Here is a 58,084-nt window from a genome sequence, read left to right on the forward strand (position 1 = left end):
AGCTGGGTTTAGAAAAGGCAGAGGAACTGGGGGCCAAATTGCCAATATCCACTGGATAATGGAAAAAGCCAGGGAGTTTCAGAAAAACATCTATTTCTGTTTTATCGACTATTCTAAAGCCTTTGACTGTTTGGACCATAACAAATTGTGGTAAGTTCTTAGTGGTATGGGGATACCAAGTCATCTTGTCTGCTTCCTGAAGAATCTGTATAATGACCAAGTAGCAACAGTAAGAACAGACCACGGAACATCAGACTGGTTTAAGATTGGGAAAGGAGTACGGCATGGCTGTATACTCTCACCCTACCTATTCAACTTGTACGCAGAACACATAATGTGACATGCTGGGCTTGAGGAATCCAAGGCTGGAGTTAAAATCGCTGGAAGAAACATTAACAATCTCAGATATGCAGATGATACCACTTTGATGACTGAAAGTGAAGAGGAACTGAGGAGCCTTATGATGAAGGTGAAAGAAGAAAGTGCAAAAGCTGGCTTGCAGCTAAACCTAAAAAAAAACAAGATTATGGCAACCAGCTTGATCGATAACTGGCAAATAGAGGGAGAAAATGTAGAAGCAGTGAAGGACTTTGTATTTCTAGGTGCGAAGATTACCGCAGATGCTGACTGCAGTCAGGAAATCAGAAGACGCTTAATCCTTGGGAGAAGAGCAATGACAAATCTCGATAAAATAGTTAAGAGCAGAGACATCACACTGACAACAAAGGCCTGCATAGTTAAAGCAATGGTGTTCCCCGTAGTAACATATGGCTGCGAGAGCTGGACCATAAGGAAGGCTGAGTGAAGGAAGATCAATGCTTTTGAACTGTGGTGTTGGAGGAAAATTCTGAGAGTGGCTTGGACTGCAAGAAGATCAAACCGGTCCATCCTCCAGGAAATAAAGCCAGACTGCTCACTTGAGGGAATGATATTAAAGGCAAAACTGAAATACTTTGGCCACATAATGAGAAGACAGGACACCCTGGAGAAGATGCTGATGCTAGGGAGAGTGGAGGGCAAAAGGAAGAGGGGCCGACCAAGGGCAAGATGGATGGATGGATGATATTCTAGAGGTGACGGACTCGTCCCTGGGGGAGCTGGGGGTGTTGACGACCGACAGGAAGCTCTGGCGTGGGCTGGTCCATGAAGTCACGAAGAGTTGGAAGCGACTAAACGAATAAACAACAACAACAAAAATTTATTTGTGATACAAACTATTTTTTCCTTTGTGTAGTAATTCTTACATTACCCACCAGATGGTGTTCTAATATTAAAAATAGAATTGATTCCATATAGATAGTGTCAACTGGCTTCTCTTGAGGCTCTTAACCAACAGAAGGGGCTTCCATATTGCAGTTTTTTACTTCCCAAATCAGATCTGTTTGAAGATGAAAGTGATTTTCCTCATTCTGGAAATCACTGCACACAGTTCCTTCAGCAGTAAGAATTCCCTCATCTCCCCTGTAAGGAAAAAGAAAAGGAAAACCTTTCAGCTGACTAGCAATTTGGAGTCCCCTTGTCCTCTGTTTGAGAGAATCCATAATTGACAAACTCTTGTTGATTTTCCTAAGAGCAACTACACACCACCAAGCTGGCATTTCTCTTTACAGCATCCATATTTATGAACCAGGAAGATCTGCCACCAAAATGAAACAGATGCAGAATGTCTTGAACAAGCACCCCCACAACGAATTGTGAAGCAATTTCAGCCACATGACACCTGCGTGGAAATAAATCAGGTCAACTTTCTACTACAGCTGAAATTGTGGAAAAACAGAGTTGTAAAGCTGCTTTCAGACTGATGTAGAATCCTCATGTGGAAGGGCCTGAAGGATATCTCCCTTAAGTTATTTGTCATTAGAGTGGTGGTTTTCACTTTTATTTATGTCTTTGTCACTGTGTTCTTTTTTATTATTATTAAATCCATTAATAATGAGCATTGCATTTTCTTGGAATTTAATAGTGATGCACTGATTAGAAAACCCTAAATACAGTGTTTATAGATCTCCAGACTTTAAAATGCATTCTTTAATAAATGCTTACTATATATACAATTGTTGAAAATGTATGAGGATGAAAATCTCTGCTAAGATTGGCATCAGATTGCAGTAGGAAGCCTAAATCCTTGTTCGTATTGGCCACCGTAATTCTTTTCACTCCAACTCATACATTACCATTCTAATATTGCAAAGTCCAAGGTCATGATACCTGTTGGTATCAATAATACCATTATTATATATCATTAAATATTCCAGATCAATCACTGGATATATTTATACAGTTGCAGGCAAACATTTTGACATCTCTTTTCAAACTGTGAGTTTCAAGTAATCCTTAAGTGAGCAGAAGCTGACAGACCCTCTCCATGGTATGAAGTCAAATATAACATGTTTCTCCAAATTTGAATGCACACAGTAGTTTACAGATTCAAACGAAGAAAACATTGAATATGTTTTGCTTCAGGGAGAACCTAAGGATGTCCAGCTGTTTTCAGGTTGATAAAAAACATGTGTTGGTCACAAATAGTAAAGCCAAAATACTTCCAAATCTCAAGAATGGAGTTTCTTAGAAAGAATTGATTGATCAGAAAGGAAGGTGACATGCACCTTACTGACTGCTTTGTCACCATATCTGTTGGGCCATTGAAGGTATCCTTACAGATACTGATTCTATTCTTGCTGCCTATGCAAAATGAATGATTTCAGTTTCAACCATAACATTGCATTTTCCAGTCTTGCCAATGCAACTGGGTGAGGTATTCTTGAATGAACGAGTTGTTAATATCCCTAAATATTGAAAATGGAAGCAGAAGCAAACAAGTCAAATGTCAGTGTTACATTTTCAGCATGATTTTAGAAGAGTTTACCTACATAAGCTTGTAATAGTTATGGACAATTTGTCAAGCTATCTCTATAGAACTGGTAAAGCAGATCAAACCATCCAGGAACTAGTGTTCAAGACTAAAATATAAAATTTTCATAGAGCCAGTTTGGTGTAGTGGTTAAAGTGCTGGCCTAGAAACCAGGAGACTGTGAGTTCTAGGCTTGCCTTAGGCAAGAAATCCTGCTGGATGGCTTCGGGCCAGCCACTGTTTGTCAGCCCAACCCAACTCACAGGATTATTGTTGTGGGAAAAATAGGAGGCAGGAGTCTTAGGAATGTTCTCCACCTTCAATTATGTATAAAAAAGATGGGATAAAAATCTAATAATAACAACAACAACAACAACAAAATGCATCAGTTGGCATATGATGTCACTGCAGATTTTGAATTTGAGCCTCTTTTAAAAATACAGCCTATTAGCGGTCCCAATCATGTTTCAGAGCTTGTGTTATAATCAAAATCATTTGCTTCATTCTGTTATTTTCCAGTTAATTCTTAGTCACTGACCATATACTGCTGCTATTTACAATATTGGGGACATGTATAGCAAAACCTTGGTGTTGTGTTTTTCTTCTTCTTTGGCCAGTTCTTTTGAGATCCAAGTAGATTACAGGTGAGATTTGAACCAGAAAATGCCAGAGAAATAGGAAACATTTCAGAGAAAAAAGTGTCATTATTCTCAGAAAATCTAAATTTGCTCATAACAGCCATCATCACCATATGAAACACAATTCTCTAATCTATTTCTTATTAATTTTATACTGTTAATTTCCATTCTTCCATGGTGGTTCACAATAAAAGTATAGCAAGAAAGCTGATTAAAATATAAAAATTAATAACCAAGTGAAAACCACTGACAGTGTTGCTATTATTTCTCTCATTCTGCCTTTTCAGTGGCAGCTGCTATGGCTTGAATAGCCTCTCTCCCTCTTTCCTCTCTCCTGCTTCACCACCACCACCATAACAGATTGAGCAGCATACAAATTTAATATGTAAATATAGTAACAATAGCAGACCATACTATCTGGATCGATAGATACCACAGTTTTGTTTTCTCCCATGTTCCAGTTTTAATCATTATTTCTGCCTTATTTGTAAAAAAAAAACATTGGGAAAACAAGAAATAAACATTCTCACTAATCTTTACTGAAAGTTGCCATCTAAAGCTCCAATTCATGAAATTCTCCCATTTGATCATTTATAAAGAGTGACAGGAAAGCAGAGCTTGCAAAGCTCAGGATTTCAAGCAGCCTCAACCGTAACTTTTATTATTGGTTTAACTGTAAACCACCATGAGTCTTTGTAGAGAATGATGATATAAAAATGTAGTAAATAACGACAGACAGAGAAAAAGAGAAAATCCTGTGATACCAAGGTTTTTGGGTTCATGGATGCCAATGTGTGTATATTTTTAGGCACAAAGGCATTCTCACTAGTGACATTTGTGCTGTACTTAGAGAGTGACGTCATAGATACAGGAAAGCAGGGCTACCTAATATGGCCTAGGCCTGCTTTCTAGGCTTCTAATCCTGTGTGATTGGAGTTGAAGTCTCAACAAACTAAGAAAAGCAGAAAGCTCACTCTAGTCAGAACCAATGCCAAGTGGCAGAAAAACCCAATTTAAATTGCAAAAAGAATAAATCCATTCAGAATTGGAAGAATGTGGCATTTAGCCAACAAGGTCTGGAAAAACTAGACAAGAAGGCAAACTATTAAACAAATACAAAACAAGACTGTTTTGAACAAAGTATTCTTAAGTGTTGAGTTATTCAGTTAGGAAATGTATGGAAATATTTGGCAGCCCCACAACAGTCAGACAAAAAATTGTAAACTGCTTTCAGTACTCACAGAATAACACTGAGTTAAGGTCATCTGAATGATAGAATGTGAGAGGGGTTGAGGTCAAGTGACAACATTAATCTATAAATGAAATTAAATTCACATCCAGTGAACTGGAATGTTTACATAATGAAAATAAAAGCTTATCCAGTTCAATTTCCAAAACACTAAGGTGATATTGTTTTTATTCTCTTTTCTGAAAATTATGCATAATGTGAAAAAAGATGCATTCTTTTCCTTGTTCCTTTCTCATAGTAATAAAATTCAGAGTGACAAGATTGATGGGCAGTATTGATCGACACTGATATCTGCTACTGGCAAATTAAAATGTGATAATTTAATATTTGAAGGGTAAGTAAAATTTATCATGAGTTGTTAACTTATCAAAATTGTAAATGTCTCATCTGGATTATTGCAACATGCTTTTAATGGGGCTATCCATGAATACCACTCAGAAGCTCCAACTATTCTAGGATGCGGCAGTACAAGTAGTTATAGGCCCAACGCGGCATTTATTTATTTATATTTAATTTAGTCACCATCCATCTCACTCAGAAAGCAACTCTGGGTGCTCTGCCTATGTAGCACAACTACTGTGTGAGCTGCACTGGTTACAATTCTGGTTGGAATTCAAAGTGCTAGTGGTTTCCTATATATGGCAGAGACCCTCTACATGGCACAGACCAAGGCTATTTACAGGACCTTCTGTCTCCAGTTTTCTCTGCTTGTTCTATTAGACCTATAAAACCTATTAGTTGGATGCTTTGGATTCCATCAATTAAATAGTGTCACATTATTTGGTCCAGGAGAAGTGCCTTCTCTGTCACAGGGTCTGCCCTATAGAACAGCTTCCCTCCCAAAAAATTTGGTTGGCCCTGACCGTGCCAACCTTTAAAAGGCCTCCGGAGACCTGTTTCTCCCCCCAGGGCCAGGGTGCTACATGAATTGGTTGTAACTATATGTGTGTCTGGTATGCTTTATTTTATGTTTCATTATTTCATTACTTGCATTTGTAGCTGATAATTCTAAATACTGCCCAGAGTTACTTGGCAAGTGGGCAGCATTATCAGTTGAATATAAAATTAAATAAATCTATTTGGGACCAGCCTTTCCATGAAGAAAAATAAAGCAGATATTTGACTTGGTGACTCGGGATGAATAGTGAATCGCAGCCAAACCCCACTCATTGTGCTTCTGATCTCTTGCCTGGAACAGCTGCTTCATTGTGCCAAAGGCAAGCTGTCAGAATGACAACTCTACCCAAGCCGCCTCTGAGTCGTTTTACAAATCCTTCAGAGTGATGCCTACAGAGCCAAAAGTAAATGGCTGTGATGATGCCACTGAAGAATGGATATCAAGGGCATGAGAAGAATAGCCTGCAGATGAATCTTAGTCCACAGAGTTCCTTGAAAATTAATCCAGAATAATAGGAAACTAATTTTGACAAAGCGCACTTTCCCATTGCTTTCCTTACCAGTGATAGTGGCAGCAGCAGCTGCTCTACAAGAGCCACGTGAACACAAGTGAGAAGAAGAGGAGAAGATAATGTATGTAGATATTTCAGGATCTAGCTTCAGTTTATGATACTGTACAGCAAAACTAATCATTTCTGTGTGTGGTAAAAGTGAATGAAATAAACTCTTGGTCTTTTCTGGTTATTGAACGTGCTTATTGCTTAGAGTTGTGCACTAGTGATTCCAGTGGAAAACAAATACTATTATGTAAAGGTCAAAGTATTTTCTGAAAGTGGTTGTTGAGAACTTAGTTTTAACTTCTTAAAAGTTTGAGGAAGATGAGTCAGAGATGTTATTTCTATTTGGTAAGTCCAGACTTGTTTCTACTCAAGTAGCTCTGAATTGCTGAAGTTAAGAGTTTTGCAAGGTTTTATAGCTAGCGTGCCTAAACATCTTTGGGTATAGTATGGTAGACCATGTTTCTTAACCAGTGGAACATATTCCACTATATGGCACGTAGAAGTGCTCCGACAACTCCACACCCAAATTATAAAAGAACTTATGAGAAAGAATAGAAGAACAGAGATGGAGGACAGAGGAGTAAGTCTCCAGTAGAATATGCAGGGGCAAAAGGGAACTGAACCTTTCAGGAAAATTTTCCTTGGAGTCAGGGACTGAAGCAGCTTCTGAAAGGTTTGGGCTTATCAGCTAAAATAAAATAACATTATGTGCTAGAAATCTCTCTCTCTCCCCCCACTCTCTGCTTAAGGGAAGACTGTTCCCATAGTAGCAAACATTGCTTCAGCCCCAGTTTGTGTGTGTGTGTGCGTGTGTGTGTGCGTGTTCAATCCTGTCCAGTTCGTGGAGACTGCCTGGATAAGTCCCCACAGTTTTCTTGGTAAGGTTTTTCAGAAGCGGTTTGCCATGGCCTCCTTCCTAGGGCTGAGAGAGAGGGAATGGCCCAAGGTCACCCAGCTGCCTTTGTGTCTAAGGCAGGACTAGAACTCATGGTCTCCTGGTTTCTAGCCTGATGCCTTAACTGCTACACCAAACTGGGTCTCCAGATCCAGTTAGGTGTTACTTATTATTTTACGGTTGTAGCAGTAAAAATTATTATCAACAATATTGTTGCAATATTCATGTCCTTAAAATCTTACCATAACTGATAATTTAATAAAATTGTTAATGTATATACTGTATATGCCCTTCTTGAAAAACTAGGATTTTTGTTTTTATCTTGAGGTTTTTTGAGGGAGGGAGGGAGGGAGGGAACAACTGATAACATAAATGTATGGAGCTAGGTAAGATAATACCAGGATGATGAAGAAGATATTGTGACATCACAATGCACACTCTACTGTTTCATACGTCCATCATGATGTTGCATACAAATACAAAGTATGAAATTTGCAAAGCCACATTGTGACTCACGTTTTGTTATCCCCTCCCTCGTATCCACACACCCTTTTGTGGATATCCATGGTTGAGAGTCAGTGTTAGGACATGCCCAACATGTCTGCACTATGAAAATTTTGAAAGAAAGGGAGGGAAATTATTTGGCAATACCATGTTTACAACAAAAAATATTCAAAAGAATGCTATATTTTCTTGCAAATGTGCCTATAGGTATATTTGCATACTCCAGAATTCCAGGCATATAAAAGTACAGGAGGTCATCTTTGACCTTTGAAACAGAAGAATTCCTGGCAGAGACACTATTTAATTAATTGAACTATACAGAAGTATTGCTTACACCATCTTATTTGGTAACCCAATTATGCCTCTGACAGTTCCATTTATTTACTGATTGCTTTATAAGTGAATTGTGAAAAGAACAAATGCAAAAGTATGGAGGAAGAATATTCAATAACTTAGACAAAGGTTACTAAAGTTCAGTCAAGCTGAGGTATTAAGGCAGTAGGGTGTAAAAAGATGCCCTTAGAATGTGGAAAAGATTGGAGGTATGTATAAGGCAGGAGAGAACAATCTGTGAGAAGTTAGAGGCCACAGCTCTACCTCCCAACTTTTTGGAGTGCTAAAGGAGGGCTGTAATTATATTAATAGGGAGTGGGATGAACATTTTTTGGACCATTTTTGAAACTTTTTTTCACATATGGAGAGTGAAGAGAGAATGGAAGCAGAAGGCCTCTGGGAGGCAAATCTCTTCTATATCCATCTATAAGTATCCTTCTCTCAGTACCAAAAATGCCTAAAATTATAATGCTGGTTTTTGCTGCCATAATGGCAGGATTTGGGTGCTTCTTTTTTCAGTGTTTCTGGTGGGGGAAATTAGGCTACAAAGCAAAGTATTTTGTCTTCTGTATGTCTTTTGCCTCTGTTGCTATGTTTGGCAGAAAAAAAGTGCTCCTGAAAAATAGGCCTTTTACCACCAAACTTTAGTGGCTCAATATCAGGATGCTGGATGGGGATCTTTGGAGCCCCAAATGAGGCTTCTGGAGGGATGCACATGGCTCTCAAGCCATTGGTAGCCCATTTCTGGTGTAATGGCTTGCTCCTCATTATGCAACTGTCCTTTGACTTACAGAAACTGCATAATAAATCAGGTATTCATTTAAGCTGCTTCAGACCACTGGATCTCTGGAACAAGTCCTGCATGGGTAATATAGACCAGAAAGGATAATCCACATATTAGACTTTATTAGAAAGGCATGCCACTTTTACAGTTTCTACAAGCAATCTTAGGGTACCCGAATACAGATGAAAAACAGACAGGGAAAGGCCACATTCCATAGAAGACACAATGAAGGTAATAGAGTCCAAGAAATCTGCCTCAGACTTTGCTACTGGACTGACACAACAACATTGTTAGCTGAAGCTCACCTTGATGCATTTTTATAACAGGAACCTGAAAGAAGGGGCGAGAAGATTCCTCAGTTGTTAGCATATGTACAGTACGTGTGTATCTACATCAATATAATCTATTTCTTTCTCTATATAAAATACTTGAGGTATTTTCTCCTTCACTTTTCAAGCCTGCCTTCTGTTTTGATAATACGGAATCACAATTTCCAATTCAAATGTCAAATTCTTTATTTAGAGTCAGAGCTAAGAATAGATACAACCAGATAAAATCAAACAGGTAAAAGAAAAGGAAAGAGAAAGAATTGTCACATTATGTTTGGGGTTAGTTGTTGCCTTGTTTAAAATGCTGCAACAATAAATTTGGCTAGGGTTAGGTGGTTCCACAGTTTGAGTCTGAGAGTAAAAGGTGGGTTAAAAAATCACCTGTTCTCCCAGGTGCACTTAATAAAAAAGGGGTTATGATGTCATTTCATAGATCCTTATAAATGTTACAATTAAAAAAGATGTGTTGAATTGTCTCTGTTTCCCCAGGGTCACAAGAGAAAGTGCCCTGGGATAGGGGAATATTGGCATACCTACCATATAATAGCACAGAATGTTACGCCTGGCCCTGAAAAAATGTCCTCAAGCTAGAGTGTGTATTAATAGCTTGCTGGTTCCTAGGAACCTAAGTCTAGCATATGTTTGGGGCTTTGAGAGAGTGAGCTGACTTTAGACTCGAAGTTGTCTACTCTTTGTAATACCAGCTTTTTGGCCTGATCAAAGTCGGAAATGAAAAAGGAATCTACGGGCACTTCAGATGTTCTCAGTTTTTGTTCAACCACTTTTGTCCAGAGTGAGAGATCATTGTCAGCTAAGACTAGTAGTAACTTTTTCCTACTAGCTGTAGGGAAAAGAAATGATGTTTAAGATCAGTATGCCACTGATATTCTCCAAGCTCTGTATTCCATTTTGAGCATCCCAGACTCAAGCCTGAGTACTGCACTGGTGGCAGTAATAAATAAAGACAAATAAAGACCTTGAAAAAATGTTTTGTATTGTTTCTAGGATACTTTTCTTCATGTATAGGCCAACCTAGGCTGCATAAAGTATTTGAGTAAGTGTTTTAGCTTCAGAAAGCTTTAATGCTGGAGATGTCTGTTCACCTCCTTTGGAGTTAAAAAAAAAGCCTTTTGATAATCTGTGTAGATCTTGATACCACTCATTTAATATATTCTTGATGGGCTTTCCAGGGCAGGTGTAGAGGACCCTGGAGGAAGCAGATTATCTAGACCTGTTTCAGTTGAGTTTAAGGCCAGGATTCAGTATGGATACAGACTTGGTTGCTTATTGATGACCTGGGGTGGAGCCAGGATGGAGGTGATGCATCCATCCTTGTGCTCCTTGATTTCTCAGCAGCTTTTGATGCCAATAACCATGATTTCCTTCTGGACCAGTTGTGTGGATTGGGAATTGGGGGTGCCTTACGGTGGTTCTCTTTCTTTTTTCAAAGCCAGTTCCAATCAGTGTGTGTCTATGTGTGGGGGGTGATATCACTCCATAGTCCCTCTTTGTGGATGCCATAGGATTTGACACCCTCTGCCCTCTTTGTTCAACTTATACATAAAACCTTTTGATGAGATAATCTACCAGTTTGGGGTCCAGTATCATCAGTATGCTGATGATAGTCAATTGTATTTTTTTAACCCCAGGCAGGCCAAGGGAGGCTGTTAAAGCCCTGTCACAGTGCCCAGAAGCTGTGCAGACCTTCATGGGGAGAAACTGACTCCAACTCAATCCTACCAAGATTGAGTGTCTGAGGTTGTTGGGATCAAGCAGGTCTGGATATCCTCCATCCTTATTCCTGGATAGGGTTGCACTCACCCATTCAGGAGTGGTGTGCAATCTGTGGGTCCTCTTGGACCCATAGATCCTGCTTGAAGAGCAGGTGGCAGCTGTAACCAAGAGGGTCTTCCCACTGCTTCATGTGATTCACCAGTTGTACCTCTTCCTGGATTAGGCAACCCCCAGTCATTCATGCCCTTGTCACCTCACAGCACAATCACTGCACTGTGCTCTACATGGGATTGAAGATCACTTGAAAACTTAAAATGGTCTAAAATGCAGCAGTACAAGCAGTGGTGGCCCTGCCTCAGCATGCTCACATTGCACCTCTGCTTTATGAGCCACACTGGCTGACAGTATGCTTCTGGGTGTGATTCAAGTTATCACATGTTATCACCTAGAAAGCCCTACATCACACGGAGCCCAATTATTTGAGGGAGCTCCTATATTCTGTGGTTTTTCTCCATCCAGGAAGAACCAACAGAGCATACTCCAGGTCCCCTCAATTAAAATATGTTATCTTTCAGGATGCAGAAAGTGTACCTTCTTGGTCACAGTGCCTACGCTCTGGAATTAGATCCTCCCTGAGAACTGGATGGTGTTCTGGAAGGCCTCAAAGACTGGGACTAATTGCCTATCACATAATAAAACATTTTTTGTAGTTCCTAAAAGATTATGTTTGGTTCAGAGGTTCTGAGAAATCAAAAGCACTTGGATTAATGGGTGAAACATGAATCTTGATGTTATTTTGTAGGATTTTTCCTTCTTCTGAGTTGAAATGTTATCCATTCACTCTTGAGTCAGCAGAAAACTATAACAACATGATTTATTTTTTGTCCATGTTGCCAATTTTTATCTTGACTCTGTTGCCACTGTTTCAAGCTGTTGATGTCACCTGATTTTTCATAAAGTGATTGGTGACAAAGCCTAATATATTTCATATACCTTGAGACTACCCTTAAATGGTGTCAAAATAAGGGAAACTGCCTTAACATTGGTAAAGCTAAAAATGTAAAAACTGTTTCATTCATGAGCTGGTGATGAAATGAAGGCAGCATCATGGGTATATAGCAAAAAAAAAAAAAAAAAAATGCTGCCAAGATATGTTTGTGCCATGATCAAGTAATGTTCTCCTTTCTTCAATTTTCTGCCCTTGTGACATTAATCAATACAGATTTTGAGTCTATCAATATTCCTTAGGATTGATAAATTCATCCTCCTAATTCCTTATCTTCATTCTTGACTTTCCTTATTTTAGCTGTAGCTTTCAATGTTTATAAGGTTTGGTTATAAGGCTGAGTTATTGAGTGGGTTTATACATACCTGTTCAAATATTTATTAAATTCTTCCATTTATAAAATATGTCCACTGGACATAAATATATACAAAACATGGACTTAGCATTTATTTTTATATACTTAAGAGTTATCCCTACCTATATATATATATGGAAATCAGTGCCATTGAACAGAATGAGGCTTCTGTTACTCATGGATGGGGTTGATTGGTAAATGTTTAGCTTGTCAATTATTTAAAATGCATCTAACTTACTCTGAACAATGTCCATTATCTTTTCCATCAGCTTATGCTAGCATGCCAAATAAAAGTATCTGGGGTGTTACTAATTTATTAATTCTATACTATTTAAGGGTAGAATTAGGGTAGATATACTCAGGGTAGATATACTCAGTATTACTAATATTTTAAAAGGCTTTAAGTAATCATCTGTTTGCTTATGAAGCCTGGATAATATATCACATACCACATGATAAAATGTCCTTGGACGATTTTCGTATAAATGTGCTTTCATACCTGTAGAAACAGGTATGCAGTATAGAGTAAATGGTGTTGCCAATTCTTTAATATTATCAATGGCATACAATGCATAATGCTTAGAAACTAGATTTATTTGTAAATGTATTTGTCCAGTTAATTTTAAGTAGGAAAAACACCACAATCAACTAACAACAGTAGCAAAAAATACACAATTATGCTATCATCTTGGGTGCGTTCCATAATATATTTCCACACAAATAAGTTTTAAGGTTGAAATAAGGGAGACATAAAGCATAGTTACTTATAAACTACATGTACACTATTTTAAAGGCTGAGTCAGTAATATGAACTCCTCTTCAGTATGTATGGCCGTCGGGCTTTGTTAACGTGTAATTGTCGTTTCAGAATGTATGGAGTTTTTCTCTTCATCAGATCTTTATCTTGACTTGCATTCTCTGGATCATAAATATCTTGTTGGAGCAACTGTTGGCAATAAGGAGAGAATATGGAATCACTATTTCCCGTGGAACAATTTTTCTGTGAGGAATGTGTCCATTTTTTCCTGAATCCTGCTAAAGGTAAAGGTAAAGGTTTCCCTTGACGTAAAGTCCAGTCGTGTCCGACTCTAGGGGGCGGTGCTCATCTCCGTTTCTAAGCCTTGGAGCCGGCGTTGTCCATAGGACACTTCCGGGTCATGTGGCCAGCATGACTCACGGAACGCCGTTACCTTCCCGCCGAAGCGGTACCAATTAATCTACTCACATTTGCATGTTTTCGAACTGCTTGGTGTGCAGGAGCTGGGATTAACAACGGGAGCTCACCCCGCCGCGCGGTTTCGAACCGCCGACCTTCCGATCGACAGCTCAGCGGTTTAACCCGCAGCGCCACCGCGTCCCCTAAATCCCTGAATCCTGCTACTTAGCAGAAATATGGATGAATATAGGACAATTAATTAATTTGAAAAAATAATAACACAACAGGCCAAGCTTATACAAATGAAGAAATACATTTCAGTATGATGGCCTGGGGAATTAAGCTAATTTCAGCCATTCAGCATGTATGCTGAAGGAGAAAGAAAGGAAGAGGAAAAAAAGGAAAGAACTTGTTTTCTTAAAACGTTGTTTTTTCCTTTCCTTTCTGCCTCTGTACTTTTACTTTTTTATTGTTAATACTGAATATATGCTTTGCATTTTGTTTTCAGTTGTAATGGGTAGCAAATTGGCACTAGAAGGGCAGGTCACAAATTTCCATACAAATAAAATAAATACTTTGGCACATTCTTAATGGCAGATTTTCTGAGCTTTGCTTCTCAGACTGATGACTGTACTCTAATGGTCCAAAGAGGTTCTGAAACTTTAGGTTAAAATGAAGTCCTGTTATTTTGTCCTAATAATTCAGCAGTCAAACTGTGAATGTCTTCTAAGAATAAATATATCAAACGGCCTGTTTTTGCTAAAATGATGGAAGATTTCACTAGTAACTTGCTAACTATAGTTCAAAGTCATTATGGAAATGAAAATAATAAACTACATGTACAGTATGAATCAAAAAGTTATTCCAATATAAAAAATATAAAGCAAAATTAGGGTGCTAATTGTTAATATTACCTCCCACTGCTGCAAGTTTCTGGTGTGGCAGACTTTTTGAAGCTGATACAGTGTCAACATTGCTTCCAAAGTAAAGCCCTCAGAAGTAGCAGGGAATTGTCTTCTCATCATAAAATCTTCTTCAGGGTCACCTGTTTCTTCTTCTGGATTGTTCAGGTTGTTTATGAAGTCACAAATATTCCAAAGTATTAGTTTCCACTGGGGAGTCTTTGCTTTGTTTATCTGAAAAAGGCAAAATCCAATGTGTAAATTATTTGTCAATCTATCAGCAGAAAGATATTATAGGAGGAGTGAGAGGAAGGTATAACTGAACTTCTATTATTTATTTTCAGAATCAAATGACCATTTTGATGGGAATAAGACATTATAGGAAGAACCACATACATAGTCTGAGGAGCAGGAAACTATTCTATCGTAAGCCAAAAAATGTATGCTACAAGTAAAGAAGAGTCAGACTACAGTAGATATATTCTCCAAAAAGCAGCCTGTATTTACCTGTTAAGATTATTAGAGATTCCCTCCCTACTTGGAAAGAAAGTGTGATAGTTGACAATTCAAAAACTGGATTATTGGGACGATCTCTGAACTTCTGTATCTAATCTGTAGCTGTATCTAAATTTGATTTAGATTTGAACTTGATAATTCAAACTAAAGTGGAGGAAGAATGTACTAAGTTTCAGACTGTGTACGCTCTGATGCATGCTGATGATGTACTGAACATGTACAAGAACTTAGGACCTACCAGTATACCAATACCTAACTGACAGACGGTAGACTGTAGCGATGAGCTTCTGAACAGATGAATCCACTAAAGTTGCCAAGGTTGAGAAACACTGCACTAGAGAAACAAAATTTGGCAAGGATGGCTATAAACATTATGTAGAACTGTAGTTTTCTTGAAAATAAAGCATCCTAGAATTTAAAATGTTCTATCTGAGGACTACTGGACCACTTTTATTTTCATTTTATTTACCATATTTTTATCACCGTCCATCTCCCTCATATGGAAATGAAACAGTTTAAAATTCAGTAAAATCATAAATAATATCATTCATCCATAAATATCAATATCAATAAATAAATATAAAATGTAATGAGATCCAAGTAATGTCAAATCTAATACCACCCAAAGGGGGACAAGACCGGCCTCGGCAGGACTAGGGAACTAACCAACCCCAAGAATGGCTCTTCCTCTCCCCACTCCAAGCATGGTGACAAAACCAGGTCTTCAATTGTTTCCTGAAGTCCAAGAGAGAGAAGGCTAGCTCACTTTACACTCATGCCGGTAGTAAGCATGCAATAATATAAAAAAAATCAAGGTCTGCCACTGTCTGGAGTGTGCTCTTAACTTCTTTATATTGCAAAGACTATACTTAATATGTAAGAGAAGGATGCAGTTTGAACTATGGGCATTGCTGTCCTTCCCTCAGTGACTCTAAAGGGGTAGAATCAGTGGCCTTATTGCTGTCATGCAGACTGCAAATCAGAAGCAGCATCGTCCAACACGTATAGGAAGTATGCTGCATTCAGTTTGTCCTGCCTTTTCCTTCCATCATGAAAGCCGCTTTTTCTCCTTTACTTCAGAATTTCATTCAGATTTTTTTAGATAGCCTTTCTGAGCTTAATTTGAAATGGCATATACTACTACTGCTAATATTATCTCTATGCCTATGTCTGTATTTTCAGCCAGATCAATCCACTGGAGAATGAAGGCCTCTTCATAGAAGGGTGTGGCCATGTTTTTACACTTTACACCTTAACCACTATACTACAGTGGCTCTTAGCTCTCTCTTTCTCTCTCTCTCTCTCTCTCTACCTCTACCTCTACCTCTACCTCTACCCCTCCCTCCCTTCCTCAAATATTCTTCCATCTTCCTGTTGCCATTTTGCAGTTAACAGTTTCCAAATGGAAAAAGCCGTATGGAAGATGTTCCCTTAGGACATTTTTTTCCATGGGATTTGAATGAAGCTTGAGAAACTAGGAAGTACGTAGTTCACTGGCAAGATGAGCGTACAATGAAAGAATATTTACAGACACACTAGTCAGCCACCAATTAATGGAATAGACTCATCAAAGTACTCAACTTTATGCACTGAAATTATCTTCTTCTTTAAAAGAATTTGCTTCATTCAAATTGAATGAAAGCTGATATAAAAAAATGCATTAAAATATTTGTACAGAACTTATTGGATTACATTTCTCCAGACTTCAGGATCTGACTAGAAACATAACTGGAATTATTGTTCAAGCCATGTGTGGTATATAAAAACTACATTCTCCTTGATTCTAAGAGTCACACCTAAGCTTTGGTAGCTCTAAATTCTGGCATTCTGATGATGCAGTTAGAATCAAGTTCTATGCACAATTAATTAAGACTTCAGATAATTAATAATGAATATTGCTGTAACTAAGAAAATGAATTAATTATAAAAGAAAACTAGCAGGTTTCTTCCATCCCTAGCTAATATATCTTCATCCACATCCTCTCCAGTGGAAGGGGAAACTTCTGCAAGATACATAATAGGAAAACAAAAAACAAAAAACCCTCAGCCATATTTCTACATGAGTATGGCTTGTCTGTTTTTATACAAAATGATCACAGTTGTAAATGGGCATAACTGGTGTTCATACTGTGCCATAAAAAAGTAATATGGTCTTGTCTTTCCAACTGAATAATAAGCTATCATATAAAAATCTGATCCCCATAGCTGTTCAGCACTAAACCAGCTCTAAACCATCATTCTGGAAAACTGTCTTATTACCTGGGATAGATTTAGGCATTGAAGAAATCCATATAAAATAGATTATATGAATGCCTAAATATATGTTTTCCAGAATAAATACAATTCAGTGAATCCAAAACTTAATTTTAGAAGGTTTATAGAAAGCTTTCTTTCTATTTTGAATTGTTTCTTGGACTTGTCTGATATTGCAGTACATAATTTAATTATGGTGTCAACTATCCTGCTAGGCAGGGAACAGATTTACATAACAGTGTTTTGAGATGTCTTTCTTGATGATAGAAAATTGGCACAACATGGCTAAAGAATTTGAATATGTCTTTCCTGCAATTTCAAACCAGGACATTATATAATTAAATATTTATGATGATCAAAAAAAACCCAAGATGCTTTTCTTTTCATAATAAAGTAGGATTGTTTTTGATACAATGTGGGAAACATGCACTCATTGTGATTAATTTGAACATTTTAATTATTCAGCAGGTGTATTCTTGTCTATTGGCATGGATAACTCTGTTCCACCTCTTTCTTGTGAAGGGAAGATGAGCCAGACTTTTTTTTTTTTTTTGAGAAATATTGGCACTGGGAAGCCACATTAGTTATTTGTATGCAAAAAGCTTCCAAGAGTATTTCACTCTTTCTTAATGCCATGTCTCCCTCTTTCTTGTTCTTCTTCTTCCCTGAGTCCACAGTTAATTGTATATACAAATGTGGTATTGATTTAATCACAATAATTCCTTATATTTGAATTTGTCTTTTGCAGCATTCAGAACATGAATAAAGGGCCTGTGACTCTCCCCAGCTTTGCCATTTTGAAAATCTCATAATTTTGCAAGCTCCCTATATGGGTCCCACACTCAAATGCGATATCACTTCACTGGAATATAAGTCAGAGGGTTCTCCTGGGGGACTGATGAGCAAAACTTGACCTGGGTACAGTACATCTAATTTCTTTCAGGACTAGCATCTACATGTATTTTCTCTGTGGCAAGTTTTTTATGGATCAGGCTGCAAGTCAAATTGACAACATTGTTACAAGTGTAGACAAGGAAAAGACCAGTACTGAACTCACAATATTTTGAATATTCAATCCCTTTAATATTCATAAAAGCTATAAAGTTATAGACATATATTACTAGATGTCAATAATAAGGCCTTAGAATGAAGCTTTATTGTTAGACACTGAGCAGAAATCAGCAACCTTTTCAGTGGCAGGAATTATTATGAGATTGTGTGGAATATAATAACTGTCCTCCCAATTAAAAACTATATTTAAACATACTATTTTTAAAAAAGCAAATAAATACATTTAAAATAAAATAAATTTGAAATAGCTGAAATATCCTATACCCTATTCAAGAACACAGAAACCTTAACAGATCTGGCTATTTCTGGAAGTTCTACCATGTTTTAATTGTAATCAGTAGGTTGACCCACTGCTGATTCTTCCTCTTGAAGCTTCCATCTTCCATCATGTCTAGCCAATTGCTCTGTATACTTTCTTGCTCCTCCCTTATATTGTGAAGGAGATAAGACAGTTCTGCCTAGTGTCCTACTTCTTTCTAGATTATGAAAAAAGAAATGGCTCTCCTATATGCAAAAGAACAAAGCACATTTCAACTCTCTGTTGTTGTTGTTTATTCGTTTAGTCGCTTCCGACTCTTCGTGACTTCATGGACCAGCCCACGCCAGAGCTTCCTGTCGGTCGTCAACATCCCCAGCTCCCCCAGGGACGAGTCCGTCACCTCTAGAATATCATCCATCCATCTTGCCCTTGGTCGGCCCCTCTTCCTTTTGCCTTCCACTCTCCCTAGCATCAGCATCTTCTCCAGGGTGTCCTGTCTTCTCATTATGTGGCCAAAGTATTTCAGTTTTGCCTTTAATATCATTCCCTCAAGTGAGCAGTCTGGCTTTATTTCCTGGAGGATGGACTGGTTTGATCTTCTTGCAGTCCAAGGCACTCTCAGAATTTTCCTCCAACACCACAGTTCAAAAGCATCGATCTTCCTTCGCTCAGCCTTCCTTATGGTCCAGCTCTCGCAGCCATATGTTACTACAGGGAACACCATTGCTTTAACTATGCGGGCCTTTGTTGTCAGTGTGATGTTTCTGCTCTTAACTATTTTATCGAGATTTGTCATTGCTCTTCTCCCAAGGATTAAGCGTCTTCTGATTTCCTGACTGCAGTCAGCATCTGCAGTAATCTTTGCACCTAGGAATACAAAGTCTTTCACTGCTTCTACATTTTCTCCCTCTATTTGCCAGTTATCAATCAAGCTGGTTGCCATAATCTTGGTTTTTTTGAGGTTTAGCTGCAAGCCAGCTTTTGCACTTTCTTCTTTCACCTTCATCATAAGGCTCCTCAGTTCCTCTTCACTTTCAGCCATCAAAGTGGTATCATCTGCATATCTGAGATTGTTAATGTTTCTTCCAGAGATTTTAACTCCAGCCTTGGATTCCTCAAGACCAGCTTGTCGCATGATGTGTTCTGCATAAAAGTTGAATAGGTAGGGTGAGAGATACAGCCCTGCCGTACTCCTTTCCCAATCTTAAACCAGTCCGTTGTTCCGTGGTCTGTTCTTACTGTTGCTACTTGGTCGTTATACAGATTCTTCAGGAGGCATACAAGATGACTTGGTATCCCCATACCACTAAGAACTTGCCACAATTTGTTATGGTCCACACAGTCAAAGGCTTTAGAATAGTCAATAAAACAGAAATAGATGTTTTTCTGAAACTCCCTGGCTTTTTCCATTATCCAGCGGATATTGGCAATTTGGTCTCTAGTTCCTCTGCCTTTTCTAAACCCAGCCTGTACATCTGGCAATTCTCGCTCCATGAACTGCTGAAGTCTACCTTGCAGGATCTTGAGCATTACCTTACTGGCATGTGAAATGAGTGCCACTGTTCGATAGTTTGACCATTCTTTAGTGTTTCCCTTTTTTGGTATGGGGATATAAGTTGATTTTTTCCAATCTGATGGCCATTCTTGTGTTTTCCAAATTTGCTGGCATATAGCATGCATTACCTTGACAGCATCATCTTGCAAGATTTTGAACAGTTCAGCTGGGATGCCGTCTTCTCCTGCTGCCTTGTTATTAGCAATGCTTCTTAAGGCCCACTCAACCTCACTCTTCAGGATGTCTGGCTCTAGCTCACTGACCACACCGTCAAAGCTATCCCCGATATTGTTATCCTTCCTATACAGGTCTTCTGTATATTCTTGCCACCTTTTCTTGATCTCTTCTTCTTCTGTTAGGTCCTTGCCATCTTTGTTTTTGATCATACCCATTTTTGCCTGGTATTTACCTCCAATGTTTCTAATTTTCTGGAAGAGGTCTCTTGTCCTTCCTATTCTATTGTCTTCTTCCACTTCCGCACATTGCTTGTTTAAAAATAATTCCTTATCTCTTCTGGCTAACCTCTGGAATTTTGCATTTAATTGGGCATATCTCCCCCTATCGCTGTTGCCTTTTGCTTTCCTTCTTTCTTGGGCTACTTCTAGTGTCTCAGCAGACAGCCATTTTGCCTTCTTGGTTTTCTCTTTCTTTGGGATGTATTTTGTTGCCGCCTCCTGAACAATGCTGCCAACTTCTGTCCAGAGTTCTTCCGGGACCCTATCTACTAAGTCCAGTCCCTTAAATCTATTCTTCACCTCCACTGCATATTCCTGAGGAATATTCGTGAGCTCATATCTAGCTGATCTGTGGGTCTTCCCTAATCTCTTTAGTCTGATCCTAAATTGTGCAAGAAGAAGTTCATGGTCTGAACTACAGTCAGCTCCAGGCCTAGTTTTTACCGACTGTACAGATGTCCGCCACCTTTGGCTGCAAAGGATGTAATCAATCTGATTTCGGTGTTGTCCATCTGGTGAAGTCCATGTGTAAAGCCGTCTCTTAGGTTGTTGGAAGAGAGTGTTTGTTGTGCAGAGTGAATTGTCTTGGCAAAATTCTATCAGCCTATGTCCTGCTTCGTTTTGTTCTCCCAGGCCATACTTACCTGTAATTCGAGGTGTCATTTGACTGCCCACCTTAGCATTCCAGTCTCCTGTGATGAAAATAACATCTCTTTTAGGCGTGTTGTCCAGTAGGTGCTGCAGATCCTCATAGAACTGCTCTACTTCAGCTTCTTCAGCATTTGTGGTTGGGGCGTATATTTGGATCACTGTGATGTTAGATGGCTTGCCCTGAATTCGAATTGAGATCATTCTGTCGTTTTTGGGGTTGTATCCAAGCACTGCTTTAGCCACTTTACTATTAATTATGAAGGCTACTCCATTTCTTCTGTGGTCCTCTTGTCCACAGTAGTAGATCTGGTGGTCATTTGATGTGAAGTGGCCCATTCCAGTCCATTTCAGTTCACTGACGCCCAGAATGTCTATCTTTAATCTTGACATCTCACCAATAACTACATCCAATTTGCCCTGGCTCATAGATCTTACATTCCAGGTTCCAATGGTGTGTTGATCCTTAGAACATCGGATTCGCCGTTCACCACCAGCACCATCGGCCGCTAACCGTCCTTTCGGCTTTGAGCTAGCTGCGTCATCACGTCTGGGGCTAGTTGAGCTCATCCTCTGTTCCTCCCCAGTAGCATTTTGACCATCTTCCGACCTGGGGGTCTCATCTTCCGATGGTATACCGACATATCTCTGGTTGTACTGATCCATTTAGTTTTCACGGCAAGAATACTGGGGTGGGTTGCCATTACCTTCCCCAGGGATCGCATTTAGTCTGACCTCTCTGTCATGACCTTCCCGTCTTGGGTGGCCCTTCACGGTTTAGCTCATGGCATCATTGAGGTGCTCAAGCTCCAGCACCACGACAAGGTAACGATCCTTTGCGGAGTTCAACTCTCTAGCTGTAAGCTTTTCAATAGCCTCTTAAGTTCTTCTGTTTGTTGTCTTTTAGATGCTTTTTGTTTTGTTTTGCTTTCTGAAAAGAATGAATTATAATCCAGGCATTATAATGATGACTGAAGCAGTTGATAATGTTTGCAATCACTAAAGGGATAAGTTGAGATTGCATTTAATAGAATAATTCCCTTGCCACTAATCAAGACCCCAGAAGTCAGAGATCTTTCCAATGTATCACTGTTTATCACAAGAATTGCCAGAAATGGCTGGGAAAATGAATTGTTTAATACCTTCCACAAACAACTCCCACCTGGGACTCAAGTTGCTCTCTCATAAGCTATTTGGTTTTAACTCCCCCCACCACCATCACCACCTCTTTACCCATGGATCCAATAACACAATAAAATTATTGAAAGGAAACTTTCACAGCATTTCCTCTGCCCTAGAGTCATCTGCACCAAAAAACCTTTCTGGAAATTCAGGATTAGGGGCTATAGAACCATGTTGTATGTGCTATGGGAACTGTCAGGGGGTAAATCATAGTCTCCCCTCCTATAGTGCAGTGCAGTGCTTAAGGCGCTGTATTAGGAGCACAGAGACCCAGGTTCTAGTTCATCCTCAGCCACAGAAGCTCACTTGTTGTCTCTGGGCCAGCCACTCTCTCTCAGCCCAACCTATCTCACAGGGTTGTTTGTGAGGGGAAAAAATGGGAGAAAAGCACATTATACACTCTCTTGAGCTTCTGAAAGAATCTGACAAATAAATAAATAAATAAACTTGCTCATACTTGGCAGAAGTCTGATATGCAACACAGCTCAATTTAAGAAGAACATTTAAAAACAGAATGATGTCATATGAAACAATTAATTGCTCTGTCTAAGTGAAGATACCATCACTTGTTATGTCTATGGCAGTTTGAACCCATTGCAATTTTTGCCACTTCCCACTTTTCCCATGTTTTTTTGGACATCCTTTTCTGCACTAAATGCCCTTGAAGCTCAGCGGTTATTGCTTGTTGACTAACATCTTTCCCTGAGACCTGTTGGCTATCAGTTCATCTCTCACAAGAACTGCTGGAGAGGTCAGGATTTTATTTTTTGAGATCTTAAATCCAAGTCTGATTTTGCATGTTTCCCTTAACCACCACAACCTTATTCATCTTGCTTCATCTTTTTCAATCCTCACTCCCCTCTACAGAGGGGCTTTAGCAGATATCAGGTAGTTACAAGGAGGAGACTATGGGAAATTTCCAAAAACAAATTTTATGTTCTAGGCCAATGTGGTTATTGCTGCCTCAACATTAGCGCAGAAATACTGAACATCACATAAATAAAACTGAGGCCCAAAATTGGACCCAGCTTAATAGAAGACGCTACGATTGGATGTTCTTAGCTTTTGAAGGTGATGTCAATAACAGTGATTATGGGGTGCTGGTGTTAAATATTCTTTCTCTTTGTAAGGTTGCTTGGTATCCTGGGTTGATATCCCAGGTTGATCAACTGATAGGAACTAATATTTAGGGAAAGAGACTAATTCAAGGTACACTGGTAGCCTTCAAAACTGAATGTGGCCCCCAGAACCACTCCAAAAATTGCACCAAATTTTAATTTTAAATGTGGCAGAAAGGGACAATCCTTGACTACCAGTGACATTATTTAGGTTAGGAGTGAAAGTAAGACTTACCAGATTTCAAAGGTGAGAGATGACACTAATCAAAGCCTTAAAATCATGACTCTTTTGTTCCAAGTGGGAGATTAGCTGTTTGTAACTGCATAAATTGACAACTGATCTAATCAAGATCACCTTCTTCTTTGCTGAGAAGCTCTTTAGATAAAATGCTTCCATATTAACTGGTCAAATAATTTTTACACTCATTTTTTTTTTCTGATCTCATCTCTTTTTACAAGCAAAATTCACTAATAATAAAGGAACTACAGAGATAAAATGATCCAGTTACATTTTAATGAGGGTCAGCCAAAATACAGATAATCCAGATATGATTAAAAGTTAAGCACACAAGCTCAGATCACCCAAAGGTTGAGAGATACTATGGTTCAAAGAATCTTGTGGCAAACTGATGAAATACTCAAATGTGAACAATTTATCCAGAGATGTGGGAACTTTGATTCCTCTCCGCCCTTTCATTTTCTTTGATTATTATGACTCATATGTATGTAAAATGTCCCTGTTAAAGACGGAAACATATTTTTAGTTTGTTGTACTCCCCCCATCCCACTATCACCCAACAATTGGTTATTTTCTATTTTTAAACAAAAAAATCTGGAATTTCTCTGTGGCAATAACTGAGATCATGTTGTATGGTGGAAAAAAGTTTTAGTATGGTACAATTACTTACTTTTCATGCAACTTTCACCATTTTTCAACCTCAAGCTCTTCCCTCTTGAATTAAAATGCCTTCTTTCTTAATAACATGAACATCTTGCCAGAAATCATGCAATTTCTTAAATTATATAACTATTCCAAACTGAATTGTTTGACTAGGCTGGAAGCCTTCTTGTTCCATGTTTCACTTTTATACTTCTTTTTGTCTCACAGTATACCTGCCAGGTTGTATTTTTCTTAAAGTCTCATAGAATTCTTTGTGCTGTTCAGTTTCAGAAAGCTGGAGGACTTCAGAGGCTAGCCCAAAATATTCAGTCTCCCAAAGGAAGATATATGCCAATGTAAAACAGTTACCTCATGATGCCATTCTCTGGTTTGATATGCTATCAATCAATATTTCATCTGGATGGGAAAGACTGCTGTCTTTCAGAACTTGGGGATGATGAAAAAAGGCTCACGTTCAAATACTTCCTCATAAATAAACAAGATTTTATTTTTAAAATCTGGCACTCAGGAGAACATTGTGTTGGCTACTCTGGCTGGGTTTGCTGGAAGTTGTAGTTCAGCAATATCTGAAAGACCACATGCCGAGCAACCATAGCAGTTAAAACTAACTTCAGCACAAGCAATAGGACAGAAGGCAGCAAATGTGTTTAGTGGGTGCAGGGCAAGCTACATAATACACACAGCTCTGTCTTCCACTAGAAGAGAATAGCTGGGGATAAAGGACTGATGGGAATGACTATGAAACAGCCATTCCTGCTGCACTGCGTAGACCTCTAGGGGGAACTCAAGGTAATTAAATCACTCTACTTATGGTAAGGCATTTGTACCTAAGAGAAATGTTGCCTCTGTCATATCTATCTATCTATCTATCTATCTATCCATCCATCCATCCATCCATCCATCCATCCATCCATTTATATTTCCAATGTTGTCACTGCCCATGTCCCTTAAAAGGGGGACTGTGGGCAGTTCCTTTTTCTATTTCTTTCTTTCTCTTTCTCTATTTCTCTCTGGGCATATGTATGGAATAAAAATAAAAATACACATACACAAACTTACATACTGTGCCTTGCATATTTCAGAAGAAAACTGTATAACAAACACAAAATAAAATATTTCAGCATTTGCTGACTAAAATCTATGAAACTGTACAGGACAGTATATTTTAATGGTTAAAGAAATCCCATATTTTGGTTTGCATGTTTGGTGAAATCAGTTCGCTCTTCTTTTTTTAATAACATCAATTTGTTTCATTTAGGATTGATTCCCTGCTCTCATCTGGGTTTTCTTCCCCCTTTTCCATTTATTAACTAGCTTTTCTAAAAGTTATTTCTATTTTTCTTTGGAAACCTATAAAAGCTATAGACCTTTGAATTTAATCTCAAGATAAATATTTTTCTAGCCATTGCTAGAAATGGAAAATTATTTTTCTTAATTTTGACCATCTTGCCCAACAAAGATTATTCCCACTATATAATAGCTCAATTTAAAGATCAAAGAGAAGAAATTGCTATCACAGCACTCATGTGGAGGTATTTATCTTTGGTCTGAGATCCTAAAGAACTAATACAATTCAGAGAAAACAAAACTGAGTTACATGGACAAAAATCTAAAATAGTAATGGCTTGTTTGTTGTTTATTCATTCAGTCACTTCCGACTCTTCATGACTTCATGTACCAGCCCACACCAGAGCTTCCTGTCGGTCGTCAACACCCCTAGCTCCCCCAGGGACAAGTCTGTCACCTCTAGAATATCATCCATCCATCTGTCATGAGTACTGATGGTGAGCAGGAGGGGGCCTCTATCCAGGGGGGAAAACGCATGTGTAGTACTGAGGAATTAAGCAGCCATTCAAAGAGACACAGATCAGACCCGCCTTAACTTTTGGGGTTTATCTGTCTGGGTTTTCCCATGCTTCTTCAGTTTGTTAGGATTCTGTCTTATGTAGCAGTAATAAACACTAGAGACCTACTCCTTGTCTCAGCGTGATTCCTGACTGTTAGGACACCATCTTCCCCTTGGTCAGCCCCTCTTCCTTTTGCCTTCCACTCTCCCTAGCATCAGCATCTTCTCCAGGGTGTCCTATCTTCTCATTATGTGGCCAAAGCACTTCAGTTTTGCCTTTAATATCATTCCCTCACGTCAGAAGTCTGGCTTTATTTCCTGGAGTATGGACTGGTTTGATCTTCTTGCAGTCCAAGGCACTCTCAGAATTTTCCTCCAACACCACAGTTCAAAAGCATCTATATTCCTTCTCTCAGCCTTCCTTATGGTCCAGCTCTTGCAGCCATATGTTACTACTGGGAATACCATTGCTTTAACTATGCGGACCTTTGTTGTCAGTGTGATGTCTCTGTTCTTGACAATTTTATTGAGATTTGTCATTGCTCTTCTCCCAAGGATTAAGCGTCTTCTGATTTCCTGACTGCAGTCAGCATCTGCAGTAATCTTCGCACCTAGAAATACAAAGTCTTTCACTGCTTCTACATTTTCTCCCTCTATTTGCCAGTTATCAATCAAGCTGGTTGCCATAATCTTGTTTTTGAGATTTAGCTGCAAGCCAGCTTTTCCACTTTCTTCTTTCACCTTCATCATAAGGCTCCTCAGTTCCCCTTCACTTTCAGCCATCAAAGTGGTATCATATGCATATCTGAGATTGTTAATGTTTCTTCCAGCGATTTTAACTCCAGCCTTGGATTCCTCAAGCCCAGCATGTCGCATGATGTGTTCTGCGTACAAGTTGAATAGGTAGGGTGAGAGTATACAGCCCTGCTGTACTCCTTTACCAATCTTAAACCAGTCCATTGTTCCATGGTCTGTTCTTACCGTTGCTACTTGGTCGTAATACAGATTTATCAGGAGGCATACAAGATGACTTGGTATCCCCATACTGCTAAGAACTTGCCACAATTTGTTATGGTCCACACAGTCAAAGGCTTTAGAAGGGTCAATAAAACAGAAATAGATGTTTTTCTGAAACTCCCTGGCTTTTTCCGTTATCCAGCAGATATTGGCAATTTGGTCCCCAGTTCCTCTGCCTTTTCTAAACCCAGCTTGTATATCTGGCAATTCTCACTCTATGAATCGCTGAAGTCTATATTTGATAATATTCTTCCATTTTGGCGGATTGATTTCAACTGGCATTTAGGAAACTATGAGTTCTATTTGTGTAGCAGATTTTATTTAAAAACAGTTACAGACTTATTTGGCCCATTGAGACTTTTTTCCCCAGGAAATGCTCCCTTTCTTTTATGAAATTGAAACTTTCCATGTCAGTTTCATATAATTATTGAACAATTACTCAGTTTCAGAACATTTGTTTATTAATCTTGTTTCTTGGCAGAAGGAAAAATTGAACAAATCTGAACAAAATTCAACCCCCCCCCCCAAATCTTACACACTCTACTTATCACATAAACATAAAAGTTGACTTGAAAATAATATGTGAAGTAAAATGCTGCAGTTCCTGTAACTGATCATATTTTATAGTTCATGCATGTGCATTAAGGCTATATGAAGTGGGTGGGTGCTCCCCTTCATCAAAGCATGGAAGCAGCATGCTTCTCTGTAAAACACCTCTTCCAGCAGATCACTTATATTTTCATTTTCAGAGATTTCATTACCTGCATAGGTAGTATCTTCAGTGCTATGATTTTGAAGAGTCAGAGATTGACGGGAGAATCAATCTCCTCCAAGATCATAGCAGTGAAATTATTGCCTAGGCAGTAGCAAAAATGAAAAACTAAGCTCAGAGAACTCCTATAACCCAACCCTGGACTATTCTCTACAACTGCAGTTTGTTTTCTTGTCTTTCCTCCAATGAAGCAATGTGGCCACTCTGTTCTGCTGTTTAAAATTGGGAGGGGGCATGTCACTTTGTGAGGAAGTTTCAGATGGTTACTTTACATGAACCTTCACTGAAGAGAAGAATCTCTTCAAGCATTTGCTTAGCTCCTATTTCTATATGTGTGCATGGCTGTGTGAGTACCATTCTTACTATTGGGGTTTTAAAGAGGCTCTGGAAATGTACAGAGTACGGGTTTTTGCATTTGCGTAGAATCCGTGAGTGTATGCTTTCATTTAAGTATTTCTTATATTCTTAATTGCAAACTATGTGCATCAATGATGTACATGTGTTTAACTGTGCACAGCATTAGAATTAATTTTGTACAGACAGATCACATTTTACTTAAATGATTACCTGATTTACCATGCAACCATTCATATTATGACAGAGCGCTCCCAATTTCACATGTTTAAAGTGCCTGAGAACATGGATTGTCAAGCCTTAAAAAAAATCTGTCCCATCGAATTTCCCACCCTGAAAGGTGATGTCTTGCTACCTATTGAGGCTCTTTGCTGCCTTCAGAACATGGGGCACCTTTGTATTGACATTTTCTAGGGGCTTAAGATTTATTTGCTTCTTTGTTTTAAATGTCCTGTAAATCTAACCAAACATTCCACATCTGCCTTCTTAGTGCTTCTCTTCACATTTCTGGTTTGACAGAAGGCTATCTCCTAATCTATAACCTTGTTGTTTATAGCAAAGTGTGAAGGAGGAGGGTATAATTTGATCTTTGGTTGATGGTTTGCAATAGAACAGCTTGATTGATTTATCAGTTGTCCTGCCCATCATCTGGATTTTAATATTATAGTCTGGAAATTGAGAATATATTTCTTACTAATCCAGAGTCTTATTAATTTAGTGAATGCTTTATGTTTTCCAGAAAAAAAAACAACTTTACTTTGGAATAAGCATATAGAGAAAGAGATGACATTTATTCAATTTAGAATAAGAGGAGCAATAGTAGATCCTATCATAACTAATGCCATTGCTGGATGCAGAGTATGATATTACAGAAGTATGCAATGATCTAGAAAGGTCAGAAATAGCAGTCATCCAAATTTTGGGTGATGGAACTAAAAGGTAATAATATTGGCCGCAGCTTGCCAAAATTGGAAGGAAATGCATCCATTTCTTTCTTTCTTGTTCCTGGAAAAATATAGCCAGCTGTGTATCAGAACTTCGTGTTTATGTAATAAATCTTTTGACAGAAAAGTATTGACTATTTGCTTATATTCTCAAATCACAGATGAAAGAGTGTTTAGATTATTTGGGAAGGGGGGAATTATATGCCTGTCAAAGCAGATGTTCTACATTTTGAATCTATGAGATCCTGGGATGATTCGATAAAATAAGACACCAAAATTCTGTTGCACACTAAATGATTTGTGTTGTATGGATAAAGTTAATAATTCCTTGTAAGGATTTGATTGCTTTGGTGTGTTCATTTTGTATCATTAAAAAAAAAGCTAATATTGTTATGTGACTTGAGGTTAACATAGCTTTCATCAAGCAAATTCTGTCTAGAAATATATTTTCTGCCAATAAATTAACATTATCCCATAATTTTCTTTTAGTGGGAATGCATTAGCTAGTTAAGGAATGTATCCATACTACAGATAATAAGATATTATTTGGCACTGTCTCTTTATCCACGTTTGCTCTTATTTATTGTATTTGAATTAAAAGTCTTTTTTTCCCCCATATCTGGGAGTTCCTAGCACTCAACATTTATGTGTAGTATTACTATACATTAAAACATCTATGTTTCCTATGAGTATCCCTGAATCCTAAAAGGAGGGACAAAAAAAAAAAAAAAGCATTACCTTTGATGTATACATATTGGTCAATAAATCAGTTTCCAAGGCTTTCATTTCCTCTTCTGAATCTGCAAGTTAAACAGAAACATATGTTTACTACTGCATTATAAATCTCTGGCATTTGGGTTTCACATATAGGATTTAGGAATACACTTTAAAGAGAGTTTAGGGTTAAGAACTGACTAAAATAAATGCTTGGCAAGTGTTCCATATATGTTTCTTAATTTATGCCATCACATTGGAAGAAATAAGTTTAGTAATGAAAACAGCTTATTAGTGGTCAACTGCAACATTTAAAGATCTGATCATCAATAGGGAAAGCAATAGGATATGGGATTAGACTGAGTTTCTAAATTAAGTTGCTTCTGCACTGACAGGCTGTAAATGTTTAAAAGAAATTCCTACTTTATAGATGATAGATAGATAGATAGATAGATAGATAGATAGATAGATAGATAGATAGATAGATATTATACTTTCAAACACCCTTTCAATGGAAGCCAGTTAACAAGTATCTTCTACAGGGAATATTTAGAGTTGTTCAAGAAATATTCATATATTTCACACAGATACATAACTGCTTACTACAATGGATACTGTATATGCAACATGAAAAGAGATTTATAGTTTTAGTGAGTCTAATTGAACTTTCTGGTCATTGCCATGTTCAGTGTTAGAAGGACTTGAAGAATATGCCATAATAAAAAAATAAAAAAATAAAAGAAGAACGAAATGTTAAAGGGGAAACTATGACTTCATCATCATCATCATCATCATCATCTAAACTCTATGGTTCAGTGTAATTCTGAGTGACAAAACATCAGTCCTATGCACATTGAAAATAAGTCCAGTTGATTTGGATAGCTGTAATCTTGCAATTTGTTGTTGTTGCTGCTGTTGTTCCATGACTTTCAATAGGCCCAAATCATTACTAACTTTAGTTGGGTGAGATCAGTAATGAACAGTATATTCCTAACTGAAAAACAGCAAATGGTACTACCTCAGCATGATAAATGCATACAGTATGATTAATATATTGATTTTATCTAGATTCTCAATACAGTACGATACAACTAGTTTATGTTACAAAATAGGGAATCTACAGTATATCTCCTTCAGTAAAGGATTGTTACCTTGTCGTGGTGCTGGAGCTTGAGCACCTCAATGATGCCATGAGCTAAACCGTGAAGGGCCACCCAAGACGGGAAGGTCATGACAGAGAGGTCAGACTAAATGTGATCCCTGGGGAAGGTAATGGCAACCCACCCCAGTATTCTTGCTGTGAAAACTAAATGGATCAGTACAACCAGAGATATGTCGGTATACCATCGGAAGATGAGACCCCCAGGTCGGAAGATGGTCAAAATGCTACTGGGGAGGAACAGAGGATGACTTCAACTAGCCCCAGACTTGATGACGCAGCTAGCTCAAAGCCAAAAGGACGGCTAGCAGCCAATGGTGCTGGTGGTGAACGGCAAATCCGATGTTCTAAGGATCAACACAACGTTGGAACCTGGAATGTAAGATCTATGAGCCAGGGCAAATTGGATGTGGTTATTGGTGAGATGTCAAGATTAAAGATAAACATTTTGGCATCAGTGAACTGAAATGGACTGGAATGGGCCACTTCACATCAAATGACCACTAGATCTACTACTGTGGACAAGAGGACCACAGAAGAAATGGAGTAGCGTTCATAATTAATAGTCAAGTGGCTAAAGCAGTGCTTGGATACAATCCAAAAAACGATAGAAGGATCTCAATTCGAATTCAGGACAAGCCATCTAACATCACAGTGATCCAAATATACACTCCAACCACAGATGCTGAAGAAGCTGAAGTAGAGCAGTTCTATGAGGATCTGCAGCACCTACTGGACAACACGCCTAAGAGAGATGTTATTTTCATCACATGAGACTGGAATGCCAAGGTGGACAGTCAAATGACACCTGGAATTACAGGTAAGCATGGCCTGGGAGAAGAAAACGAAGCAGGACATAGGCTGATAGAATTTTGCCAAGACAACTCACTCTGCATAACAAACACTCTCTTCCAACAACCTAAGAGACGGCTTTATACATGGACTTCATCAGATGGACAAGACCGAAATCAGATTGACTACATCCTTTGCAGCCAAAGGTGGCAGACCTCTATAGAGTCGGTAAAAACAAGACCTGGATCTGACTGTAGTTCAGATCACGAACTTCTTATTGCAAAATTTAGGATCAGACTAAAGAGATTAGGGAAGACCCACAGATCAGCTAGATATGAGCTCACTAATATTCCTAAGGAATATGCAGTGGAGGTGAAGAATAGATTTAAGGGACTGGACTAGTAGATAGGGTCCCAGAAGAACTATGGACAGAAGTCCGCTAGTTCAGGAGGTGGCAACAAAATACATCCCAAGGAAAGAGAAAACCAAGAAGGCAAAATGGCTGTCTGCTGAGACACTAGAAGTAGCCCAAGAAAGAAGGAACGCAAAAGGCAACAGTGATAGGGGGAGATATGCCCAATTAAATGCAAAATTCCAGAGGTTAGCCAGAAGAGATAAGGAATTATTTTTAAACAAGCAATGAGTGGAAGTGGAAGAAGACAATAGAATAGGAAGGACAAGAGACCTCTTCCAGAAAATTAGAAACATTGGAGGCAAATTCCAGGCCAAAATGGGTATGATCAAAAACAAAGATGGCAAGGACCTAACAGAAGAAGAAGAGATCAAGAAAAGGTGGCAAGAATATACAGAAGACCTCTATAGGAAGGATAACAATATCGGGGATAGCTTTGACGATGTCGTCAGTGAGCTAGAGCCAGACATCCTGAAGAGTGAGGTTGAATGGGCCTTAAGAAGCATTGCTAATAACAAGGCAGCAGGAGACAACGGCATCCCAGCTGAACTGTTCAAAATCTTGCAAGATGATGCTGTCAAGGTAATGCATGCTACATGCCAGCACATTTGGAAAGCACAAGAATGGCCATCAGACTGGAAAAAATCAACTTATATCCCCATACCAAAAAAGGGAAACACTAAAGAATGTTAAAACTATCGAACAGTGGCACTCATTTCACATGCCAGTAGGGTAATGCTCAAGATCCTGCAAGGTAGACTTCAGCAATTCATAGAGCAAGAATTGCCAGATGTACAATCTGGGTTTAGAAAAGGCAGAGGAACTAGGGACCTAATTGCCAATATCCTCTGGATAATGGAAAAAGCCAGGGAGTTTCAGAAAAACATTTCTGTTTTATTGACTCTTCTAAAGCCTTTGACTGTGTGGACCATAACAAATTGTGGCAAGTTCTTAGTGGTATGGGGATACCAAGTCATCTCGTATGCCTCCTGAAGAATCGGTATAACGACCAAGTAGCAACAGTAAGAACATACCACAGAACAACGGACTGGTTTAAGATTGGGAAAGGAGTATGGCAGGGCTGTATACTCTCACCCTACCTATTCAACTTGTATGCAGAACACATCATGCGACATGCTGGGCTTGAGGAATCCAAGGCTGGAGTTAAAATCTCTGGAAGAAACATTAACAATCTCAGATATGCAGATGATACCACTTTGATGGCTGAAAGTGAAGAGGAACTGAGGAGCCTTATAATGAAGGTGAAAGAAGAAAGTGGAAAAGCTGGCTTGCAGCTAAACCTCAAAAAAAAACCCAACATTATGGCAACCAGCTTGATCGATAACTGGCAAATAGAGGGAGAAAATGTAGAAGCTGTGAAGGACTTTGTATTTCTAGGTGCAACGATTACTGCAGATGCTGACTGCAGTCAGGAAATCAGAAGGCGCTTAATCCTTGGGAGAAGAGCAATGACAAATCTCGATAAAATAGTTAAGAGCAGAGACATCACACTGACAACAAAGGTCTGCATAGTTAAAGCAATGGTGTTCCCCGTAGTAACATATGGCTGCAAGAGCTGGACCATAAGGAAGGCTGAGAAGGAAGATCGATGCTTTTGAACTGTGGTGTTGGAGGAAAATTCTGAGAGTGGCTTGGACTGCAAGAAGATCAAACCAGTCCATCCTCCAGGAAATAAAGCCAGACTGCTCACTTGAGGGAATGATATTAAAGGCAAAACTGAAATACTTTGGCCACATAATGAGAAGACAGGATACCCTGGAGAAGATGCTGATGCTAGGGAGAGTGGAGGGCAAAAGGAAGAGGGGCCTACCAAGGACAAGATGGATGGATGATATTCTAGAGGTGATGGATTCATCCCTGGGGGAGCTGGGGGTGTTGACGACCGACAGGAAGCTCTGGCGTGGGCTGGTCCATGAAGTCACGAAGAGTCGGAAGCGACTAAATGAATAAACAACAACAACAGTATATCTCATGGAAATCAGTGCTAAAATCTCTCTGTTTTTAAAATGTTAATGCAATTGAAAGGCAATATAGTACAGACAGACCACAAAAAGCATAAAACATTATTTCTATATAATAAAATGCTACCAAGAGAGCAGGAAGCCAGAAAATAAAAGAAATAAATTGGGAAGTAGGTGTTGGCATTTTAAAAATTATCTATAAGGATGGAAGGTGAATGAAAAATAATATACTGTCATGGATCTATTTTTCAGGGTTATGCAGTGATCCAGATTTGAAGAAGAAACTATGATATGGAACATATGAGCATGCTCATATTAAACTTGTGGACATTGCCTTATATCAAATTCATTTTTTCCCAGGACCATGCATTGAGTCCAGAAAAAGAGAAAGCTCTGAATCATTTTTCCCCCTTTGAATCCAAATTACTGCATAGACCTAGTATTTATAGGAAGACCAATCCTTAAAATACTAATGACAAAGACTTCAGAACACAAAAGCTCAGGAAATAGGGCATGGGGAACAGGGGAAATTATCTGGACAGGATCCAAACATGATATTATGGAAACATATTTCATCAGAGTAAAGTGAAAACTACACACACAGTGGTAATCCTACTGAGAAGAAGCTAATCATTTTCATCAGACTGTTTTCCAGTTCACATACTGACTAGTTCTTATGATAAATTTAACTGTGATCAGGGCTTCTCAGACCCTCAGTGAGATCACTGCTCCTCAGATATTCATGGATCACAGCAAAGTTATAATCATTATCATTATTTCCATTAATTTTCCTGAAACATTTTATTGGTTTTCATTTAATCTTACCCTTTGGATAAATGAAATTCTAGATAATTTATGCTTGGATTGTGTCCATTATGATCCAACTCAAGGAATAGCAGTATTGTCTAATGTTTGAAAAAGTGTATCATTGATTTATACTAATAATCATTTTCCAATTTGCAAAAGAAAAAGGAACGGTCTTCCACTGAACAGCATAGTTGCTTTTATCTTAATTGTGGTCATGTAATTATATTCCTTTATATGACTACATTATGCCTTTAAGGCTGTAATCAGAACACCTATTAAAATCAAGTTTAGAAATTCAAAAAATTGAAACAGGAATATTGCCCTCAGTGATATTAAAATAAAGCTTAAGTACTATTACTTTGCTTATTGATTTAGACTGTTACGTTACCCAAATATTTGAAATTATTCTGCAGTTTAGTAATGAGTTATAGCTAAATTTGAATTTTTAAAGGTATATTCAATATATTGGATTAAAATACATCAATCTGCAGGACAAATAATATTATATACAATTCTAAAATATGCTTTGGAAACAAAATTTGGCAGCCATAGCTTAGTATAAAACTAGGCATGTGAAGCCTGACTGATTTGAAAAGAACTTAATAGATTCATTGCAACTGTACATTTAATTATGATTGTTGATCTTAAGATGCCCACATAAATAGCCAAAAATGAGTGTGTATGGCATAAGCATATGATTGCCCAAGAGTTTTATGTAAAGTTATTTATAGAGTTTCGAACTGGACTTGGAGTCAGATTTTGATCGATGGCTTTTCTCTTAATTATTTTTGAAATAGATGATTAAACAGTGATAAACTGTCATAGCATCAATCTTTTTTTTAATCCCTTGTGTATGTATCTGTGTGTATGTACTGTACATGTCTTTGTGTTTGTATGTACACAAACACATGTTGTAGACTACTATATATATGAGTAATTCTAGGTTTAGAATTTTGTTTAAAGGTAAATATATATTCCAATAATTATTGGTGGATAAAGAACAATTTTAAGGGGAAGGGTGAATTTAGTTATATTGCATTAAAAATTCATCTATGTATCATTATGTAGAAATATCTCCTACTTTATTCATCCAAACCTAGAGTTACTCATCTACACTAACAGTTCTAGTCCTTTGACTTTTAACATAGTCTTTGATGGATTTCAAGTTTCTGCTATCCGTATATGAGAGAACTGCAATTTGTTCTTTCAGTAAATCCTCTGTATTTTTTTTTTGGGGGGCGGATATTTTCCTTTGCAGTTATATCATATCCTTTATCATGATTACCTCTGCATAGAGCACTGTCATAACTATTTTATCACTGGGAAATAAAAAAAAATGACTTTCCCTAAACATTGCACAAAATTCTATGCATTTATTTTTTTGACCTGTAAATATGAATATTGATTGCCTTGGCACAACTTTTGTTCCTTTGAGAATTTTGCATCAAGATTCCAGATCTATGTAGATTTGTATTACTATATACACAGGGTATAATATTCACTCCATTCCTTTCCCCTGCTAATTTGCTTCTGCTGTGAATAGCAGATCTTGGAGTTTTAGCTTAAAACCAATATTAACCCTACAAGCCTCAGGCTTACCCATTTTCGACATTTAATTCATCTTCTTATGATAGATGTGTAATGAACTCTGTGCACTCACATCTCCCAAGGTTTGGATTATGCTTATCAGCCTTCTGTAGTGTAATACCTTTCATATTTGCTGGGATTACAATTGACAGAATGAGAAGAATTGTAGTTCTAATATATCTGGGGAATACCATGCTAGGGAAGACTGATCCGTGAGAATCTATGATGAACTGTGAGCTTCCACTCTCCCAATCCAAGCCAAAAAGGCCAGGGGTAGAAGTAGGAATCTCTCAGCCCTTCTAGATAGACCAGACTGGGCAATGAAAGTTATTAATAACTTTAACTAATAACTACTTTTATTATAAGGTTACAGTATCAGAAACTTCCAAGTCTGAATGTGTCTCCCTCCCCGCCCCTCCCTCCCTTTATCTTCAAGAGAACTAAGAAGAATCAAGCCTGAGACACTTTCTCAAATTACATTTCTGCCTTTTTTTATCTGATGGTTGTCTTGGTTGTGGCTCTTCCTCCTGCTCCTCAAGGATATTTCTACAGTCCATTACAGAATCCAAAACATCCGGAGACTGGAAGCATGGAACTTCCTCTTCCCTGTGCTAACTCACAGGTGTCTTTTAATAGGTCTCCAAATCTGGTCCCTGCCCTAGGATGATCTGCCTCAAAGAACCCCTCCAGAAAGAGAGTAGGTAATTAGATACAGTTAACCTGTTTTTAAGAGTCAGACTGATAAATGAACAGGTTAAAAACCCTTTCCAGAAACTTGTATTTGTTCCTCTATTTAACTAGGTTTTAATCCAACAGATTCTCTCTCAAAGCAGTTACTCAAGAAGAACTGGTTTATATTCTATATTTGAAGTGGAACTTTTTGATATTGACCAGAAATTGGCCTTCCTGCACTGGGCAACACAAACTCCTCCCATTCTAGCAGCACTACTCGATTAGTCCAAATCCTTCTCCCAATCGGAAGGGAAGCCGAGAGAGAGAGGGAGAGAGCGAGCGCACCTCGGAGCTCACCTGAGGCCAGGCTCCAGGAAGCCGACGCCAGCAGCACCGCGCACACCAGCTGCATCTTCACCATTCTTGCCATCCACGCCTTCGCTCTCGCTCTCCCTCTATAGAGTGAAGTCCATCCACAAAAAGGCAAGCTAACTGGCTGTGTGATAGAGAGTCGAGCAGAAAGAGGACCGCTGCCTTGAGCTGATTGTTGAAGTACTGGACCCTAAAGGGAGCTCCGGATGTCCCCTAAGTATATAAGCAAGCAGGGAGGAGTGATGTCACGAACGCGCAGCAGCTGCTCTCTTTTAACCAAGCGTCCGCCCGCCTGCTCCGTCCCCTCCTCTTCTTCGGAGCGAAACCGACGCGGTTCATTAGTTGCGCTGTGCCGCTTCACGCTTCCTGAAGGGGCAAGGGGTGTGGGGGGGAGACGGCGCAAAAAGGAAAGTCTTACCCGTTGCGCCCGATTTTAAACCCTTTGCTCCCAAATGGGAATGAAGGATTTGTGATTTTGCCTTGGCTGCAGCCTCACAACGACATTCTGCAGGCAGTATAGCCTGATGGTGGAAGCTGCAGTCCAGCACAACTGAAGGATGTGTGACTGGAAAAGGCTAGTATAAAGAATCTAGTGAAAGTGAGTTAAATGTCACCTTTGTATTTGTGTGCCCATCAAGGTCATCTGTATAAGTCGCCTGTATATGTATATGTTATGCATTTCTATGATTCATGTAAATCAGGAAAAAAAGTTAACAAAAACTTGAGAAACATAGTATTTATTTAACAAATAGGTACATTTTGCAATATGCCTTTATGTCATTATTTCTCCACCTTATTTCAACTTATGCAAGAGATCAGACCACTCTGGCACTCAGCAGAAATGTTGGGACTGCAGCTCTTAGGAGGCACATCCAGAGGCCATGAGGTTCCTACATATCTGGAAGAAATCAGATTGGGGAAGATGACCTTGGTAGTATGGTGAAAGTGAGCTGCTCTCCTCCTCCTCCTCCTCCTCCTCCTCCTCCTCCTCCTCCTCCTCCTCCATATTTTTTCTGATTGCTATTCCATGTAAAACAAGTGTAAAGGATCAAGCTACCCAGAATATTTGAATGCCTCCAGCTCTAGATCTTTTCTCCATTGCATATCGATAAGAAAAACATATCCTCTGGGCATACTTTGATTTGCCAAGACTAAATTCCAATAAGCATTGACTAAAGTCACCATAAGCACATAATGCATAAGACACTGGATTTAACAAGGAATACAATTCAGATTATTGGTGGAAAAATAGTTAAAGCTCAAGTAAGTATCTTTGCAGATGCATCTCCAGGTCCTGGATGTGTGTCAGATAGATGCTCTAAATGAATAATGCTAAACTGAGTTTAGTTCCCACTCTTTCTGCTTTCTGAACAGTAGTTGATCTTTCTCTTCATCCAGGCTGTTTAGGTTATCTGAATAATATTTTAATTGTTTAAATCAGTTTTTAATCGTTTATATTTTATTTTAGATTGGAAGTGCCTTTGAATATTTGATGGGCTGAAAATCTGGATATAAACTAGTTGATTAATGAAACAGTATGTGAATACATATATATTACTTAATTAGCTGAAGAAAGAAGTGCACTCTTCTCACAAGGGTGGATGCATATAAATTTATATAAATTTATTATTTTTTTAAAAAATAGGTCTTCCTTTGGATGGAAATTTGCCATACATGGAAATGCTTTTGAAATAGAATCAGTAGTTTTCTCTGAGAAATGGCATAACAATTGAAAGTTGAAATGTTTTTGGTGTCCCAAAATGCATAACCATATAGATAAGTTTTAAAAGGTGTGCTGTTTAAATTATTTGATGGAGAGAGAACAAAAATATACACTGTCCTGTTTTAAACATAACCCCTCTACATGTCTATATACAACATTCTATAGGATAGTCTCTCATGCAAGGATTGGAATTTCTGTATGCTTTTAACAAGGGTTAAAATTTGGCAAAACAAACTTAAATAGCTCTATCTTTGTTCTTTTATGGAAAGTAAATAGAAATTACATAAACTCCAAACAGCTTCATTAAAAAAATAACTTAATGAATAGATTAATAGTTTATTAATTATATATTTGGTAGCCAGCAATGGTAAATGAACATACCCTGTAAGTACTTCCTTACAGTAGAAATAATCTTTCTCCATTTTCTATTTTTCTTCCATTAGGGGGCAGAATGGTAGTATGAGAATAGCATCAGCCTCTACCCTAGAAATAGTTTGCTGTTGAGCTTACATATGAAACAAGAAGCAATGACTTCAATTTATAATGGATCATTTACTCTGTAGCATGTGCTGATGAAATATTTTTCACTTCTATTTCCATCTTCTTGGTAGCCTACTTGTTTTTAAATCCATATAGCATTCAAATATAAGTGGCAGATGAGAAATTTAAATGATTTAAACTTCAAGGAAAGGATGGCCAGAAAATACAATTTATTAAGTATAACTTTGCAATAGAATTTCCCCACTCCAAAGAATCTATTTTCTGGAGATAGAACAGTGATTAAAGATCCTTGAACTCAGTGGGCTTTATCTCTGAGTAGATTTGTAAGGATGGATTGTGCTGTAAAGGTATTATAGAGAATCACATTGTGTTAGAGATTATCTTCAAGAAGACCTAGCTAATCTTAAAGCAGGAAAAGAATCTGATTACCCTTTAGATGGTCAGAAATTTGAAGACAATATTATTTCTACAAAAGGCATAAAGACAAGGAAGGGAGTGATACAAGATATCAAAACCAGTGTGGATAACTTCTTTTTGGATTTGGGACTGCAATTCATCCTCTGTGAGCTGCAAGAAGCCTTCAATGACACTATGTTGCCAAAAGGATGGTGCCAAATTTGGCAAATGTCCCTTTGTTTTTGAGTGTGGAGAAGGGGATAAAGGTGGGAATGGGAGTATGGGAGCCTTGTGTCCCCATTTACCATCCTTAAAACAGCTCCAAAAACAATACACTGTGCAAAATGTGGTATTTTGTCACCAAATTTGGCATAATCTTGGAAAACTTTGGAAGTGCAAATGTGGTACTGAGAGAAGGCAGCCCATGAGCCACAGGTTGCCCTTCTGTGGTGTATTTGGTCTTTCCTCTAAAGTGGTGGGACTGCATCTTCATGTTCATATGAAAAAGGTCACCATGCTTGGAAAGCTGCATACATACGAGAGGTCCAATGAGATAAAAAGAAAAGATTGCATCCATATGGGGGCTCATAATGTCACCCATCAATAGTCACCAACGTTCCCATTTTAATGGAATTTTATTCCCCAATAAAAAAGGTAGGGTGATTGTAGCATAAAAAGAAGTCTCTAGAAATTCTATAGCTGTGATGACACATTGAAGAGATAGTAAGGGCTAAAAGTGGCCTCATTTGGGAAAAGAATAGCTAACAATTAAATGTAATAACAACAAATGGTGTCATGCCACCATAGCAAATCTGTTTGTTGCTATAGTTTTCAGGAGGTCTTCATGAGCAGCTCCAAGAGAAGGCATTGCAGTAATCCTGAGAGGTAATCAAGAACCAAGTGACTGTGAGAAGGGCCTCCTGATCCAGAAAAGATAAAAAGTGGAACACAAGATGGAGCTGTACAAAAACTCCACTTCCCCAGCTATAGCTGCCCCAGATTATGCAGTAGCTGAGCATGACGATTATTCATAACTCATCCAGAACAAAAGATGGAGAATGATTGATCTCAGTTGGCTTATGAACCACAGCCACTCAGCTTGTTGGGATTGAAGTCTGTTGCTCCCCATCCAGAATCTAACATTCTCCATGAATCAGCAAAAGAAGCTCAACCACATCTCTGTTTGGCCCAGGGTCAAATGCAAGACTGAGTATCATCCACACACTGATGATATCTGATTCCATGCCAGCAGATATCCTCCACCAGAGGCTTCATGTAGATATTATGAAGGGTGAGGGGTTTGAGTCCTGTGCTACCTTGCAACGGAAAGCCCTAGGGCACAATCTCCATGCTGCCCAGGAGGGATAAAAAATAAATAAATAAATAAATAAGCAAATAAATATTATCCATAAAGATAGGAGGAAAACTACAGTGGCCCTAAATCCCCAGAGATGTTCTAGAAGGGTACTTTGAATAATAGGGTTGAAGACAGCTGAAAGATTAAGCAGGAAGGTCATACCAGACTTATCCCATGCCCACCATAGCTCATCTACAAGAGAAATACTACTTCAAATTCATAGCCAGATCTAAAACAAGATTGAAAATTGTCTAGATCCCCCCATCTCTAGAGCGTTCTACATCTTCAGGGCAACTACCTTCTCAACAATTTACCCCCAAAGTAGGCCAATAGGGGTCAAAAACAGTTGCTTCAAGTGATGGTTTCTTACAGAGGGTGTGTACTGGCTTCCACCAGCAAGAACAAGAATCCAATTCACATGTGGCAAAACCAATATCACCAAGGAAGCTGTTGTAATGGTATGTGGGAATGACCCTGGAAGACAGAGGGAAGAGCCACAGCCAGGGGAACAGTCAGATAAGAGGCAGCTTAGCCTGCAAAGGGAATGTGAGTGTGGCAAACATCTCAGGAGGGACCCTCCCTATTTTCTTCGGCTGTAAAGCTGACAAGGGAGAAAGTACTTTCAGACTTTCAATGTAATGTAATGTAGCCTTACAATAAAGTAGAATTAGCTCATCTGGTCATGCTTCCTGTCTGGGCTACCTCACAAGGCTGACAGCTGTCCATGTGCTCAGGATCAACAAGCTGAAAGTCATCCCATGTAACCCCATACTATGTAGTCTCTCCTACTTCTATCAGACTTGTGCAGCTGGCATCCAGTTCTGAGTGAATGAATGATTTTATCCTCCAAGTGCCAAATAAACTTCTCACACAAGGAAAATTCTTCTGGCCCATCCTTACCTAAAAAGATTTGGAGAACTTTGGACAGGGACACCAAGCAGCAATCCACAAATGTAATAAGAGTAGAAAAAAATTGCTCTTTTTCTGCTGTTACTGCCACTGACCTACTGCTTGCATTAGTCTGGATTTACTTACTTTATTATCTTTCACCAGGATTGGTCTAGGTGTTTTTTTCTGCTCCCATAGCTCCTCAGTAAACTAAGGACCTTCCCTGAATCAGTGGTGTTTGAGTGAGAGATTGTATCCAGTGACAGACCAAGGCCTTGGTAGAAGTGCCCGCCAAGACCTTGGATAATGGAGCCATTAGACTCCTAGGGTTTAGTGATTAAATAGGTCCCTCCTCCCTGTGTAGAGGCTGGTATCACTGCTCAGATCCATAGCAACTAGAAAGTAATCTGAGCATGAAAAGGATAGATCTTAATTCCCACCACAGTAAGATCATGTCTCATCTCTTCTGAAACAAAATCCGGATTCTATAACCATTTCTTTGGGCTTCCTGGAATATTCCTTTGACCAGATGTCACATGGCATTTCCAGAACTGACAGAAATTAATCCTTCACTCTTCAAAGAATCAGGTGCTACTGTAAGCATGTTGGATATTTTTAAAATTAAAGGAAGATGGAAGTTCTGCAGTGTGAGACATGTTTATTTGGGAATTAAACCAGAATGAACTATAGGATTTACTTCAATAAAATGAACCAAGCATAGAATTTTGTTGTAATGTGTCTAGATTGTTATTTTATGAGTCATTTTATTTCTTTTTTTTTTAACTCAAAGCATAAGATCCTATTTATTGCACACTAGTGATATTTATGTATTGGCAGATACATGTGTATCAGAAGATGTAGCTTACTATGACTTTTTGCATTATATTATCACATAATATACAGTTATAATCATATTGTTTTGAAAGCTTTTCCCCCTCTGCTCTGATATATGTTATGGCATCCTGCGTTGATTCACATTTGATGTTTAGTCAATATACATAGATACAACTTACTTCAGTGCGAATAATTTTCCGTTGTGTTCCATACCATCCTCTTCTCTGGCATAGTGACCGAGAAACTGAGATGTGAGCCAGGATTTCTGTGTTTGGCTATGTATGTATGTATGTTGTATGTTATATTTATATTTATATATCTATAAATATTACACAATTATGCATTTATTTATTATATTTATAACTCACTTTTCCTCCAGAACTTCAGTTCAGCATAACAAAAAACTCCCTTCTCATTTTTGCTTGTTGTAGGCTGTGTTGTGAGGTAGTAGCCCAAATCAACAGTGAGTCCATGTAATAAGGGAATTCAATGGGACTCTTGAAAGATTAAACCAAATCAATAATTTTAGCACAAAGCCAAAGCAATTAGTACACTTCCTTGCAATGCTTTTATTCACTTCCAATTTTGCTCTGCAAACCAGTCACAAAGGAAACAACTGGGACTCTATACATTAACATTGAAATGTGATTAGTTTTTTGTTTGTTTGTTTGTTTTCTGTAGAATAAAAAAAGGATGATTTATAACATCTAAAGGTGCTTTATCTGAAAGTAGACCCAACTGTTTAAAAATGCCCAATGTAAATTTGGGGAGGAGTAGGGTTGTAGAGGAAAAGATAAATGATTAACAGTACAAGTCTAAACAGCAAATAAGCTCCATTGAAATCAATGAATGTGTTTCCAAGTAAACATGCTAAAGAATAAAAATGAATCATCGTGAAGTTGTATATGGGGGAAAGCCAAATCTTGAAATTCTCTACTCCCATTACTGGTTCAATGTCATTTGAATGAAATCAGAACAACCTGTAAAAACAAAATTTATGGCACAACCATTAAATACAAACAAATCCTGGATTCAAGTATCTGTAAATCTCACAATTATTTGGTGGAAAGTAGGAATAGTATGAAATTAAGATTGGCATTCCAGGGTCCAGGCAAATTACTTGGTAGAGGAGGGATGAAACTGGAGCACCCAAAAATCCTTGCCTGGGGATCCAAAATACCTGGCACTGCCTACAATGAATAAGATTTGCTTTGGCAGGACAGTTTGAAGATCAGAGTATTAATTTCATGAGTTGATTTTTCAAACTTCATGCAAATCCCAAGTGACTCATCCAGTAATTGATAATACTTGTTTAGAAGTTGCTGATAATAAAGGCTTGTTCATTCAGTAATGTTTTTACAAAATTGTGATTTATTATTTCATTACTTGCAGTCGGGAAGGGTGATTAGTCATGGAATCCACATGTCATTTCTTGAATGCTTTTGATTAGATCCATTAACTCTGTAGTTTTTAGCATGTACAATGTAATCCTGTGTTTGCTTACTTAGAAACATGCCCCACTAGGTTCTTTGAAATGTAGGTCTAGATAGGTATGTACAGGATATTTCACTTAAAATAAGATAATGACAGATAACGAAAATGGACCTCAGTGTTACTGGACTTCTTGCATTGTGCCCTGATTAAAAATAACCCATCTCAATCAAACTGGGGAAAATTCATATCCTTCAAATAGTGATTTCTACATTACATAATGTCAGATGGAGTGGAGCATTGTTCCAGCCTGTTTAAAGCATAGGTTGGATGGATCATACATTCTCATCTGTGACCACAGCTGGTTACAGTTGGTTTGCAAGGTGGTTTTTTGAAATGCTGAAAACTCATTTTTATGCAGATTTCACATATGAAATTATGGATATACTGTACATGTCAAAATTGTGTGTATGCTTTAATAGCAAATTACAGAAGACATTATTATACATAATAACCATCACAAAACTAAATCATTCCCTTTTAATTCTGGATATATTTTTCATACAAAATGATTTGTATGCATAGATTAAAATAAATGATGTCTTTTGCTGTTTATAAAATAATTACTGTGTAGCTGTAGAGCATAGAGACAGGTCCTCAACAGAATCTTTGTGGTATCAGCCATGCAAAACCAACTAGTCTTCAGGAGAAGACTTCACTTTTATTCCCCCAAACATTAGATCTTTCAGGCAAGAAAAACACACTATATTCTACTCTTACTAAGATTTTATTCCCAGTTGATTTTGAGTCTTCCCAGAATGACTTTGACTGAGTCAATGAATATAAAGCAAAGTTATAGATGGGACAAGAGAAAGGGGTGAGTAAAAGATCTTAAAATGAATCTTTCAAATCCCTTGCCCCATTCCATATTTCACTACAACCAGTAATAACTACATGGAGGAATATTTGTAGTTTACCTGCAAGGACATGAAAATGAGGACTAAATAATGAGAAGAGGAAGTTGAAATCAAAAGAATGGAAAAAATATTCATGCCATGTACAATTTTTACTAGAGGAAAAAAACAAAACAGGCAGATGGGAATTAAATCCTTTAAAAGTTCTCGTTGACTAAACTTACTTGCTGGGGATGAATGGGAAAATCAATATACTTTGCAAATGCTCAGAAGCTAGTAAGCTTCAATATCTTTGAAATCTTGGATTAAAGCTCTACAACATCTACTTTTAAGCTGTTCAAAGTAGATCTTGCCGATTTGACTGAACATCAATGGTGGCTCCAGTTATTTATTTATTTGTTTGTTTGTTTGATTGATTTCTATAGCCACCCATCTCAGCAAGTTATGCTTTTGTAAAGACTTTTAGTACACAGCAACATGTACAAAATTTATGGGCCAGCCATGAAATGAATGTATGTATATGTATATGTATGTCATGAGCACTGATGGTGAGCAGGAGGGGGCCCCTATCCAGGGGAGAAAATGCATACGTAGTACTGAGAAGTTAAGCAGCCATTCAAAGAGACACAGATCAGACCTGCCTTAATTTTGGGGGTTTATCTGTCTGGGTTTTTCCCACGCTTCTTCAGTTTGTTATGATTTTCTCTTATGTAATAAACACTAGAGACCTATTCCTTGTCTCAGCATGGTTCCTGACTGTTAGGACAATGTATATGCATATGCATATGTATATCTATATATGCATATGCATGCATGCATATGCATGCATTCATATGCTTGCATATATATGCATATGCATGCATTTCCAATATGGAATTTCCCTTCTAAAATTAACTGAAAAGTATATGTGAGAGGTTTATATATTTTTAACATTCAGGCTACAAATGCCATAGTTCTATATACTTTTGACATGGATTTTAAGGTGCTATGATCACAACTTAATTATTGACATGGTAAGCAGATATTCTGGGATTAGATACACTCTGTTTTGTGACCACTGTCCCTTCTGTGAAAATGAAGTCCTACTGAACTCATAAGCATAAAACCTAACATGCAGGATTGAGCAAACTGATTAGAAATTATAGCCCTCCATTTCTTGTCATTATCCATGGTGGCTTAGGCTCTGTTCCTTCTTGTTAGAGGTGAAATAAGAAAGCATCTTCAACTACATCAGTGGCGAGTTCATCAACCACAATATAAAAAGATGCTGAGGCCCTAGAAAGAATGTAGAGGAGAGTAACAAGGATAATAATGGGTCTGGAGGATAAATCCTATGGCTAAAGGAACTAGGTAAGTTTAGCTTAATGAAGATAAGACTGAGGGGAGACATGATAGCAGTCTTCCAATACTTGAAGGGCTGCCAAAGGGAAGAGAGTAGCAATTTATTCTCCATAGCACCTGAGGGTGGGACAAGAAGCAATGGGTGGAAGCTCATCAGAGGGAGATCCAGCCTGGAAACAAGGAGGAACTTCCTGACAGTGAGAACTATTAAGCAGTGGAATAGCTTGCCTCCCAGAGTTGTGGGTGGTCCATCACTGGAGGTTTTCAAGAAAAGACTGGACAACCATTTGTCAGGGATTGTATGAGGAGTCCTGCCTTGGGCTTGGGCAGGGGTTTGGACTAGAAGACATCCAAGGTCCCTTCCAAGCCTATGATCAGGTTCACAATGGGGGGGGAGGGTTAACCGGGGCATGTGCCCTGGGTGCCATGCTGGTGGGGCGCCAAAATGAATGCAGGAGGGGGCACCAAAATGAGTGCTGGCGGTGTGCCAAAATGGGTGCGGAATCCATGTTTGCCCCGGGTGACACAGACCCTAGTTGCAGCCCTGCCTATGATTCTATGGTTCTATGAACCCATCCTAACAGGGTTCACATGGTAGCAATGTCTATTTGTTTTAAGCACTAGACACAACCTCTTCCATTCCTCTAGTATTTTAAGCATCTGGTAATGTGATCTGTTTATAACTGCTGGCTGTTAAATGTATATGGCTGTATTTTTATATTAATTGTATTATGATTTTAATTTTGTAAATTACCCTGGAATAAAACTTCATGTCCTGAAAATACTACATATTTCAAAGGAACCTCAATTGTAATTGCTAGTTAGGATTGTCAACAGCTGGCCTTGAACATTGCCCTATACCTTTAAAAATTAAATGAAAGCAACATGTTCAGCTGGTTCTAGATATGCACCTGGTGAACATCTTCCTGAAAGATGCTTATTAGAAATACATGAACACTATTTAAGTCAGGAAATGTCATGAATAGCTTGTTAATAAGCAAGTGTAATTTGTGGGATGCTTCTGTTTTACCCAACACCAGTGATGAATGATTTACTGTACATTTTGCTTTCAATCAAATCTAGTTCCTGCTGTTTTCTTGGAGTACCACTCTGAATATTCTTTTAGTAAGCAACATGGCTTGCATTAAAAAAATATTACAAGAACTGTGGTGATTTGGATGCATATTTCAAATTCATAGTTGTTTTGTCTAATTTGCTTAGTTGAGGTTTTGTCCTGAGGAAGGCTTGGTGCTTGTAGTGAAATGAATTCTCCTATAAATCAAGAATCCACTAGTTTTTCTTCTGTGAAAATGAAAGGAAATGAACAAACATACATTCAAAGCTTAATTCATAAAGAAAAGAATTGAAAACATTCACATTTTAAAAGTTAATGATAACTCATACGTGAAATAGTCAACAAGCAGATGAAACACTTGCACTGATGCTTAAAGGACATCTGTGATACCCAATAGGGTTGTGCATGTTTTCTGCAGCAGTATGAACATACATGACAGGGACGCGGTGGCGCTGCGGGTTAAACCGCTGAGCTGTCGATCGGAAGGTCGGCGGTTCGAAACCGCGCGGCGGGGTGAGCTCCCGTTGCTCGTCCCAGCTCCTGCTCACCTAGCAGTTCGAAAACATGCAAATGTGAGTAGATGAATTGGTACCGCTTCGGCGGGAAGGTAACGGCGTTCCGAGTCGTCATGCTGGCCACATGACCCGGAAGTGTCCCTAGGGACAACGCCGGCTCCAAGGCTTAGAAACGGAGATGAGCACTGCCCCCTAGAGTCGGATTCGACTGGACTTTACGTCAAGGGAAACCTTTACCTTTACCTTATGAACATACCATCTCTTTAAAGCGAATGTATCTTTTGTCAGACTCAGAGAGAAACTGGAAAAAGATCCATCTGCTTTAAAGAGATACTGCACTCACCTTCCCACACATTATGAAGCAGCTCTTCTCTTTTCTACCCAGATTCCACTTTTCCTCCTACAGTCAGTCAGCGTTCTCTGGCCATTAATTATCCTAACTCCTAATCTGTCTGTACTTGGGGTTTCCTCTACCATATAATTATGTATTATTTTCTAAAGATCTCTCAGAAATCTTGGAGTTAACTATTATATACAGGTGGATGATGCTGTTTCACTTACAGAGTCTGTCTGTCTGTCTGTCTGTCTATCATCCTGAATCAAATAGCCCATGTCATTCTTTCAGCCTCATCATTCTGTGGTCTTTTGAAGCCATTCAGATTAACTGTTTGAATAAATTATTTTTATGGCTTTTTTTGCAACCAACAACTGATTACTTCTTGGCTCATGCTGGACCAGAATGGCTAAGTACTTACAGTATCTGGGCTGCCCAGTTGCCCCATTACCAGAATAGGCAGGCACATGTTTCTGGAGGTCAGAACTGACAATTTCACCCTCTGTCATCTCCCACTCATCTTAAAAGTGACCGCAGGGTCACTTTGTATGTGTGTATATAGACAGTATATATGTGTTTGAGTGTACTTGTACTTGTACCCATACCCACATACCTATACGTACCTGCCCACAGGGAAGAAATCAATTGGCAGTTACTTTCCTGGAAGAGAAGATGGAAGGACACAGCAGGGGAATTGTCAAGTGGGAGGATGTGATAGTCTGCCATCAAGATGGAACACCTTGCAAGCTGTTACTAAAGTGTCTCAGTCAAGACTGGATTTCCAGACTCAAACCAGCATGAGCAGAGGGCATAAGCAGCTTAAATGGTAAGTATGGATGTACCATGGACACAATGCTTATGGCAGTTGTGGCAAATGTCTGACCTGAAGACTAGAAATAGTCCTTAGTCTAATTTAACTGTTATCAACCCACCTCTACTTGACTCTGACACAGCCCACTTCTGGCATACATATGTCATATATGCACAGCATATGTGTATATATACATACACTACACACATACATGAAGTTCATCTAGGGAGTGGCTATTATAGATCTCTCCCCAACTAACAAGATCTGCACTGCTGGATTTTATACTTTATATTTATTTTATTTTTATAGAGTTATTTATATTGTAATTTATGTGTTTTAACTCTGACTGTAAACCGCCCAGAGTCCCCTTTTCGGGAGAGATGGGCAGTGATAGAAATTTGAAATATAAATAAATAAATAAATACTGTACACACACACACACACACACACACACACACTACATACATACTCACATAAACACACAGACATAATACACCACACACATACATTTATATATACATACACATGAATTCAGAGACCCTGGAACCTTCTCAGCTTCATTTTCACTGTGCAATGCTGAAATGCATGTATATGTGTATGTGTATGTGTATGTAGAGCCCTTTTTTAAACCTAAAGAATATTACCATATTTAATTAGTTGGTGATGGATTTTTTATGCTACGGACCCCATCTGCAAGAGAATTCCATCTGGCGGGGTCCAGGAGGCGGGCCTTCTCTGCAATAGCCCCTGCCCTTTGGAATATCCTTCCCCCGGAAGTGAGATTGGCTCCCTCCCTCCTGGACTTTAGGCAACAGCTAAAGACCTGGTTCTGTAATTATGCCTGGGGAGAGAGAGAGAGTAGCCATTCCTGGGGATGGTTAGTTTCTTAGAAGGATCCAGCTCTGCCTGCAAATCATAAAGAACTTCTAGCCATCAAGGTTTTTATTGTATTTATTGTATTATGTATTATAGTGTTTTACAGTTTTATATTTTTATTTATGTTTTATTGTAAACTGCCCAGAATCCCTTTTGGGAGATGGGCGGTGATAAATTTGATTAATAAATAATAAATAAATAAATAAATAATAATAGACTAAAAATGAGTTAACTTGGATTAGGAAAGTCTGTTAATAGTTAAATCTAAATTAGATTTAGATCTTAGATCTTTCCTGCCATGGAGCTGTTCTAGAATGGATATTATGTTCCCACAGTCATTTCTTTTAAAAAGCAAAGAAGGAATGGAGAGCAAAGAGCATAAATTGGGCACAAACAATCCTGCACAGTTTGAACCAATGCTTATCCATTGTTGGAAGGAAATGCAGTAACTTTACATATTGGTGCTAAAGAAGAGAAATTGCAAGTTTTCTGAATAGTTTTCACAGCATAAATGTAGGAAAATAGAATAATGAATCAGGGATTCTATATTCTGCAACTGGGATACTCAGGTTTATCTATCTCTTCATTTCAGTTGGAATTTTCAAGTTGCTATTTTTAATGAACAGGTACACCATCAAATCTAGCAATCATTGTAATGCATCAAAAGACAAACTGATATTAATCTTAGTGAACTTTGGAAGAAGCACTTCAATGAAGCTACTTTGTTTCACACTTGAATTACTTCACATGGAATAGCTTCTACAAGCCACTTCTTCTGAGTTAAGGCTGTAAAGCACAGTGGATTGACTTTCTCACAACACTTTATGAGATGGAGTGCATCGCCTTCACAATGCAAAGTAGTAAGGTGGAGCACCTTACATCTGTCACACAAAGCATGCCATCAAGGTAGAGCATGTCCATTTTGCACACTTTTAATTAATTCTGTTATAGGTCCAATGAATATATGATGGAATAGCATAATGAGAATAGTCATTATCTCTCTTAATGATAATAACATATTCTTTGGTGACTGAGTACTACTGAGAAAAAAACTTACTATTTGCCATCTGAAGTAGAGTTGGATAAATTTCTTGGAATTACTTTCATTTACATTTAAAAAATCCTCATGCTTTTCCCCTTGAATTTATGAAGAAATGTTGGGATTTCTCACAAATCTTCACTAGCCAGATTCAATAAATACAGATATGTCCAAAATGGGGGACACTCAGAAAAAGACTGTCAAGAGAAAAAATAAAATAAAGCAAACCCAATTTCAACTTCAAGCAAGGTTGAATAAAATATACCGAGTTTGAAACTTGGATTTTTAAAATCTAAACAGTCTTGTCTTCTGAAATTGACAAATGTCTCAATTTCCCTATCTCCTACATTTGTATTTTTCAAAACCCAACCTTTTAAATGAATAATTATGCAAAGATTAATGCCTTCTTTTTTAAAAAAAGAACTTATCTTGCCCTAAAGCTAATCAGGAATCATGCTTGGCCTTCTTCTCCCATAGTGTCTGCCCGTCTCATAGGATCTGGCAGTGAATGCTCCATTTCAGTCACTTCCCTAGGGAATATCACCAGCATGAACCAAGGGACAGGCCTTCTCAGTCACTACCTTCCTTTTGTGGAACATCATTCCTCTGAGATCTGATTAGCTCCAACTCTATCAGGATTTTGGAATGCCCTGGCTTTTCCAAAGGGCCTTGGGAGTTTGGGCATTTATTTATTGACAATGTTTATAGTACCCACTTTTATAGACTCTGGGCAGTTTACAAAATAAACATCAGCCTAAAATCAAATATCCCCAACCATAACACACACACACACCCCTTTAAAATAACATCAAAACAAACTTAAATGGCTGCCCAACTATGACTGGATGTTTGATTGAATGTCTGATTAAAAAGAAGCACTTTCAATTCATTTCAGAATGCCTGGAGTGAAGGGGCCAGGCACACTCCAAAGGACAGCATATTTAATAATGTTGGGGCCACCAACAAGACAGCCTGCCTTCTGGGCCATAGTCCCCTCCCCTCAAGAGGACAGGACCCTAAGCAGCCCCTCTTTGGATGAGCAGAGTCATTTTGAGTAAGGCATTCTCTGATATAATCTGGGGGTACACCATGTAGGGTTTTATAGGTAATAACTAGCACTTTGAATTGTGCCTGGAGGCCTACTAGAGGTTATAAAATAACTACTATACAGGTTTCATGTGTCAGCCACCAGATCCTGGACTAGATGCATCATCTTCAAAGTCAGCCTGTAGAACATGTTGCAATTGGCTTGTTTGGACAAGCCATAGTTAATACTAATGCATCAATAATTAACTATTAGACTTAATGAGCTATTGTTTGTTGAAAATAAAAATAAAAGTTTCTGAAAACCTTTGAAGGAGAGGCAGGGAAATGCATAACACAAGGATTGTGTACATTTTACTAGTATTTTTGCAAATTGGTTTATTATTTTGTTGCAATCTTTAAACTTCCTCTGTGAGATAGTATGATATTATTATTTCATCTCTATTATAGAGGAAGGGTGGAATGGTGCTGAACTTTTTTATTTGAGGTTTCAGACTGCAGGTGAAGGAGAGTGTGCATGCCTTAATACAGTTAGGATGAGCCATGTCTGATGCATATTATGTTATTGGCTTCCAGCTGCAGTACATCAACCTTGACTCAGCCTAAGTGTAACCCAGCCTTCTCCCTAAAATCCTTCCTTTCCACCAACACACTTGTTGGTGGACAGAACACTCCCCTCCCCCAAGAAAAAGGGGAAAACTACCATACTTCCAGTTTTCTGTTTCTGATTAGATTGTGTTTGTTGAGTTTGTTTATGAAAGAACATTTCATTGTAGGAAAGGCCAGACACCTATGTACTAAATTGGGCTATCAGGATAATTACTTGAGCTTGACTAAGGATACTTTGAACCTTTATATTAGAAGTTTAGTTCACACTTCCTAATTCTTAGCTAAAAAACTCAAAGAAAAAAGTTCAGCACAATTCTACCCTCCCTCTGCAAAAAAAAAAAAAAGCTAAAAATTAGGAAGTATGCTATGCTTCTTTTATTTTTAAAAAAAAGTATTTTGGCTATTTTTTTTTTAAAAAATAATAAGATAAGCCTTGTCTGTTGCAATGTTATTGTTTACCTTTGTAATAAGATAAAATGCCATATTATAAAACTACCTATTGAAACAATCTGACCATAATATTTCAAATCAGACAAAGAAAGTAGAAGGCTGGGTGGATAAGAGGGGAGTTAATGTGTATTGGAAAAATTCCCAGCTGTGGAATGAAGTTTCTGTGCCAAGAACGACTGGCAAACATTTCAGGTGGTTGGGAAATATTTGTCACTATTGAATAGTGAGGAAATTCCCCATGGTTGAACTCAGCTCCAGTTCAGCAGTATCAACAGAAAACTTTCTATGGATACATAAAATTAGACCACCTGATTGATTGCCAAGTTTATAGGATTTATTTGCTGCTTCTTTTTTTCCCTTGTTCTTCTTTCTTAGTTTCATTACCCAGCTGTAGCCACAGCTCAGGGACTTTGGTGACATGAGATTAATTTGAAATATGTTAACTTGAAGTATGCAGGGTATTCCCAGTGCTACTACTAATAGGTGATCTATGGAGTGGATGTTACCATCATCCCATGCAGATTAATGAGGCTACTTTTTTTTTAACTTAGATCAGATGGCTTAGAGACAATAAACATCTACATACAACTGACAAATCCCCATTTTCTTTTCTTTTGTTAGGGAACTCTTATTTGTATTAAACTAAAATAATTTCAGCATAAAAAAAGTAAAACACTAGGAAATTATTCTACATTTTCAACACTTCAGAAAATAGAGGGATTCTTCCCTCTCCCTCTCCCTTTCTGCTGGACTTCACAGTTCTTTGCCCTGATCCAAAAAAAAATCTCCTTCTAAGATTTTCACTAAAATCATTAAAAATTATTTTCATGAAAATCTCCTGCCAAACTTCCCTGAGGAGATCTTCTACAACTGTGCTATCTCAGTGAAGAAAATCCTAACCTGACCATTACAGGACACAATTTTCCAGGAAGAATTGTGATACCAAGCTTCTGATGACTCACAGAAGAATTATGCTTAGTAAACTGAGCCATTTTCACAAGAAACAAAAGAGTTAACTGAAGGGGAAAAACTATAAACTTTTTTTATCCCCAGTTCTCTCACTGGAGAAATCATGGCATTTGTCAGAAGGAGATGGAAAGAACACAACTCTTCTCTTTCCAATGAGCACTGAAAACTTCCTATCTACTCAGCTGGAGCTCTAGATGTCCCATCCTGCTGCCAACTCATCCAAAATTTATGTGATATAAAGAGAACTGGGAGGTCTACCTGCAAGGTCTTTGGCCTTCCCTGTAACTGGCATGCCAAAACAGCAGTGACAGGATTCTTGGAATGTGCAGCAGCAGCAGCAACATGCAGGAGGGCTTGGGAAATTCTGTTCCAAAGCATTTGATGTACTTAATGTACTTGAGCTATTTGGGAAATACATATTGAAAAACTCATTTTTCAAATGTGGGGATAGGGTAATCGTTCATAATGCAGCAGAAGGATTACAAGTTGAAGTTCATATACCAAAACTGGGAAATATGTCAACATCATTTTAAAAAGAAGAAAAAATGATCCAGAGCACTTTGGGAAGATAATATGGTATTACTGAGGAGCCTGGATATACTCCTATTTTAAATATACCCCACTGCTGGAGCAGAATGGTAAGGACTCATACTGGGTTATGCTTTCTTGGCTTTCTGGTAATGGAATGGGCACTAAAAGCAGTTCTGCACTATAATAATGTGTGTAAATAAACACAGGAAGGGTAAATGACTTGTGTTTCCTGGATTCATGTATATAATTAACTTTCAAAGTAAAGACTTCTTCTACACCTTTCTCAGGGGGTCTCCATGAGCTGTAACCTCTTAAACAACATGTACATGTTCCCATTCACACTTCCTGTACTCAGCTTCATGTTCAAGACCCTACTATGTCCACTGGGTCCTGAGGTATCTCTTAATTAGTAAGTGTTCAAAGAGACACAGATGTTTTCCAAAATGCAAGCTTTATGTTGCTGCTGGGTGTGTTCTTTCTATTTCTCTCACACAATGCTAACAATCTTTCAGTCACAGAATTGGAAGGGGACATTTGAGTCACTGAGCTCAGTAGGATCACCATTTCCCAGTTGAGCCCAGGAATCCACATTCAAGCATCCTAAACAGGAGACTGTCTAGCTTCTGTGTGAGCACATCCAATGAATGGGTGAATGAGCACATCCAATAAACCCACTACCTCTATAGGTAAATGTCTCCACTGTAAAGCTGTTCTCACTGTTACAGAATTCCTAACATTCAGGTAGAATTTACTTTCCTGTAATTTAAATTAATTATTCTGGGTCAAATACTTTAGAACAAAGAGATCAGGTCTTGAATTTATTCTGTGCAACTTCCTTTCCCCTGAGGTGTTTGGAGGGTCCTATCATACTCCATCAGGTATCTTTCCTCACCATGAACGTGCCCAGATTCTTATAATTTTATTAAGTTTCAAGCAAAATGCAAGCTACAGAAAAACAAAAAACTACAAAGGAAAAAAAAAGAAAAAACTAAAAAAGTGTAGAAACACAAGATATTTTTTTTTTTTTTTCAAAATTACAAAAAAAGGTGACTTCTGACTTTTAACAGCAAGGATATACAACAATTTTCCATAAATCCCTTTCTCTGTATCAAACCAAAATCACATTATTTCTATAAATTCTTCCATTGGCACATTATAAAAATCACTGAACAGTTGCTCCCCCCTTATATTAAAATAAATATATATACACACACACACATACATACACACACCTCTTAATCAACCCCCCCCCAAAGGTAACATTTATTTATTTCCTTCCTACTATTCTATACATTCCTGTCTACTATAATAAAGATCAAACTAAAAAAAAAAATGTATAAATTGTCTGCCATTGTAGTTAATACAACAATTTTAATAATCTTAATCATATTAAACCCAAAACCTCACATTTATTATTTCTTATTATACCTTAATAATCTTAATGCAAATTGTTAAAGATAAATGAAATCAACCAAACCCTAAAAGCAATCCAGATAAATATTCTTAAACCCTTATCCCAAATAAACCAGAGCATTTACATAGCCCTACCATGTGCACAAAGCCTTTTTCTTTAAAAAAAATTGAACAGCCCAACTACCCCCCTCAAAAACTCCGACTTCTCTACAGGAGACCTTCCATACATAATAACCCCTTCTTTTCCATGGCGTTCCATCAGAAGATCAATTTCACTTGTGGCTTGCAACTTGATCTCTCCCTTTAATTTCTCCAACTCGACTATCCGTTCTTCATCCGGCATTTCAAAAGAAATCTCCATTTCACTCTTAGAAGAGGCATTTCTGTCACTGATAAATTCCTCAGTTTCATCCATGACATCCCCAACCAGATGACGCATTTTAGACTTCATGTTTTCCGCAAACTCCTGAATGCTTTGCATAAAAAAAGCATTAACTGTTACTGGAAGCAGGCAATGGCAAACCACTTCAAAAACTTGCCAGGAAAACTGCAGGGACTTGTCCAGGCAGTCACCAGGAGTCAACACTGACTTGAAGGTGCATGCATACACACACACACACATCTACCTACCTACCCATTTCCCCACCCACCTGCCCACCCATCTGGCAAATTGAGACCCCATGAACAGAGAATTTAAAAAACCAACACAACAAGGGGAAAAACCTACAAATAATAATACAGTAACAACATGCTGGCAGCCTTGTTGCCCTTGTTTGCAAAATTATGACCCAAGGAACTGTCAGGAAGGCCCAACCACTTTTTCCTACTCTACAGCACAGTTTCTGGAAATGGTTTTTCTACTGACATTAGCAGTAGAAAACCTGTGATCTCATATACTCCAGCTGATTGATGGGAAAAATATGCTGTTACATAAAAGTCCAAATCACATTACTAGAGCTAGGGAAGATACTTCGCTGGTCACTGCCCCATCTTATAAACCACTCAGTCATTCTTCCAAGAAATGAAACAAGGAAATGTGGTTTAGTGGGAAAGTATGCTCTGCAATATTACCTGGTTTTGGATTAAAATTCATCCATAATTCTGCTACTGTAAAGACAATCAGATTTTTCTTTATTTATCCAGATTTATCCCTAATTATCCCTATACAGGGACTATATAGCTGGCTAATATGCTGTGCTCAGCCATGACTAGCTTTCCCATAGGTTTTTTAAATACACCACAATTGCTGTGTTCACACACATATTAAGTCATAAACCATAGTTTGTACACCAGTGACTAGCTTTACCAAACAAACCACAGTGAAGCAAGCACTGTGGTTTGTAAACTTAAACCACATTGTACCTTTGTATACCTTGTACACTAACAATGCACTACATGAATTACTGCTTCTCTGAGTCTTCTGCACTTTCTCCTGAGCTACATTTTTTCCTC

General features: G+C 38.2%; 1 protein-coding gene across 2 annotated transcripts; it reads right to left on the reverse strand.

Moving 5' to 3' along the window:
- Positions 1–12,667: 12,667 nt before the first annotated feature.
- On the reverse strand, positions 12,668–37,783 carry NTS (neurotensin). Of its 2 annotated transcripts, none has more exons than XM_063308387.1 (4): positions 37,567–37,783; positions 29,823–29,884; positions 14,206–14,427; positions 12,668–13,081 (listed from the first exon to the last, which is right to left on the reverse strand). In XM_063308387.1, the coding sequence occupies exons 1-4, from the start codon at positions 37,637–37,639 to the stop codon at positions 12,935–12,937; spliced, it is 504 nt and encodes a 167-aa protein (XP_063164457.1). In that variant the 5' UTR covers positions 37,640–37,783; the 3' UTR covers positions 12,668–12,934. The 2 variants fall into 2 exon arrangements, with proteins under 2 accessions (XP_063164457.1, XP_063164456.1); XM_063308386.1 differs by having other exon boundaries at positions 37,555–37,783.
- Between the last annotated feature and the right edge of the window lie 20,301 nt (positions 37,784–58,084).

This window comes from Candoia aspera, chromosome 7 (assembly GCF_035149785.1).
Source record: "Candoia aspera isolate rCanAsp1 chromosome 7, rCanAsp1.hap2, whole genome shotgun sequence".
Taxonomy (NCBI): domain Eukaryota; kingdom Metazoa; phylum Chordata; class Lepidosauria; order Squamata; family Boidae; genus Candoia; species Candoia aspera.

Bases quoted from the DNA above. Each gene is read 5' to 3' on its own strand.
- NTS (XM_063308386.1), bottom strand. From the start codon at position 37,639: ATGGCAAGAATGGTGAAGATGCAGCTGGTGTGCGCGGTGCTGCTGGCG. The intron at 29,885-37,554 runs GTGCGCTCGCTC...TTTAACTTGCAG, and splicing joins GGCCTCAGGTGAGCTCCGAG to ATTCAGAAGAGGAAATGAAA. The intron at 14,428-29,822 runs GTAATGCTTTTT...TGCCTTTTTCAG, and splicing joins CCAATATGTATACATCAAAG to ATAAACAAAGCAAAGACTCC.